This window comes from Eptesicus fuscus, chromosome 22, assembly GCF_027574615.1.
Source record: "Eptesicus fuscus isolate TK198812 chromosome 22, DD_ASM_mEF_20220401, whole genome shotgun sequence".
NCBI lineage: Eukaryota > Metazoa > Chordata > Mammalia > Chiroptera > Vespertilionidae > Eptesicus > Eptesicus fuscus.
Genome location: NC_072494.1, coordinates 29575230 through 29641068, shown reverse-complemented (window position 1 = coordinate 29641068; position 65839 = coordinate 29575230). Strand labels below are relative to the sequence as shown.

Sequence of the window (65839 nt, the reverse complement as noted above, 5' to 3'; positions counted from 1 at the left end):
TACAGTCACAGCTTTCAGATCAGTGGGACCTTACTGTGTACCCTGGCAGAGTTAGCTCCTTTGAAACCAGAACCTCTCACATAACAAAGTCCAACGTTTTAGGAACAAAAAGCACAAATTCCTCAGGGGGTGGGGGGTGTCACTGGATGTAATAGTGAAAGGTGCCACTTCTACGTCCCTTGGTTCCTGGATTCATTGTTTTTAGCTATTGGGGATTAGTACCACGTATTGCTTATTAATTCAAAGAACACTATAACCTAAAGGACTGTACCACAACTTTGCCAAGTGTTGTCCTCTAGTTTTGCATTAAATGAATTTCAAGAGGCTTTTCCTCTATATTATCAGGTCAGCTGCTTCTGGATGTGGGATACATGGTAAGACCAGTAGATCATGGTCATGAGCCCATTGTTGCCCTCTCCTTCACCATAAGATGGCTCTCTTGTTCTGAGACATGTCAATGCATAAGGTAATCTGCAGGCTCTCAGTTGGTGGTACTGCATGCAGCCCTGTGTGCAGGGAAGGCAAACCCATATATGGATTGAGGTCAAGTCCATCTTGCCGCCTCCAAGGTAGAAGATGTGATATAAACTTACCTGCCACTAGGTGGCTATCTGGCTTCTCTAAGGAATGCTGCTATATTGAGGGTTCAGCATCAATTTTGCAGTTGGCTAGTTGGGCTCACTCAGCAGTGGCAACAGCTTTGGGACAGATCTGACTTAGACTTGGAAATTAGGTGAAGATCTATGATTTTTCACCAAGGTGACCAGAGTCAGTCTTCTGCTCACCAGCTAGTCTTTCTGATTATATTGATCAAGCAATACCCTGAATGGCTGCTCATCTGTTTTAGCCTCGGTAGGGTAATACAGGTATCAGTTTGACTAGGATGGTCTTGGTGTATACCAATGGTGCCCATGTAATCATTGCTAGCACCCCTTCTTACTCTCAAAGTAGCTCAATTTGGACAATAAATTATATGAATACTCTTTCCATAGGAACTCTATGAGCTATTAGTCAGTACCATGAGTCCCGGTAGAGAAAGTCACCCTGATCACTCCTCCACCTTGCTGTTCATTGCGATATGTCCACCTGGTCTTTTATGAAGTAGTGCTCCCACCTGGCCTCTGCAATTCTGGGATTTTTGTCATTTTCACTAATAGTAAGGAGCTCAGTTACAGGGTGGTCTTCCCTCTACAATTAACCCTGGACCAAGGATAGCCACTACCGACTGCTCAAAAAAGCTTTCTTACTAGTGCATTCTTTATTGCCTTCATGAAGGGCGCGTCCTCTGGGCCAGCCCAGGGAATTAGCCAGGGGGCTAGTTAATTCTCATATAAATTCTAATATTCCCACCTTCCCGAGTCTTCTGACATCTCCCTCAACACCACACAAGGAAGTCCAGCTTCTCCACTTTGCTTACTATAGGCCATTATTGGAACCAGGCTTCAAAGAGCCATCCCGGCAAAATGTTAGGATAAGCATCAGGCTTTCTAGCTAAAACGTTAACTCCTGAATTCTGAGTATCCCCAAATTAGTGAATTCTCCCCATTGAGTTTTTTGCTCCACTCCTACCCCCAAATATGACATCTTCAAGACCCACTCCCACACACATTCCCATAGTTCCTGTCAGTGGCTAAGTCCTGTAAACCACCTTTGGCAGGTATGCTTTTTCTCCCTGGAGCAGGACTTTTTCCTCCCAGTGTGGGCTGTGCTACAACTTGACTCTGGATATTGGTGAAGGCAACTGGTGGTGGGGCCAGATCTTGAGGAGAGCAAAACTGTGGGGAAGAGGGTCTTCTTTCGGCAGGAGCATTCAGAGGATTGGAAGGGTCCAGAAGCTCATCCACTGAGACATCCCTATTCCAGGTCTCAGGCCCCACTCTGAATTTTCCATGGAAGCCTGGGAAGGCATGCATTGAGTATCCTTTGCAACTCCGCTACCCTGTGGTCCAGTCCTGGGCTTGATGTTGAGCCTTATTCCATGGCTGCAGGAAATAAGGCTCCCCCTTAAAGTTTCCATGGGGGCACTCTGACTTGCAAAGCATTCCATGAGTTGGTAATTAACTGCCCTGAACCTGTCACTGTCTGTTTCCAAGGTCTCTGGTACCTTATAATTAACATTATTTCCAGACAGATTGAGTTCCACAGCTACTTGATTTCCCAATGTCTTGCTCTCCACCCAATGCAGCCCAGTTGAAGGTTGTGGTGCTCCTGCCTATCAAAGTTATTACCATCTCTCCTATCACCAGGAAAAGGATCTCTATTGATTTCGGACACGTAAGCAATGCACTCCCCATATCCATCCTAGAACCACGGGTGGAACCAATGGCCTGAGCTCAGTTTCCCTAGGAAGTAAAACCTGAAGCAAACGTCAAGTCCGATTGAGAAGGCAGCAAGAGTGAAAGGGGAAACGAAGCAGGCTAGGATGAGAAGCAATGCAAGGTGGAATGTTATCATGCAGGTAACTCTTCAGGACCAGCTGCAAAAGAGCCGTGGCAGGTTACTCAGTAGATGCGTCTCAGTAGCTCTGCAGGACATATCCAGGGAGGTTGTCCATAGGAAAGAGGAACGAAAGAGAATGCATCTGCCTAGCTCCCTCCCATCTCTTGTTTCTCATTGGTCAAAATGCTCCCCACAGGGAATTTCCTAGGGTGCATCATCTAGTCTCTTTGATGGCTGCCTAGAAGCCACATCCTGCAGTATGGCATTTCCTCCGAGTCCAGAAGTAGTGGAGGAGTCAGAGACTCCAGACATGTGGCTGGCCAGCCTGGCTGTGCAGCAGCGGCCAAGAAGGATTTGGCTGGGCAAGTGTCTCGTCGGTTCCCAGCGGCTGAACTGCAGATTTAATTGGCTGTGGAGGCAGCTATGGAGCCAGCAGAAAGGCAAGGTCTAGCCGATGTGAGGAGGGACATAAGCTGTTTCTGATATACTCATTAATAGGCTATTAACATCAACAAGTGGTGGAGCTAGAAAAATGATCACCAGGTTAGGATCTTGTCTTATTTACCTTAGAGACCCCAGCACCAGGCACTTGAAAAATGAGATGCTGTTTAAACCGCTTTTCTTGTTCCAAACCTTCCCACTTCACACCTCTGACAGTCATTATGCGAACGAATGGAAGTGACTCTGCTCTTAGAGGTTGAGCATAGTCCCTGTTCAAGTCACAAGTTGGCTCTGTCCCACTACGTCACTCTTATTAATGACCCAAACTTTCAAAACCCATAATCTGTCAGGCCTGGGTTCATTTGAGACTTATGTAACACAAAATACACAGGGAAAGGAAGAACAGAGTTGGCTGGTCCATGCAACTAGCACAACTCTCAAATGCAAAAAGGATTCTGAACAAAAGGGCTCTTCTGCTGCCCAGTCCCTCACTGGGACAGCACAGTTCACTTCAGAAGCCTTCTTACCACCTTTTGGGAAAAGTAGCTAAGTCTCACACTTCTCTTCATATGTCATGTGGCCTCCCACTGCATCCCACCGCCCAGGGAAGAAGAGAATGGACAGCTGGAATATTGGACATGAAAACAAAAGCGTTTCACTGAACTGTCAGGGAGTCCTGATGTGCCTGGGGCAGGAAGATGAACGGATAACCCCTCTCTGGTCCCTAGGATTTTGATTCAGGCAGAGCAGGATCCAGGCCTTGGTTTAACAGGGTAATTGTAGTTGTTTGGACTTGGCCTGAGTGCCCACACTGGGAACCGATACCAGGCAAGGTGACACTTGCCAGACATTCTTCGATGTTCACCAACGGGTCGGATCACTTGAGCTTTGAGAGCTCAGTTTTCTCCTGAGGGAGTGTGAGGCCAAATCCTCATCCTCTGCACACACAGGTCTTCATCCTGAAATCCTAGTCTCCTGGCCTTGAAACTCCAGGGAAGTGGGGAGAAAGGGACAGATCTGAGAGATGGGTGAGAAAAAAGGGAGGAAGGATGCTTGAGATGAGAAAACAGATTGCTCGCTGAGGCAGGTTTTCTTTTAATCAGGAAATGAAAACGGAGCCAATTATATGGTGAGAGGGTAATTTTTCCTCCCATTTCCTGATATTTTTCAGGTGTGATTCTTCCACTTGAATTATTCAGATAATTTCCGGAATGAGCCGAACCGTTTCCTTTGTGTTATTGGGACCTAAGTTATTATCCTCATTATTGAATGCATAAAAGTCCTAGGCATGGGCTCTTGTCTGCAGCACTGCAGGGCTGGGCCAGAGTCCTGGGCTCCTCACCCATGTCCTGACTCTCAGCTATACCCAGTGACCTCTGCTGGCACCGGCCCCCTCACCACGCCTCCCACGAAAGAGAAGTCCCAGAAACTGATCTGTCATCAGTGGCTCTCTGACGACTGCCTTCTTAATTCTAGGTTAACTTAGCATCGCTATCACAACTGCTTTACCCTCTCAAAGCTGGCATGCTGGCGTGGAGTTGAAAGAGAAAGGAAACTAGAGACAGTGCCCACAAGAGAGAGTCCGAGAATCACAGAGCCTCGGAGCCAGAACAGGCCTGGGAGAGTGAGGGGCTTGGCTTGCTCTCCTCTTTTCAGAAAGAGGAGCTAAAACCCAGACCAGGCAAGTGGCTTGTCCTGGGTCACACGGCTCAGCCAAGGGATAAATGTGGACTTAGAGCCAGCCCTCAGGTCTGTAGTCTGGTGCTCCTCCCATCTCACCTTGCTCTTCTCTTTCTTTAAAGAAAAGAAGAAGAAGAAAAAAATATAGGCCTTTAAGGAAAAGTTGTTCTCGTGGGGAGTGTGGAGGAGTCTCCCACTTCACCCTGACCTTGAAGCATCTCTCCAGGCCCTCCTCTAACTCTGTAGTTCTGACAGAACGGTCAGGGCGCTGCTGACCACCTGGATTTTAGGGCTACATGTCAGCTTGGGTTGAACTTGATAAATCATGACTTAACGTCAGAGAGTACACGACTGTCTTCCCTTGTTAGTTTGGGGGTAATTTGCCCTGTGGGGTTAAAAAAGAGATTGCTTTGTACCTTCCTGTACAGCCCCTGCCTGAACCCCCCCCTGACCGAGGCAGGTGGCTGTGTCCAGCCTTCCTCAGGGAATGATGCTCTGAGAAGCCTGGGTCACTTCTCAGGTGACTTCTCCGCCGCTTCCCACAGCTGCAAACCCTCGCAGTGCCACGAGCCCCGGGGGAACTCGGTCTCCAGTCTCTTAGACAGACGCTCCAGCCCCAGGACACGACAGCGATCGCAATTTCGCGTGGCCGTGCAGCTCCCCCTCCTCCGTCCCCCCCTATCCCCACCCCCTACCCCCCAGGCCCGGGAACCTCGGAGCCAATGGGAGCGTCGCGAAACTCCGGGTTGTAGAGTTCCGAGCCCGGGACCCGCCCCTCTTTGTTGCGGTGGCCAATGGACGCATTCGGAACATCGGCGGCCGCCCGGGTGACTCGGTTATATGTCACAGAATAACATTCGAGAATGGGACTTGGAATGAGGGGCCGGCCGCCGCAGCCGCAGCAGCCCCAGCCCCAGCCCCAGCCCCAGGCCCAGGCCCAGGCCCAGCAGCAGCAGCAGCAGCAGCCGCAGCCTCCGCCTCCGCCGCCCCCGCCGCCTGGAGTTGCGCCGCAGCAATGAGGCCGAGCGTCCGGAGGTGAGGTCCCGCTGCTGCTGCGGCGGCGCCCTTCCCGCGTCCCGCTTGCAGCCGGTCCCCCGGGGAACCTGGGGGCTCCGGGAGGGCTTCCTGGAAGAAACGCGGCCGCCTTTGCAAGCCCGAGCGGCCGCTGCCGCCCTCGCGCCGGCCCCGGGCGCTCACGTGCGGGCGCGCTCCTGGTTTGCTCGGCGCTCGGCCACATCTGGCGGCCCAGCACTGTGTGCAGCCGTGCTGGGACCCCCTGTTCCTTGACGCTGCACGAGCTGCCTTTCTCCCCGCTACCCCGGTCCACTCCGCACCCCCCCCACCCCACGCCTCTTTCCTGCCCTCCCGGTGTTTAGGTGTGCGTGAAGCTTCGTGCCAAAATTCCAGTCGCCTTTTGAGGTAATGGCAGGGCTGGACGCTCGTTTTCAAATCTGTGGAGGGTCTGTCAGCGCGGGGGGTGGAGGGGCGGGAGTGACGCGGGGACAGTCCGAGGCCCCACCGCCGCTGGGCACGGTTTCTCGGGGTGTCCACTTACCGCGGCGCGTGCTGTGTCCCCGCTGACTGCAGGCTCGGCCCGTGAGCGGCGCGTCCAGAGGCAGCGCGAGGCATGGAGGAGGCGGCCCCCGCGGGGCACTGATCCCCGCGCGCGCCCGCGCGCACACGCCCCCCGCCGCCGCCGCCGCCGACGTCGCGCGACCCCCCGCCCCGCCCTCCCGGCCCCGGCCCCGGCCCCACCATGACCGGCTCCGCGGCTGACACTCGCCGCTGCCCCCACCCCAAAGGCGCCAAAGGCACCCGGTCCCGGAGCAGCCACGCGCGGCCCGTGAGCCTCGCCACCAGCGGGGGCTCCGAGGAGGAGGACAAAGACGGCGGGGTGCTCTTTCACGTTAACAAGAGCGGCTTCCCCATCGACAGCCACACCTGGGAGCGCATGTGGATGCACGTGGCCAAGGTGCACCCCAAAGGGGGAGAAATGGTGGGCGCCATCAGGAACGCCGCCTTCTTGGCAAAGGTCAGTGGCTTCCAAGGAGGGGGGTGGGGTGGGCGGTGAGGGGACCCTTTCAGCCTGCAGAGGGCAAATAAGAGGCACCATCCACGTTCCTGGTTCTGCTACGAGCACCCTAACCCTCTCCAGTCTTCCCCACAACCCCCTCTCCCCCCCTCCCCGCCCCTTTGCTTAATTGAGATGTTTGTCTTGGAAGCCTTAGAAATGGGGGAGGGGGAGGTGGTGGCTGGCCGTCCTGGGACTGTATGGTCTGTTGTGCCAAGGTTTCTTTGAATCTCTGTCCAAACTCTATTATTTATTTACTCACCCCAATGTCCATCCTCTTTCAGCAAGAGCTGTAGCCGCTGTGTAGCAGCAGCGATGCCAAGAATGCATAGGTCCCCTAGGGATCCCACCCCGCATTTCCCCTTTGGAGTCCCCCCCCCCCTTGCAAATGATTTATTAGGCTGTGAATGAATTTGACTCAACCAGTCAGACTTCTCAGCGTGAATCATTTCTAGACTTTTTGCCAAATTTTTTTTTTTTTTTTATGACAGTGACTTTCACCTCTGAAACTTGCAAAAACAGTGAACTATCTCTTTTCCCCAGCTTATCTGGGCTCCAAGAAAAAAAAAAAAAAGTTTTGGCCATGGCTTAAAGGGGACGTTCCAGTCAACATGATGGATTAGTCTCCCTGGATTGAGAAGGAGGCTCAGGAGTAGAACTCTTTTTACCTTGGAGAGAAGCCAGTGAGCCGATGGGGTTTGGTGGCCAAGGATCACTTAGCAAGAACGGAGGGGAGGGAGATGTGCAGTGGTCGCTGTATGAAACGTAAAATGCAAACCGGGGGAGACATGCTGCCAGAGCCTGGGGGGGGAGGATGTAGCATGGCAGATGGTTTCCCTGGCACCCTGGGGACACTGGCATGGCTGAGAAGATTCCTGGGCAAGTCTAGGAATGCCAGACCTGAGACCTGGAAGGCCATCTGGTGGCGTCTCCAGCCTGGAGCATCTGGTGACCTGAGCATCTGAGCCCTACAGGCCAGTAAGCTGTGTGTGCCCTTGGGAGAAGTGGCCCAGCCGGTAAGCTCCCTGTTGCAGTCGGTGACAGTGTTTCAGTACTCGGCCGGTCAAGGAGCGAGCTCTTCATTGTGCCCAAGGAGAGTCCTGTCAGCCGTGACTACCCTTGCTGAGTCCTCCTTGAGCATGAGAACAACGTTGATCCAGGCTTGTGGTTCCGGCTTCGTCCTTACTTAAGTGAGCCTTCTTTACTGAAGGGCGAGCTGGGAGCCCATAAACCTGGAGGAGAGGCGGCCACAGGCCATAGAGGCCTGCTCCTGCCGTCCCATGCTGCCTTTCTCATTCAGCACCCTCAGCAGCAACCCCGTTTCTAATTGGGGCTTCATCCTGCTCCCAATTTGGTGTGCGGTGACCCCCCTTTCTCGATGGGAATCAGGGGATGTTAGTATTGGTGGAGACCGGTCTCCCTGCCGCGTTCTGAAGACCTCCTGAGAACCGGGGGCTCATGGCCTCCCCAAGGCAGCTGATTCCAGGCCTGGCCAGGTTAGATTGGTGGGAAGATCTTTCCTGAGACTGAACAGAAGTCCTCCTCCTCCTCTCCCCTTCGTCACATGTTACCACTGATTCTTGTGTTGCCCTTTGAGCCGGAGTAGCACATGCCAACTTCCTTTGCTACTCGCAGATCCCTAGAGTGTCACTGGACGGGGCTCTTAGAGTAAGGAAGGGACTGAATTCCAGTCCTAGCTGTGCCACCTCTAGCTTACTTAAAATCTCTGATCTCAGTTTTTCTCATCTATCCAATGGGAGTAGGCCAGACTTCAAGTGAAGTTCTTTCCAACTCAAATCCCATAATGTTATGTATGACCCATGAGCCTCCAGGTTCTAATGCTGACCTGTGTGACATCAGAGGTGCACGGAATTACGAGTCCTCAGAACTGTGACATCCGTCAGTCTGCACCTTCCTTTAGTCTCCTTTGTCCACAGGTAGCTCCTTTCACCTTTTCTTTTTTTTAAAAAAATGTATATTTTTATTGATTTCAGAGAGGAAGGGAGAGGGAGAGAGAGATAGAAACATCAATGATGAGAGAGAATCATTGATTGGCTGCCTCCTGCATGCCGCCTACTGGGGATCGAGCCCGCAACCTGGGCATGTGCCCTTGACCCTTCAGTCCACAGGCTGACGCTCTATCCACTGAGCAAAACCGTCTAGGGCTCACCTTTTCTTATTTGTTAGAGTTCCCAGATCAATTCACTCTTCTCATCTTCTTTCTAGGACAATGGCTAGATTGAAATCAATAAATAAGCACATATGAAACACAATAATATTCTAAATGTTGTCTGAGCAGCTTAGAACATAGATCGCTACTTCCAGAGACCTCCAATACTATGGCTGAATGCTGTGTTCTTAAAAAGAGTGGTCCCTGCCCTGGCCGGGTTGTTCAGTGGTTAGAGCATCAGGCAGTGCACCGAAGGGTTGTGGGTTTGATCTACGTGTATGGGAAGCAACCAATGTTTTCCTCTCTATCTCCCCACCCCCCTCATCCTCTCCCTTCCACTCTCTAAAAATCAATGGAAAAAATATCCTCTGGTGAGGATTAACATCGGAGTGGTCTCTCTCTCTCTCTTTTTTTTAATAGAGTGGCCATATTGTACTTTTATTTTTATTTTTTTAAATATACTTTATTGATTTTTTACAGAGAGGAAGGGAGAGGGATAGAAAGTTAGAAACATCAATGAGGGAGAAACATCAATCAGCTGTCTCCTGCACACCCCCCACTGGGGTTGTGCCCACAACCAAGGTACATGCCTTTGACCAGAATCGAACCTGGAACCCTTGAGTCCTCAGGCTGACGCTCTAGCCACTGAGCCAAACTGGTTAGGGCTACTTTTATTTTTTTTAATCCTCACCAGAGGATATGTTTTTATGGATTTTAGAGAGAGAGGAAGGGACGGGGAGAGAGAGAAAGAGAGGAGACTCATGGGCCCTGACAGGGATTGAATCCTCAACCTAGGTATGTGCCCTGACCAGGAATTGAACCCACAACCTTTTTTGGTGTATGGGCGATGCTCCCACCAGGGGAGCCACCTGGCCAGGGCCACATTGTACTTTCGTAGCAACTCAAAGGTCACATGCGAACTCCTGCCAAGCCAGGACAACCCCAGCCCGAACGTGGGCATTGGCTTTTTGAACCTAAGTAAAGAACTTAACATTTCTCTCTCTTACATTGTGTCATAATCGTTGGTTCTCCACCCCCTACCCCATCATGGGATCCTCCCTCTCCCTGGTCCCGACATTCCCCAAACCTTGACTCCTCACAGGCTTTGAGATGGGGACCGTTTCAAAAGCTCCTGTTTCTAGGTGCCTCTCCTCTTGGCTTCAAGGGCTATTCCTGCACTCAGATTGGCGGACGTTTCCCTCTGGGGCCAAGTCCTTTGCTCCTTCAACCAAATCAAGGCTTTACTGAGGAATTTGTAGAGAAGAGGAGGAAGGGGTGGAAGGATCGGAGATTATGTTTTCTGGCAATTGAATGTGTGTGTTTTTTTTGGCAATTGAATTTGGCAAAGAAGTGGGCGGAGGGAAGGTGTGAGAGGCCTAAGAGGGGGACTGGATGTCACTTCCTTTGACTGCAGGGCATTCTGGTAGCAGCCATGGTAAGTTCTCCCCGAAGGTGCAGGTACCCCTTCCTGGGGTGTGGAGGAGCTCACCTGCTCTGAGATCTTCTAAATTTTCTACCGAAGACCCCTCCTCTGCTGGTTGCTAATCTGGAGTTAACAACTGTGTAGGTGAAGGCCCGGGTTTTTTAGGGATAGTGCAAGAAAGTAGCTCCAGCCAGGTGGAGGCTGATAGAGGACGGGAAGCCAGGGGCAGAGAGGGAGCTGGCCCAGAAAGAAAAAACAAAACAGCTGGGCTGTTTCTTGCAGAACCCACATTCTTGTGCCTCATTCTCACGTTGATCCCAAATTGGAAAGTTATTCACATTTAGAGGACTCAGCTTTGCCTGAGTGAAGAGGTGAATGCTGTGAGGTGAGACTTGGCTGCAATCATAGGGCTCCACTCCTGCCCCCTGCTGGTTCACTGGGGCAGCTCCCTCCCTCCCTTGTTCTGCATCCAGAACCATCCACTGGTCTTTCCTGCTCAGCCCAAGGTTGTGGCCCTTAGGCCTCCATGGCAGGCTACCACCAACAGATTCCTGGCCGCTGCTGATGCAGGGGTCTGGGGCCCATCTTGGGCTCATGAGCGATGTTCCTTGCTCTCCTCCAGGAGACTCTTCTGCCTGGTGCCTGCCAAGGGTACTTTTCAGAGCAGGGACAGCAAAAGGCTTCACTTTGTCCTTGTTCTCTCTTGTTAAAGATCCCTGGTGCCTGGAGGTCTAGCTGCCTCCCTGGCTCCTCTTCTAGCTCCCCCTTCTCTCCCACATGGTGATGATATGCACTTGTGTCCATCCACATCCCTTCTCCTTGCCTCCTCCTTCTTTTTTTAAAAGTATATTTTTATTGATTTCAGAGAGGAAGGGAGAGGGAAAGAGAGATAGAAACATCAATGATGAGAGAGAATCATTGATCGGTTGCCTCCTGTGCGCCCCCTGCCAGGGACTGAGCCCACAACATGGGCATGTGCCCTAAGAGGGAATCGAACCATGACCTCCTGGTTCACAGGTTGACGCTCAACCACTGACCCATACCGGCTGGGCTCCTTGCATTCTTCTGACAGGTCATTGAATTTGGCAAGAATGGAGTGAAATTGAGTCTGTCCATAAAAACCTTGCCTGTGGTTTGTTTCATCATTCTTCTTGAGCAACCATTTTCCTGTCCACCCCACTTCCTCCTCCCACTCCCCGACCCCTGACCACAGGCACAGTATGGAAAGTGTCATTTTGATTTGTGCCCTCTAGATTCTGCCTCCATCAGCAGGGATGTGGCTTGAGGGGGCTGGATGCAGGTGGCAGGAGGTGGGAACCTTGAGGGGAGGGGCCATGGGAAATCTAGGCTGGCATTTCAGGTGAAATAGGGCAGGAAAATGACAGGAGAAGAGACTCTCAGGTCCCCCGTCATGGAGAAAACAAAAGGAGTGTGCCCTGGGCTTTTTGTAAAAGGTTGTACCAATTTACACTCCCATCCGCTGTATGGGAGCATCCTCGTCAGCCTTGAGTGTCCACGTTTCAGGGCATCCCTGCTAAATGGAGAGGTGACAATGACATTCTGCACTGGCTTTAATGTGCATTTCTTACATTATTAGTGAGTTTGAACTTTTTTTTTTTCAAATATTTACCCACTATTTGCATTTCTTTTTTTGTGTGTGTGAATTGTTTTTTTCACGGCCATTTAAAAATTGTGGTAAAATATACATAACGTATAGTTTACCATTTAAGTGTTCGGTTCTGTGCATTGTTGTGCGTGTAACATCACCACCGTTCATCTCCAAAACCTTTTCTTCTTCCCCAGCTGCAACTCTGTACCCCTTAAACTCTGTACCCCTCTTCCTCCCTCCCACCCTAGCCCCTGGCAACCACCCTTCTTCTTTCTGTCTCTATGACCTTGGCAAGTCTAGGAACTCATATAAAGGAATTGTACCAATATTCGTGCCTGGCTTATTTCACTTAGCGTGAGGTCCTCAAGGTTTATCCCTGTTGTAGCATGTGCCAGAATGGCCTTTCTTTTTATTGCTGAATAATATCCCATTGTGTGTACATGCCCCATTTTGTTTATTCATTCACCTGGTTTGCTTCCACCTTTTGGGGTCATTAAAAAAAAAAAAAAGGACAGGTTTATTTATTTATTTATTATTTTTATTGATTTCAGAGAGGAAGGGAGAGGAGGAGGAAGAGAGAGAGATATATATTAATGATGAGTGAGAATCACTGATCTGCTGCCTCCTGTGCACCCAACACTGGGGATTGGGCCTGCAACCTGGGCCCTGACCAGGAATCGAACCGTGATCTCCTGGTTCTTGGTCGACATTCAACCACTGAGCCATGCCAGCTGGGCCAGTTTTTTTTTTTTTTTTTCTTGAGGCCCCAAAGTTTTCTTATCACTTTGCGTGAACACTTCATGAATTAAGGAGGTTAACTCATGGTCCCAGAGGGAAGTGGATAGTTTCATCCTCTTAGGGTGAGAAGGCATCTCAGTAACGCTCCTGAGTGTCCAGGGACTCAAGCGCTGCTGATTCTGTTTTCCTGAAAAGTGAAGACATTTCAGGCTTCCTCGTTGCCAACCCCTGAAGGCACACTTCAGACGATAATAACACAGCTAACACTTAGCACCAAGTGCCAAGCTCCGAGGTGCACATTTTATACGTAGGCTATAGAATCCTCATAACCAGCCCAGAAGGTTCGGAGTAGGTGATATTCTCCTATTTTATCAGGAAGGTGACAGAGGCTTAGAGAGGTCATGTAGCTTGACCAGGGTCCACAGCCAGCAGGTGACAGAGCAGGGACTCCAACCTTGTTGTGATGGACGCGTCATCACAACTGAAGGAGCCCACCTGGTTAATAGTGCATCGTCCTGTGGAGGCATTGGCAGCCTGAGGGGCTGGTTGGGAGCTGAGTCCCAGTCAGCTCTCCCAGATATCAGAGTTGTAGCCAGATGACATCATCCCCTCAGCAGGCTTAGCCCCTCTCCCTGCCACAGCTCTGCTCCTCTGGGGTTTGGGGAATGTGGCCACTCGCTCTCAGCAGGGGCTGAGGTAACCAGGCAGCTGTTCTTAAAAACCTTTGGGCGCCACTGAGCTGCTATTCTGAGGACCAGCTGCCGCCTGACTCCCACCCCATCATCCGGCTCTTGTGGGGTCTGTTGGCTTTGCTGGAGTTGAAATAATTTGGTGTTTGGCCCCCACGGCCGGCTGACTCAGAACCCAGTCACTCTGGCCACCTCAGGGCTGTGGTCAACGGATGCCCCTCTGGGGATCCCTTAGGTGGCCCGGGCTTCTATGGGGCATTTCCCTGTGCTTACCAGCTTTTCTATTAAATAGGTACTCTTCTGTGTGGAAGCGTGCTCATGACTTAATAAACTGTCATCCCGCCTCCCTTTCTCCCTGTGCCCCTCCCCCTTGGTACCTGCTCTAGAGCTGGGAACACAACAAGTACTAAAGAGATGTTTGTGCACATCTCCCATTCTCTCTCTGCTTCTCTGCGAAATTTCTGGCACGTTCTTACACTGATTTCCCAATTTGGGTAGATGAATGGATGTTACTGCACAAAAAAAATAAAGACAAGCCATATACTTCTTGGTGTTTGTTAAGGCAGAAAACACAAAGGTACACTTCATTTTTTTAAAAAAATATGTTTTTATTGATTTTAAAGAGAGAGAAAGGGTGAGGGGGAGAGAGAGAAACATCGATGAGAGAGAAACATTGATTGGTTGCCTTCTGCATGCCCTCTATTGGGGATTGAGCCCACAAAGCAGGCATGTGCCCTGATCGGGAATCAAACCAGCGATCTCTCAGTGCATGGGATGATGTTCAACCAACTGAGCGACACAGGCCACAGCTACACTTCATTTTTTGACTGTGTGTGTGTGTGTGTGTGTGTGTGTGTGTGTGAGGGAGGGGGGGGCATGTGAGCAAATGTTCCAATTTGCTCCCAAAAATGACTCTCCAAGACAAGAATGTGATTTGAGTTGATAAGTTGTAATCAAAATGTAGTTCACAGAACAGCTGTGTGTGCACACACTCTTACATTCACACACACACAGCACCTTGGCTGTGAAGTAGGAAGTGTGACTAGTTTCTTTTCTGTTGAAGGGGCAGTTGCTGTGAAGCAGGAAGTCTCAAAGCCAAGAGAGAATAGAGGCGCAGAGAGGAAAAGAATGTCAAGTAGCATTATAAGTAAATGCAGCCCAGGGTATAGAAGTATGAGCAACCCTCTCCATTCCCCCTCCTTCACCCACCCTCCTCAGGCCCAGGGCCAGCATGCCCTCCAGCTTCACTGTGGGGCCTGAACCCAGGGAGCTGGGAGAGCTCTGGTGCCCAGCACTGTCCCCAAGTCATTTGACCAGCAGCTTCACTGTCCATCAGCTAAGCCCTAAATCCCCAGGACCTCCCTTTCCCTGTTTTCTCCCAGGATGGAACTAATCTGTCCTGAGGCCCTTTCTGCTCCTTCCTAAGCACTTAGGCCTGCAGGAGCCTCATCTCCTTCCTGACAACGCACTGCAGGGGGCTCAGGCCCACGTGGGCCGATTGCCTCTGCCCCCAATGGCCTTACCCCACCAGCGAGGCCGAGGATGAGAGACTGAGAAACATATAGGGGGAGAGAAAGCAAAAATCGTCCCTCACTTCCCAGGAGTGACTGGATTGGAAGCCCCAGCTTGTTCTCACTCCCGGCCTCGTTGGCAGCCTGCTCAGCGCTGAGTGCTGTCTGAGCTCTAAATTCCAGACAAGAGGCGCCTACCTCCCCCTCTCCCATCCTTGCCTGCCATTGCTCCTTTCTCCTCCCTGCAGGGCTTAGCACTCTTCCCTGCAGGACTTGTAGACACTTGGTGAATGTTGACCAAAAGGTGGCTGGGCAGCCCCAAGGGGAAAGGGTGAGGTGGCTCATGAGTCAGAGGAGCTGCACTTACCTGGGAAGAGTGAAGGCAAGAGGGGACTCTTTCCTCATCCATCTGGGTCTAGACTCATGGTAGGGAGGAGGTGGGCATTGCAGGGGGTGGTGTTGAGGAGAAATGGCGGCCGAGGCACCATGTTGCATTTCTTCAGGGCACCATTCATCTTGCATTCAATGGTGCCCTGGAGTGGGGCACATAGAATGGGTCACACCAACCATGCAGCAAAAGGTTCAGTCACGCAGTAAAAAATGTGAGGGTTAATGGAGCGCCTCTGTGAACATCCTGGGCCAGGCTCTGTGGGGGGCACTATAGGACATGGTCCTTGGCCCCCGTGAGTGGCTGAGGCTCCTTGGGGAGGCTGACTGTGTTCACACTCACAATACACAGAGGGCCATAGAGAGTAGAGAGTCACTGTGACCCACAGTGGTGTGTGTGTAGAAGGAATGCAGAGAGGGAGGACTCCAGCAGGGGATCGGCTGGTGTGGTGAAACCTTGTCCAGGAGGTACCACTTGGAACAGGTGACCATGGCAGGGTGGCCATCTGCTCCCAGGAGCAGTTCTCCGGTGGTCTCAGTCCTGGGCCTGCCACCAAGCACTGGGCCCCAAAAAGATCTCTCTCTACTTCTCTGCAGCCTTCAATACCCCAGGTTCCAAACTACAGGCTGTCGATGACGATCCCAGACTGGCTCCAGGCAATTCAGAACTACATGAAGACACTACAGTATCCTTCCCACGAGGGTCTGAGCAGACACAGCCAGGGGATGGGCGTGGTGATTGCGAGCTTGGTGGCCTGTCTGTCCCCAGCTGGTCAGCAAATGCTCTCTAAGGTTGGTGAGGCCGGGCATGGAGGGAGGCCCCTATGTGAGAGTCTAGAAGGAGTGATAACAGAGGATGTCATTACCCTGATCAGACCCCCGCCCTTTTAAGCAGGATGTGGGCCAGGATGGCAAGAAGGCAGTGAGACAGTGGTGGGCCACCTCGAGCCCCCCTGCCTTCCATCTCCTCTTTCTCCACTTCCTCCTCCTCAGTCATCTTTCCCTCTTTCTTCCTTTACAGTCTTTCTCCCTCTTCCCTCGTAGTCTTCTGTTCCTTTTCTTTCCTCTCTCACTTTTTGCCTTCATCTTGACTGCTCATAATCTGCTGCTTTTGGATCCCCAGGTGGCCCCAACTGGTGGCCTTACTCCGTTCCTTGTGACTGAATGGGGCTCTGGGACAGGGGCTCTCTCCCCTCATTTGAGCTTGAAGAAGAGCTGGGGATCCCATGGGTCCAGGCTGGGTTCAGACCAGCCAGACTGGTTTTTTTTTTTTTCACCTCCAGGGTTCTCAGGTTGTTTGCAGTCAGGTTAGGTCAGTTCTGAGGGTCTGTAGCAGCAACATTGTCAGGACGAAGGGGCAGAGGTGGATGGTCCGCTGGCTGCTCTGGTGTTTTATCAGGGATAGGAGTTAGAGGGGAGCTGGGCTGGCAGAGGTATATATGAGAGGGACAGGTTATCTGTCCAAGCAAGTCTGTAGCATCTCAGAACTAAGCCAGCATCAGATGCCCTATAGGCCCCCAGCACATTGTCCAGGATGCCAAGCCTCTTCTGGCCTCTGTCCTTCTTCCCCAAAGACCTAGAATGTAGCAGAAAGGATTTCACGGGCACTGGCCTGTATCCCACATGCTTTCTGTGCTATAGGCAAGACCCTTTCCTGTGGATTTATTGTGACTTCCCTGAAGGGATGAATACTACCAGATGGGAACAACACCAATTCTGCTGTTTGGGTAGGCAGATTACTCGATTAGCCTCTCAGTTTCCACTTTACAGAATATGAACTCCCCCACATGGCATCTTCCCAGCAGAATCCTGAAGCGATGTTAGAGGAAAGGCTATCTGGTGGTGTGTTGATCCCCAAACTGGGACCCCACCTAGGGAGCTTTGTGTGGTCCAGAAGCATAAACTCCTACGAGGGTAGACTTGGACCCCAAGAGCTGAGCCTTCCTCACAGAACATTCCAGAAAGTGACAGAAATTGGAATGGCTCCTTCTTCTGTCTATGACATGGGCTTTACAAGGACCACTTGAGCAGGTTTTCATTGTTGTCCTGAAGGAGCTGCTTTTTCACTTTTCTCTGATGCATTATGATGGTCACTGACCCAGGTCACTGACTGAACGGAAGGCCCGGCAGGCTGCTGGACTGTGCTCCCGGTCACCTGACCATTGGAGCCACCACACAAAGAAAGCAGAGTGTGGTCTCTGATCTAGCTTCTGTCCAGACTTTCACTTAGTTCCTTGGGATTTCCTATTGCTTTGTCCTGAACAACATGACCAGTGCTAGGGTACAGGGACCTTTCGGGGCCAGTCCTGACTGTCGATGTGTGCAGTGGGCAGTAGCGATATGGAAAGACAAATCCTGCCTTCCCTTCTGACAGCCTCAGGGTCTTGGCCAGAGGGAGTGCTGATTTTGCACTGCGTTCTGGGAAGAGGTGTCACCTGACTTTGCTGAGGGCGGACTCTAGTCAGTGAGTCTCTCACCCTGAAGGCAATGTTTATAGGAATTTCCTCACTTGCAGGAGCTGAAAACTTAGGAATTGAGAAAAGATAGTCAGATAATTTTTCATTATTTTATTACAGGTTTGTATCACTTTATGTACAAGATGTACAAACTAGATATATATACAGGGAAAGTTGGACATATACATTGCATTTTTGCCATTTGAATTCTGTTTTAAATATACCAGAATCTCATCATTTGAATGGCATGTTTGGTAAAGTAAAAAAAAAAATCACCTAACAATGAGAATAGATTTTTTTCTTTTACATCTAGGGTTTTGTATATTATTTTTCTAAAAACGAGGCAAGCCTATCTTGTTATTGGTTATTCTTATGTCCGTACCAATAATTTCCAAACTGTGTGCTTATTAAAATCAGCCCCTGGCCCTCGCCCTGGAACTTCCAATTTAACTATCCAAGATGAGGTGACTCTGAATGGCATTTAGGGTTAAATCCATGGCCTGAAATCAGAACCTCCCGAGGCCGAGCCCAGAGTGTGCTTATAATGAGCTCCTCAGGTGGTGGTTCCGTGTGCTCGTGTCTGAGTGGCCAAGCACATCTGTGGCAGGAAGGACTCCCAGCCCTTCTCAGGAGGGTGTTCAGCACCACCCTCTGCAGCTGCCTCCACCACAGAACGGGCACACATCTAATCTCATACACTCTCCCTGCCTGGGCTATACAAGTTCACGCTTCGTTAGCAATTTCCCAACATGCCCTTTTTAAATAGAATTTTGTTTGAGGCAGTACAGGGAAATGCACAAAGCAATGTTTTTCAGGCTCAGAAAAATTAAGATCCAGTCTCAGAGAAGAGAGCATGTCATTAGGGCATCTTTGTCATTCAGAATGACCTGGTGCAGGCTCTCCAGTCCCTGAGACCTTCTGGGCGACTAGCTAAATCCAAGGCTGTGGATAATGTTGTCATCTCACATTTAGTAATCAATGTCAAGTGTCAGGTCAGGCATGAAATGAACGTAAGCTCTGCTGCAGTCTGAGAAACTCTACTGCCATCCATCTACTCTTCCATATATATTTATTCCATTCTTCCTTCCTTCAATCATCCATCTATCCAGCCAGCCAGCCATCCACCCATCCACCTACCCTTCTATCTATCCAACCATCCATCCACCCTTCCATTCATCAGTTTTATTCTTCCTTTCTTCCTTTCATCCATTCATCCATTCACCCATTCATTAATTCATCATCCATTCATCTACCTTTCCACCCACCTATCCATCTATCTATCCATCCATCTGTCTACCCATTCATTCACTTATTCCTCATTCACTGGATTTATGCCGGGCTTTATGGTTGATATAAAGATGATAAACAAATGGTCCCAACTTTCAAAGAGCTTTTAGTCTAGTAGATGAATTAAGACATGTATTCAACTAACCAGAATACAGAGCAGATTTAATATGGCTATCTTTGGGGCCTAAATTAGAAGTTAGATTTCTAGGCAGGACAGTGAGAGAATGTTGACTACCTTCTGGCTACTGGACACCTGGAAAGCCCTCACTTCCTCATCTCATTGAGAAACCAGTGCATAGCTTCCTCTGTTGGATTCCTGGGACTTTGGAGTTTTCTCTTACTTTCCCTTTACATACTTCACACAGATACAATCATACAGGGACCCAGTTCTTTGAAATTAGAAAAATGAGGCCACTGAGTGGGTAAGTGGTGCATGATCTGTGGGCCAGGTGACCTCTTTCCTACCTGAGAGCTGCTAACTCCCTCCATCCCTGTATCCCAGTACTCACTTTCCTAGTCTGTAAGGGGTGGAGATGGGGGTGGGGAGAGGGGTAACCCAGGGCAATGTTGGAGGTGGGGCTTGGGTCTGGACCACTCTGACAGCTAAGCTCAGTGGTGGAGACTAACTCGTTCAGGGGGTGGGGATGCCTGTGAAATGGGTTTCATGTAGCCTCCTTTACTTACTCCATGGGATGCCCCTAGTCCAGGGGCAATGGGAGGACACTATGGAATATGGTCACTAACACCCAGGAACTAGCTCTTGGAGAGAGGAGTGGAGAATTTAGGATTTTATTTCTGCCAAGTGCGCATGTGCTTTGGTGCCCTCCTGCAAAGTGAGTCCTCCCTTTTCCCTCTGTATCTCTACATGGTGCCTAGTGTGAGGACAGGCATGCTGACGGATTGACAGACAGACCAATTGCATTATTAAATAAGTCCTGAGACCCTTTGCTGTGCTCTATCCTACAGGTTAATGGAAACAGCGAAAGAAATGACTCGAGAGTCCTTGCCTATTAAATGCCTTGAAGCTGTCATCCTGGGCATGTATCCTTTAAGTTATGTTTGCTTAAGTTTAATCCACAGATGGATGGTGGCCTCCCTGTGGGGCTGGTGTGCCTTTAATGTCCTAGATCCACAGAGGTGATGACCATTGTCTCTTTGGAGGACTAAACTCCCCTGTTATTTCTCTTTAATGTCCATCATCTGGAGTTGAACCAAATCAGAGCTTGGCTCCTTGGACCATCATCACTGTAACCTGTTAGCTAAAGCCTGTATCGGGGCTAGCTCTTAGGCCAGCCTCGCTAGTCGCAAGGAGAATTCTAACTTAGAAGGGACTAGAGAGAGAGCGCATCATTGTTTTTTGCTTTCATCTGGTATCGAAACAGGAAAGGCACTCAAGGGGAAATGGGGTCCTCCAAACCCATCTCCAGGGAAATTTCTAAGAGTGGATTGTGGAAGAGACCGTGTCGTGGTGTAGTGTCCTGACCGCAGAACATAGAGCTGAAACAAAGGTCTGGTCTCTCTCACACCCTCTGTTCCATTTTCCACCAGACTTCTGGCTTCTTAGCAGAATATGGCCCAGAAAACTGTGATGGCACTGAAATACTAGTGGTGATGGCAGTAGAACATCATCTGTTAGAAGGGCAAAGAAACTCCCAGTCCTTTGGGGTGATGGCTAGAAGGGCCTGCAACAAAGACAACATGGCAAGACGTGGGCTTGAGAGGTGGTCCCAAGTCAGACCAGTTAGGTCCTTGGGTGCTGTGCCGAGAAGTGTGACCTTTTGCACAAAGGCAATGGGCAGCCCAGGTAAAAGCTCTGGAGCAGAGCTGTGACTTGATCAGGTGTGCGCTTCAGAGAGGTAATCCTTAGGGCAGGTTGAAGGGTGGACGAGAAGGCTGGGACTGGATCTGCAGAGCCAGGTAGGAGCTGTTACACGAGGGAAATGGTGGTGCTTGAACTGGTCCTGGCAACGGGAATGGATTGGAGAGACAGTTTCAAGAGATATGAAGGAGATAGAATTTGCAGGTCTTGGAGGCCAGCTGGGTGTAGAAGCTGACGAGGAAGGGATCAGCAACTAGAGGTTTCTGGATTAAGCGACAGTCTGTGCAGGAGGGGCTGAAGGGGTAAGAATGACAGACAGGTGAGATACGTCAGCACGGATGTGAACTAAGACAGCAGCAGTGAAGGCGAGGAAGGCGTTGGGGGTGTCATCAACTTGTGGACCGATCCGATGTGAGGAGTTAGAGGAGGAAGAGGCGGCAACTCCCCATTTCTGGCGTGAAAAACTGGGCGATGGGATAATCCTTCAACAGTCCAAGGGAAGGACTTGAAAAGGAGGATTAGATTTATGGGGAGATGAGTTCAGATTTGGACGTGTTGGGTTTGAGGTGCCTGTGGGATGCCGGGTGGGGTATTGGGAGTGTGGAGCTCAGGAGGGGCTCGGGGCGGGAAATACCACTTTGGGAGCCGTGTGTTTAAGGGGTGGCAGGTACTGTTCATGGAGTGAGAAGAGAAAAAGCTCAAGGATGAAATCTCATTATTATGAGAAGTCATTTTTGAGTCCATTGACACAAAAAGCCCATAAATGACACTGACAAGGACAACTCCAGAGGTAGAAGGTAAACCGGCAAGGAGATAAGAAATGAGCGGAAGGATGGGTGGCTGAGAATCAGACAGGGAACAGTGGGACATTTTTATGGAAAGGGGACTTTCCCCCCCCCCTCCCCCCCTGCAGCCTGCAGAGCACTGGTCTGAACAAGATTGTCCACAGGGGCTGACATTTCAAAAGTGGAAACTTGAGCCTTACAGAAGCCCCTCCCCAACCCCCTGTCAGACCTCCTCCCTGCTCCTCACAGAGATGAAAGGGGTGTCTGGGGAGCCCAGCAGGAGTGCAGGACCAGGGTGGGTGGGGGCAGCAGATGGCTCAGAACCCCCACTCCCCCGGTGGCAAGAGGCAGCACAGCTGTTGGGCAGAGCCTCCTGCAAGTTTAATGGGGATGAACAATTGTCGGGGATTTGCTGGGGGAGATCACAAACGCAGGCCTTTTGCTGGGTGGACTAGTTCCCTTCAGACCGCCTGCTGATGGATGTCTGCGTGCACCTGGGTCTTCTTGCTTTACAACAGTCATGCACACAGTCTTGACCCTGTGCAGATTTATAAATTCAAGCCTTTAAGTTACAGGAATTACCTAAAAACTTTTAGGCCTGGCCAGGGTGGCTCAGTGGTTGAGCATTGACCTCTGAACCAGGAAGTCACGATTCGATTCCCGGTCAGGGCACATGCTCAGGTTGCAGGCTCGATCCCCAGGGTGGGGCATGCAGGAGGCAGCTGATCAATGATTCTCTCTCACCACTGATGTGTCTCTCTCTCTCACCCTCTCCCTTCCTCTCTGAAACCAATAACAGTATATATATTAAAAAAAAACACACAGCCACTTAGACTTGTGGGGATAGACCTATGACGAGCCTCTGGGCCTGTCCAAATCCAAGGATCACATACATGCTCTTGGTTTTCCTTTGTTTTTCCTGGTGTCACATTTCAGAAAAGTGTGGGGAGGGTGGCATAATTCGGCTCACACTGCCGAACTCAGGGAAATTTGACCCTTGGACACAGACAAGAAACACAGCCCTGAATCCTAAAAGTTACAGCATCTTTGTCTTTGCTCTTTTGCTCTGTGTCAGCATCCCTGTGGCCTGCTTTGCTCACGGGCACAGTGAAGGACACGACGTGGGTCATCTGTCTGGGCCTCCACACCCTATCTTCCCCATCCCCGCCCCCCCCCCCCCCCGCCCCTCCGCCCCACCACCTTGGCTCATTGAAGCCTGTGTCCTTCCTGTTTTCTCTCATCTCGTTAGCCCAGAATTCAGGATTCATTCACAGAGAGCCACTGTTTTCGTCTTGCTCGAGCACGTGGGCACACTTTGACATGCGTGCTGGAGTGATAGACCTTCGGTTCCAAGTGGCTTTTTGAATAACGGCAGCGCTTTTGGGGCCCTAGCTGACCCTGGCGGGGCTTAATTATGGTAGTAAAGTGCTCTGGTTTATTTACGCGGTTCATTAGCAGAGGCACGTTAGGAACATCCCCAGCAGGCGGGATGGTGGGACCTTTTCCAGGGGCTCGGGGCCCTGCTGGTCCCTCTTCCCTAGCAAAGCTCAGGCTGTTTCCCTGCCCTCATCCACACCTCCTTGTCCCCTCCACTTCGGTTCCCCACTGTTCCAGGACCCACGGTTTTACGGATGGCTGTAATGATGGAACATGTCCTAGAGATTAGTGACTTGTGACAAGATGCACCATCCAGTGGCCTCTCCCGTCCCCTCCCCACTCCCACTCTCCCCGTGGCTGACTCTACTTGTCCCAGGAGACTCACGTTGGGGCCACTTCTCTTAGGTCCCCAGGCTTGTCTCTTACAGCACACATCATATCGTGAGGTGTTTTTTTTTTTAGTTTTATTGAGATGTAATCGACATACAGTACTGTGTACAGCATAATGAGTTACATATATTGTGACTGTGGGGTTTTAAAAATTGTGGTAAAATATTCATAATATAAGCTTACCACCTTATTTAAAAAATTTTTTTTAAATCCTTACTCGAAGATATATTTATTGATATGAGAGAGAGAGGAATGGAGAGAGGGAGTGAAAGAAACATTGATGTGCGAAACATTGCCTCCAGTATGTGCTCCAACTGGGGGTTGAACCTGCAACCTGGGTTATGTGCCTTGACTGGGAGTCGAACCCTCAACCTTTTGGTGTATGGGATGATGCTTCAACCATCTGAGTCACCCAGCCAGGCCTACCACCTTACTTTTAAGTGTGCAGTTCAGGGGCATTGCGAACATACACATTTTGGTGTAGCCATCACCACCAGCCATCTCCAGAACTTCCTCTCCCCAACTGAAATGGCACACCCATTAAACACTGACTTCCCATGCCCACCTCCCCAGCCCCTGGGAACCATCACTCTACTTTTTGTCTCTAAATTTGACTGCTGCAGATGCCTCATAAAATGGATTTATACAGTATTTATCCTTTTGTGACCGGCTCATTTCACTTAGCATAATGTCCTTAAGATTCATCTATGTCATAGATGTGTCAGAATTACCTTCTTTTAAAAAAATTTATTGCTGACACTATTACAGATGTTCCCCATTTCCCCTCCCCTTTACCCACCTACACTCAGCCCCGTCAGAATTATCTTCTTTTTTAAGGCTGAATAACATTCCATTGTATGGGTATACCCCACTTGTTTATCAGTTCATCTGTCCATGGCCACTTGGGTTGTTTCCACCTTTTGACAATTGTGAATGATGCTGCTGTGAACAGGGGTGTGCAAATATCTGTTCTAGTCCCTGCTGTTAATTCTTTTGGATCTAGATCCAGAAGTGGAATTGCTGGATCCTGGGGTAAGTCTACGTCTAGTAGTTTTTTGAGGAATCGCCATTCTGACCATATTGTGTCCCCTTTTGAGTCTCTCTCTTCATCAGACTTGCAGAGAAGGGCTGCGTTCTTCACCGTTGGCCCCACAGCCCCGCCCAGCAGGCGGTTTGGCCAGGAGGCGCTCACTCAGTAAGTGTTTGTTACACTGACTTAAACAACTGAGGAATGCCCTTAAGCCAGCCCCGGAGAACTCGCCCCAGAAAGCAAGAAAGAATTTATGTAAGAGGCCTCAGAAGGATGTGATCTCACTCCCTGACTGCCAGTTCATCTCACATGACGAAGTGGCGAGAAAGCAGGAGAAGTCATTTTTGAGAGAATAGCCTTCTGTGATCACATTGAGGTCAAGGCTAACCTCGGGGCTGTGGGCTGAGTTCTAGCAGCTTCTGTCTTTTAAGGGCGTCTAGATGAGCCCTCCCACCCTTTATGCAGTCCTTTTACGTGTAAGGAAACATATCCTCTTGATCTAAGGCTCCTTCTTTCAGCAAGTACTCTGCGTGCAAGTACTCTGTGTGCAAATACTCTGTGTGCAAGCACTCTGTGTGCAAATACTCTGTGTGCAAGCCCTTTGTGTGCCTGGAGTGCTATGCCAGGGAGAGGTTGCAGGATGCCCAACATAACTCCTGCCCTCACAATATACAAACAGCAAATAATCAGAATGCTGTATGAGTAAACAAGTGCTCTGGGAGTTACTGGGAGTGGGTGGGGAAATACCCGGACTGAGGAAGGTCAGGGAAACTATCACATCGGGAATGGGGAGGGGATAATAGTGAGGCTGTTGCAAGGGGTGCAAGCTGTGTGAGCCCACAGCATCCTTGTCATCAGGATTCTTAGGAGACCCCAGAGATCTCTACCAGGTTCGAATCCCTCATGCTGGAAGGCCGATGTGTGAGTGAAGGCATAAAACAAGTTAGACCACAATAGGGACATGATGTAGAGTGTGTTTAGTGGCATGTTTCAGAAGGTTTCATAGATCACTTTGGCCTTATAGCTTGGTAATGTAAAAGTCACTTAAAAGGCTTTACATTTTTTAGTTATATTTGACTTTGCATTCTGGCGGGGGTGGGGGGCAGGGATGGGGTGCAGGATATATGTGCTGAGGGCAGCGGGCACAGATCTGGGCATTCATTATGGTCTCAGGGTGCAGCCTTCAACTGTCACGGGTCTGCTGTAGGTCAGGGTGCTAGTCCAAGTTGATGGAAAAATTAGACTATGCAACGGAATGACGAGCAGGGACCAAATTGTGGCAGGACTTTGCGAAGAGCTCTGTCATAAGTCCCAGGGAGGATGGCAGACACTAAAAACGTAAGCAGGAGAGTGACATGTTCCAAATTTGGCTTAAATAGATCCTTCTGGCCACTGTGTGGAAAGTAAAGTGGAGTGAGGGCCAGAAATGGTGAAGTCCTAGAGGGTGGAGGACTGTCCCCACCTCCTGAGCCCTTACCGTGTACTGGCCGCACGTTAAGCACCTGGATTGTTATTTACCTGAGGAACACTCCGGAGTCACCAAAGATGTTCAGCCGAGGAGTGATTTTATGAGATTCCAGTAACCTTCTCCATAAAGGCTGGGTCTTCGGCTGCCCATGGCCCGGCCTGGGCTGTCGAACAGACTTCGAGATGGACTTGAGAATGCGGTGCCTCTTGTCCATCGTTCCACAACGTGGTGTCAGTGGGGCAGTTACTTGGAGCTGCACCTTATAAGGTTCCTGAGCCCAAACTTGAGGTAATAACAGTAAGAGGCTGGGTTACTCCATCCAAACGAGCCCATGTGTGGAGAGAGCTGAGCTGCGATGCCAGGTGGGTTGGGGACAGAGGGGGGCCTGAGGTTCAGGGGTTGCAGGCAGCTTTCTGTGTGGTCCCCAAGGCTGTGTCACTTCTGTGACAGGGCCATCGGGAGGAGAGACGGACTGCACATATGACCATTCTGACACCTTCTGTCTCTGCCGTCTAGTTAATCAGCCAGTCTGTCCCTTTCACCTGTCCATGGCCTTGCCTTGCTTCTGGTTGTCATTTCTCCCCCGAACATTGCAGAGACCTTCGGTTCTTGGAATGTCCCACATACTCCAGCCAGAATTAACATCTGGGGATGTCATTCCCAGTGCATATAAAACCCTTTAAAAAGCTTGTCACCCTCTGTAGAAAACTGAGAGAGGAGAAAGTACTTGTTATTGTTCTGTTTTGCATTTATTTAACTACTAAAGAAGATGGACGTTTTTCCTCTTTGTCCCACATTAATTTGGTTCTGGTGCACCATACAGTAGGTACTCGAAGGTATCTGTGAACCCTTTCAAAGAGGATTAGTCTGGAAAGGTTGGGTGTCGGCCTGCTCAGAGGCAGAGGGATGGACTGACCCATGGCCCCTTTCCCTTCCTGGGAATCCCAGCGCTGTGAATGTTCCAGGCCTCCTTTATCTTCCTTGATTCAGACTTATCTAAGATATTTAACCAATGGACAGCCTTCCATTGAGCGATTCCCCATCAGCTTTAAAACCTACTTCTCAGGAAACTACTTTCATCATGTCGTGCTGGGGATTTATTGCAATGGCCACTATGGCTCACTGGGCATGAGCCGGAGGGCTGAGCTGATGGACAAGCCGCTGACCTTTCGGACTCTGAGTGACCTTATCTTTGACTTTGAAGACTCCTACAAGAAATACCTGCACACGGTCAAGAAGGTCAAGATTGGGCTGTACGTCCCCCATGAGCCTCATAGCTTCCAGCCCATTGAGTGGAAGCAGCTGGTCCTCAATGTCTCAAAGATGTTGAGGGCTGACATAAGGAAGGAGCTGGAGAAATATGCCAGGGACATGAGAATGAAGGTAGGTGCTGGGAAGGCAAGCGAGGGATGCAAGATTCTCTCTCTCTCTCTCTCTCTCTCTCCCCCTCTCTTTTTGTCTCTGTCTCTGTCTCCCCAATTCCTCTTGCCTCATCCCCACATTTCTGAGATGGTGAAAACTTTTTTGAGGTTATCTTGCTTGGTAACCACCCTATTTAAAAAAAAGAAAAAAGATAAGCCATTTGCTTTTTGATATGGACAATTAAAGTCTCTCATTGCATATACTACTTCAAAAACGAGAGCTAAGGTCAACTAAGATGTTACAGTTACAGCAATGTGTTGGTCTGCAGTTCTTTCTATGAAATAAATCTAAAATTTTAGTCATTTTATACTAAGGCTCTAGTTTTGTTCTGTTTTGCCTGTGTAATAGAGTGGCTGATCATCCCAGTTTCCCTGAAACTGAAGATTTTCCCAGGATATGAGATTTTCAGTACTTAAAACCAGGAAAGTCATTCCCTGGCAGGATAGCCAGTTGTTTGGAGTGTCGTCCCTGAACACCAAGGTTGTGGGTTCAATCCTCGGTCAGGGCACATGCAACAATCAACCAATGAATGCATAAATAAGTGGAACAACAAGTTGTCTCTCTCTCTCTCTCATCAACTTAAACATTTTTTTCTTAAACCAGGAAATTCCTGGGCAAACCAGGATGAGTGAGTGGGTCCCCAGCTTTGGAAGAGTCACATTAGTTCTGTTCTGCTTAATAAACAGCAGAGCTCTTTGGCAAAAAATTCTGACCTGGTGTCACAGTGGCAAACAAGGGAGCACGCGCCCTGCTGGCTTTATATAAACTTTACTTGTAAGTCCTTCCTTCTACCTTGTCACTTTCAATGTGACGTGATGCCTACTTGTCCTTGTCCCTCCAGGGCCTGTGGAGTCACTGAGAGAGGCCTGTGCAGGCACTGAGGACCTCAGGGGGAAGGGGTTATCCACATTCAGGCTCGGTTATGTTCAGCACATGGGGACTTGTCATCGTCACTCTGTGGGACCTGGAATGGAGATTCCTGGCAAATTGAAACCACTCTGTGCGTGTGTGTGGGTGGAGAGTTAAAGGAACAAGCTGATTTCTGGGGCAATGTAGATGGGACTTTGCCTGCACGAGAGAGGAACTTGCTGAGCAACTAAACACAGCCCAGGAGGCTGAGGCACTGGGCTCTGCTCCTCTCTCTCTGCCTCGGTAAAGGGGGCATCATACCCCCTGGGAAGTGGCACCTTTGCTTCTTGCTTGTGCAGGATGAGAGAGGAACTCGGTGTCTCAGACTTCCTCCTGGAAGTCTCCCAGCTCAGGGCCTTCTAAACCATGTGATCATGAGTGGGCTAGAGGCTGGGGGCTGGAGGCTGGGCTGGGGGAAGACTCAAGAACGGGGGCCGTTAGAAACCAGTGTGCCAACTCCTCATATCTCCTTCAGATCCTGAAACCTGCAAGTGCCCACTCTCCAACCCAAGTGAGAAGCCGGGGGAAATCCTTGTCCCCCCGAAGGAGACAGGCAAGCCCCCCGAGACGGCTCGGCAGGCGAGACAAATCGTGAGTAGTAGTTCCTCAACATTTGTGGGTTTGTCCTGGCCCTGGGAACAAAGCTGTGTCCTGGGCTTGACACTTGAACCAAGCAGTGATATCCAAGCAGCTGGTCCTCATTCGGGAGACATCTCTTATGGAAAAGGACCCACCTTATGCACATCACCCCTATTACTCTTACTCGCTGACAGTCAGCTGTAGACACAGGTGGAGAGATCAGCCTAAGACTGTGTGAGATGAAGAATAGCCCCACATCCTGGCAGCATGGAAGGAACACTGGACTTAGAATTAGGATCCTGGGTCTGGACCCATCTCAGCTACTGGGGAGCTCCGTGACTGTAAGCATATCATGAAACCTTTCTGGGCTTACATTTTCTCACTCCCAATATGGGATTGTTGGAACTGATGAACTTCCTTCAAACCCTGTAGCCCTCTGTACCCAGCAGAAATTGTAATCACCCTCTGTAGGTGGTGGCATCAGAAATACCCACTGACTCACCCTCTTCCTTGGCTGACTCTACTCCCTCTTGTCTTAGTCCTGAGGCTAGTGACTCCACACCTACTTCTTAGGTCAAAACGACCCACTTACGAAATGACAGATTGGAGATGCTCAAAGTAACCAGTGATTAATCCACTGGCAGATAGTTGGGCCATGATTACACTGGGGGGAAAATAATGCTTTTATTAACAACAGTGGCATGCTGTGTCACATGAGGTTCTGACCCTAATCCTGCCCCTGATGCTGACCATCACCCTTGACCCTTGACCCTGACCCTAACTCTGTCTCCCCTTCCCGATCCAAACATCCATCATTGCTTTCACTAACAAAGTAGTAGTTGTCTCAGAGGACTATGAACGTGTAAACCCTCCCCAGAGGGTCATTTAGGTTAGAGCGAGTGACCCAGAAATAGGAATCTGATTGCTCCTGGAGCAGGGGAGGAAGCCTTCTCATCTGATTTATTATCCTTTCTGCTCAAAGGGGGCTGAGTCCTTCCCTTGGGAGCTCCTAATCTTCAGCAAACGGTGAGCAGTCCACAAAGCCTGCTCTTCCCTCTAGACTCGGGTCCAGAGCATGAGAAACCCTTTTGAGATAATTCCCGTTGGATCCATTTTACTTGGACCCACAAGAACTTTGCAGTCCATGGCATGTTAAGTTTTTAACCAGAAAACGTTACCGTGGTTGACCAGGAATGGTAAAACTCAATAAGATCGCAGAAGTTGGCTGTGCAGACAAAAGTCAGAATGATAAGCTAGGTGGTGGTGGTGGTGGTGGTGGTTCGAGAAAAGTTGAGGGAGAAGGTGTCTTTGAGTTTGGACTGTGCAATTTGAGGTGCTTCTTGGGCATCCAGGGCCAGTGTCCTAGAAGCTGCTGAAAATGCAGATCTGGAACTAGAGGAAGTTGGGGAATAAAGATAATGATATGAGAACTAGCTACTTAGAAGAGACCATTGAAATGATAGCTGGATGAGTTTGCAAGGGAAGAAAGAAGTGATGTCAAGGCTCTCAGTAGGCCAGAGGAAGAAGAATCTGAACAGAAGATTGCAAAGAGTCAGTCAGAGAGTGAGGTTGTAGCAAGAGTGTGAAGGGCATGCGTGTGCCACGGAGGACAGCTGTTAAGAGGGTAGCTGCAGAGGAAGCGGGGAAATGAAGGGGTGTTTGAAAACGGTAGATGAGGAGACGGAGGTGGATGGACTCTATATTAAATGCTATTATCCTGCCTGTGAAGGAGGCCGAATCATCTGGTGGGAGTGAGGACGAGGGTGGGTTGTCAGTACCAGATGAAGAAAGGGCTGCACGAGGGCCCACTGGAGGATAGAGAGAAGCGTCCTATAACCCTGTCCTCCAACTTGAGTAAGCGGAGAATCACCCACAAGGCTTATTAAAACAGATTGCCGGGCGCCTCCCCCAGCATTCCTGATGCAGCAGATCTGGGTGGGGCCTGAGAACATGGTGTCCTAACGACTTCCCAGGCAATGCTGATGGGTCAGGTCCAGGGACCACACGTGGAGATCCACTATTTTATCAGTCAGAATGGGAGAACTGACTGGGGGGTTGGCCTTAAAAAATAACAGGATGTCAGCCCAGCTGGTGTGGCTCAGTAGTTGAGTATCCACCTATGAACTAGGTGGTCTTGGTTCGATACCCGGTCAGGGCACATGCCCAGGTTGTGGGTTCGATCCCTAGGTGGGGGCGTGCAGAAGGCAGCCAGTCAACGATTCTCTTTCATCATTGATGTTTCTATCTCTCCCTCTTCCTTCCTTTCTGAAATCAATAAAAATAAAATTTTAAAAAATAACAGGATGTCAAGATGAAGGAGCAGATGAGGCCATCGAGTGTGGTTCAGGGACTTAGCCCTGCCCAGTCCTGCCTGGGCTTCTAGATAGTGAGGTTGCTTAGATAAAGTTAGAGGTCCCTGGCCTGGACCCAATGGTTGGGCCCCACTGAAGTCCCTCTGGAAGGAGTCCAGTGGCTCTTCTCCTGAGGGCCAGATAGAGAAACCCGGTTCTCAGTCCTCCTCCAGGCCAAGCCCATACCCTAATCTCTGGCTACTTTGTCATGCAGTCAAGGCAAGCGACCAGGCCTGTGCCTTCAGAGGACAGATGTTGTTAGACTGCCACAACTGTAAGTGCAAAGCCACCTGCCAGTGTCGGGCCCACTCACCCTCTCCCCTCCTGCCCACCTGAAGCCTGGGAGTGGGCCTGGGCATGGGGAGGAAGACCGAGGAGAGGACAGTAGTCACTGGAGGCGCTGGGAAGGAAGACCTGCAGGAAGATGGGGGCTCACTTCCATCACCCTCCATGCCCAGCGGGGAGGCCCCTGGAGCACAGAGGTGATGGCTCATGGTTCAGTGAAAATAAACTTTTGCAAAATGGTGAAGGGTGGCTGCTACCAGCCCCTGAATCCCCCACACCCATGCCCCTACCCCCCAGCCCTTTCTCCTGGGCAGAGCCCTCATTCCCTGGAGTCTCTCTTCATAGACTCCTCCCAATGGGTCAGAATTTGGGGACTTTTCCAGTTGGCATTGGAAGAATTTTACCATCAAGGGAGCCCAGGTGGTTTGTAGGTTCCTGTGGACAATTTTATAGGAGCAATCCAGTGAGCCCAGGGTTATTCTTGGTGTTGGAAGCCCCTGCCATTTCTTTCCTCTTTGCCCTAGAGGACAGGTATCTTGACTGAAGTTTCAAAATGGATTGATGTGATAACAGGAGAGAAGATTCTCTCCCCAATACCTCCTACACCTGAAGTCTGAACTGCAGGGCTGGGTCAGGGGTCCCAGGGCTGCCATGTAGGAAGAGAGGGAAGTGAGATGAAGAAATGAGAGTAGAATGAAGGGCTGCAAGAGGTGGGGATCACCGGAAGAGCGCAAGCCCCAAGCCCCTCCCTCCCTCTCTAGATCCCTGCTTCCGCCAGGGGACACACTAGCACCCCAACACCCTGGTTCCCAGAGGTGTGTCCAGAGAAAAGAAGCTTTTCACTCGCCCAGGGCCTTCATCACGTAGGCCTTTCTCCAGGTAACCTTGCTGTGGGTGAGGAGAAAGTGGTGAATTTTGTTATGACTCAATGACTCCGCCAACTCTGGGGACCCTACTGTAGTATGGTCAGGGCGCAGTAGGGTTTGGAGACTCCGTCACGGAGTTATTATTTCAGCAATGACTTAAGGCCATCGAGTCATTTCTAAATGGGTTGGGTGCCATGATGCGGCTTAGGAGTGGCCCAGAGGATGGAAAATGCCATAACAGGCAAGAGGCCCATCAGCTGTGGGGTCCCAGGCCATCTGTGTGTGGGTAATTTTAGTGGCTGTACATCGCCCCTCCTCCCTGCAGCTGGAGCCACTGCCAGCCCTGCATTCCTCTCTATTTTTGCACTTGTCGGAATAATCCCGGCAAGGAGGATCCGTGTCACTGGGTGACAGTCAGCTGAGTGGCACGTAGCAAAGGGTGCCCTAGCGCCAGCTGAGACAGAGTCTCTAGAGGGAAACGACTCCCCCACTCTCCACCCACCAGTCCTTTCTCATACTCTCTCCTTGAGGAGAGTTTAAAGCACCTTCCACACCCAACAGTCAAGTGGTTCCTGTGGTTTTTAGAGACAGGGAAATGGAGGTTGAGATCCCTGTTTAAAAGGTCTTCTGTGACCTCAATTAAACCTCTGTCTTCACAATTCAGTCCCCTCCTAGCTCTTTCTTCACCGAAGGGCGTCCACAGTGCTTCTCAACAGGGGCCAGGACGCCCTCTGGAGAAGGGTTAGAAATGCGGTGGGAGGGGAAGTGAGAGGGTGCTCCCCTCTAGGGCCCTGGGGTGCCAGAGACCGTAAATGCCCTATGGAACTCAGGACCATCCTCCCCAGTAAAGAACCAGTCCACCTAAAATGCAGCAGCGGCCCCACTGAGAACCCCGAGTGTCATTTGGGGTCCTTTCCAGTTCTGACAGTCCTCGCTCTATGCTTGCTGCCTGTGACCTGGACCTGGGAGGATAGAGGTGAGGGGACAGTGGCTTTCTGGCTGGGCTGCCTATGTTAGCATGAAAGCAACTCATACCCTTTGGAGTGACACATGGAACGTTCTTCCAAATTGGAGCAAGAGTCCCTGAGGACGCACCAGAACCTCTGTCTTCTCTCCCTCGTCTGGCTCCTTTGTCCTCTGTCCCTCCTTCACTCTTCATTGCTGTTCATGATTCTTTTCCTCTCTTTTTTCTTCCTCTTTGATTCGCCTTCTTCGTCATTCACTCTATATGGAACAATCGCAGTCTTTGTCCTTCTGTGAAGGGACCAACCCCACGGTTCTTTCCTGCTGTTTCTTTCCTGTGTGCCTCCTTCACTACTCACACAGACACGTCATCTCTGCTGGTTACCAGATGTGTGGTTTTCCCCACACCAAGCAATTCTCGGTGACACCAGCTGGGTGTCCTACCGTGTAACTCAATTATGACACTACTTACCAGGGCTCAGCCCCACAAGACTACCCTCCCTCACTCCCCATATACACTTCAGATGCCAGTCGAAAGCCCAGGTTATCACTGATGCTTCTGACCAACTGGCTGTAGATCGGAGGTTCCAAGTTCCCCCTCCTCAGGTTCAGTTAATTTGCCAGAGCGGCTCACTGAGCTCAGGGAAACACTTACCTACGTTTACCAGTTTATTAAGGGGTAGGATTAAGAACACAGATGATCAGCAAGATGAAGAGTTGCATAGGGTGAGATGTCGCCGTGGAGTTGGGCATGTCACCCTTCCTGTGTGGATGTTATTCGACAGCCTGGAAGCTCTCCGAACCCCATACTTTTGGGAAATTTTTGGAGGCATGATTGATCATTAGCTCCATTTTCAGCCCTTATCTCTTCTCAAGAGAACGGGGAAGGGTCAAAATTCCAAGCTTCTAATCATGGCTTGGCCTTTCTGATGACCACCTCCAGCCAAGAGCCTACTCACAGTCACCTCTTTACTACAAAAGATGTGCCTAGTGCTCTAATCACTTGGGAAATTCCAGTGGTTTTAGGAGCTCTGCGCTGAAAATGGGGTTGAAGACCAAACTGAATATTTCTCCTTATAAATCACAATGTCCCAATCTCTGTGGAGGGTCATGGCTTTAGTGGGCTTTGCTTACCCTCAGGGTTGTAGAGGTCAGTCAGCCCCACCTTAATACAAGATCTCCTTTCACTGCTGGGCTGCTCCCACTGCACCCTGTGGCGAATAATCAGGAAAATGTCTCCAGGCATCTGGTTGAGTGAGGGCCAAGTCTGGTGCTGTTTAATGAAGTCACGGATAATCCATTTGGTTCCATGGTCTAATCACGTTGACAATGTGTTGAATGGGGCCCAAGAAGTCATTCTGTTTAGATCCCAAATGAGAAAATATCCCCAAGGATGAGAAGGAGGAAATTTCTTTAGCGTGGAAAGCAGATGGGAAGAGAGAGGGGGGAGGTGTGTGTGTGTGTGTGTGTGTGTGTGTGTATGTGTATGAGAGAGAGAGAGAGAAGAAAAGCTATGGAGGGAAAAGTAAAACCTCCAAGATGGTGTGGGGTTTCTTTCCAGACTCCCAGAGAAGGTAGTTTCCAGCTCAGAGGGTTGCCCAGCTCAGCTCGCCATGGGATTTCACATGATCCAGGGTCTCTGGGGATGCTTGGAAAAACCAAGATGGAATGATGGGCCTTATCAGGGGAGACCGCCTTAGGCAGAGAGCCAGGTCTCCAGAGCTGACCACTGTAGACAGTCAGACAGGGTTGGGTCCTGGAGGGTTCTCCATCACAGAAAGGAGACGTGAGATCAGAGCCCCGAAGCTGTGCCCTGGAATCTCAAGAGCCAATGGCTCTTGGTCTCCGGCCAGAGCCTCCTGCCTGGGGAGGGCTTGGAGGAAAGGGCAAAGGACTGGAGAGTCTCTTCAGAGCCAAATCTGTCTTGGCCGAGTCCTATTTACATCACAGCCTCAGCTGTCTGCCCTGTCAGCTGCCAGCAGCGGTATCTGCCGTCCTGGGAAGTAAGAAATGCGAGTGAGGAGCAGGACTGGCCTTGAATGAGGGTGACAGGTGTGAAGGAACCAGTCCCCAACCCAGGGTTCCTGCAGAGGAGGCCTACCCAAATAGGCCACAGTCCTAAAACGGGGCCTGGCCTGAGCTGATTCCTTCGAGACTCGACAAGACGGGAGGGCCTGGGGTCTCCAGCTGAGCTTGTGAATGATGGGCCAAAACCACCCTGACCTCATCTGTTCCACGTCCTTAACAGACGAAGAGGTTGATGTTAGACCTGCACCTTTTCCGTGCATCCCTTCCAAGAATCCCGAGTCCACTAAGAATCAAGTGTCTGGTTGTGAGGGCGCGTGCAGGTGAGCACATGGGCATGTGCACCCCACCCTAAGGGGCTGTGACCTCGGGAGACAAGAGCGAGACGCATAGATGGACTGACTGGTGGCCTGTGGGTCCCCACCAGGCAGCCCTGAGTGGACCCAGATGTCCCATGTCCCTGCAGTGTCTCACACTTGAAGGGGGAGAAGCAAGAGGTAAAGTTGCCTGGGAAGAAAGGGAATGGATTTAGCTCCACGGAGAACAGGAAGTGCTGTTTATCTTGGTAACCCCAAGACCTAGGAGGTTCTTGGCACAAAGTGTTCTAAATCAATTCTTGTGAGTGAGTAAGTGGCGAGCGGGTCTCAGGAGCCCTGCTTTCCCGCTGCCACTCGGGTCCTCTGACGCATCCTGACAGCAGCCAAGCAGAGTGGAGGCAGAGGGGCCAGGAAGGGACTGCATGGTTTAGGGGGAACCCTGGAGGCTTTCCTTCCATTTACTGCTGCTGCTTTTATTTATTTGTTTGTTTGTTTACTTATTAAAAACATTTTTATTGATTTCAGAGAGGGAGGGAGAGAGAGAAACATCAATAATGAGAGCGAATCATTGATTGGCTGGCTCCTGCACGCCCCACCCTGGGGATGTAGCCTACAATATGGTATGTGCAGGGGCATATACTACTGGGAATCGAACCTCAACCTTCTGGTTCATAGGTCGATGCTCAACCACTGAGCCATGCTGGCTGGGCACTGCTGCTTTTCTTAAACCTTAAGTCTCAGAGACACCCACCAACTCCTAGGTTCAGCCCCAGGATGCGATGTCCTCCCCAGCTGGGTCCCCAACATGCTGCCCACTTTCTGGTTCTGAGTCTCCCCTGGCATCCACATCCCGGCCGAAGCGCTTCCGGGCACTGAGGCTGCCTCAGCGCGTGTGAAAGCCTCGATGAGCCACCCAGAGATGGTCCGCCCTCCCTGAAATGTCCAGGCTTAGGCAGCAGTGGCGAACGCTGGAAAATTTCCCACAGAATACCTTCTCTGGGGCCACTGCCTCTCCTCCCCAACCTGCCTCCTGACTAGCCCGTCTCAGCCGACCCTGGACTGCAGGCCCGAGGTTGGGGTTCAGCGTAGACGTGGGACCGGGCCGTCAAGCATCACCCTAGTTCTCCCTGGTTACATTGATGTGAGAACAGACGCAGCTGGGGTTACCCACTGGTGTGCCCCCGATTTCCTTCCACAGAGTGCGCAAAGAAAACGTAAAGACCCTGCCCCCTCTTCCCGTAAAACAGAAGGCGGCCTGAGAGCCTTTCAAAGGACAGTCTTTTGATTTTTTTTTCTTCCTTTTTAAAATATATTCCATTGATGCTTCTACAGAGAGGAAGGGAGAGGGATAGAGAGTTAGAAACATCGATCAGCTGCCTCCTGCACACCCCCCCACTGGAGATGTGCCCGCAACCAAGGTACATGTCCTTGACCGGAATCGAACCCGGGACCCTTCAAGTCCGCAGGCCGACGCTCTATCCACTGAGCCAAACCGGTTAGGACAAGTCTTTTTATTTCTTTTCCTTGTTGGGACTGGGGAGGAGTTTGGAGAAATATATTATTCCGTCGAAAAGAATAACTCTGGCTGTGATGAGAGGTTCTGGGCCAGTGCAGACGCGGCTGAGTCATCATCCTGGTGCTTGTGTTTCTTAAAAATAAATCCCCTGCAATGTTCTAATTATAGCCGGGGGAGCCCTTGGAAGAGCCTCTGCCCCCACAATAGTGCCAGCTCTGGCCCTGAGCGGAGCTGGCAGGGACTGCGCGGCGTTTCTGGCTGGGCCTGCAGGCAGGTGGCACTGTGATAACCCACTTCCGCCCTTCGCCAGGCCAGGAAATGGTGGCCAGTGTGGCTGTGAAAGAAAAGGGTTTCCTCTTCCAGGCGGTTCACCAGGATTCTCATTTCCTGCTAGTGTCAGTCTTCTTTCCCCCCCTAGTTTCTGGGTACCTGTGGGGACGCAGGAGGGGCCGGGATACAGCCTAGTCCCCTTCCTTCGGAAGCCCTCACACTCCCTGTCACTGCAGAACCACCCTGAGCTTCCCGAGCAGGCAGCTTCCCCAAGTGGCTTCCCAGGTGAGGTAAAGCCTCTCCTATGTGGAAAACAACAACACAAAACATGTTCTTCCTACTTACTGATGGTTAGAATGTTGTCATGGTGACTTGAAATTTCTGGTGAGGGCCCTGTCTCTGTGAAAATGAAAATAGCCCCCGGTAAAGGTAACAGAATGAAGCCCTGTCAGCCATTTGCATGTTCGTGAGAACTGGACTGGTCTATTGAGAGGTTCAGGATATTCAACCGTGGGGGTTCACTGATGAATTTACTCGGTCCTGCTCTCAAGGTGACCACAGCCTCCAGGGCAGGCACAAGGTTAGGAACCTGCAGGATTCTGGAACCGATGAACAAAAGGAAATGCCCTAGGAAGTCAGGAAATTCTTCACGGGAGAAGGGGCATCTGGGCTGGACCTCGAAGGGATGACAGGAGGGAAGACATGCGGGAGGGCATTCCGGAGCCACGGTGCGGAGGCAGGAGTGGCCGTGGTGCCGTCGTGCCGTTCGCCGGTGCTTGGGAGGATGCTTTGTGTGGGGCGCAGAGGATGGGGCGGTTGGCATCGGTTTAAGGACTTGGGCTCTAGATCCTGGGGACAGACTCTGGCTGTACCACTTGCTAGCCATGTGATGTTGCTTTGAGCAAGCTCCCTGACTCCCAGAGCCTCTGTTTTCTCCTCTGTGGAGTGGTTAGTAACTGTAACAACCCTGTAAGGTTATGGTGAGAATTAATCCGTATAACCCTCCTCACAACAATGCCTGGCACATAGTAAGGCCTAATAAACAAAAGCTATTTATAATGGACATTTCTCTGCACCTGGAAGGCCTGGGGGAGCTGGTGGAAGTGCTCAGGGAAGGGTCAGAAAACGGAGGCGCAAGACCCCAAATTAAAGTGCATTTATTTTCAAGGGTGCCCATAGAAGAACATGAGTAAAGGTAAATGGTGGAGTGTTAGGAAGACACAAACTATGAGAAGTGTGGTGAAAATTCTGTTCCACGAGGCTGAGGGGCTCCAGAGTGAGTCCCTGAGGAGGTGGCGTGCCTGTGATTGGTTGCTGCGGGGACCCTGGGGACGCCCACATCTCAGGGCTGAGTGGGGAGGCTTTGTTCTGTCCTTGACCTACCCTGTAGCCAATCCTGCCGCCGACTTACCAGCAGGCACTGCTGGTGACAGGACCGAGGGAGAGAAAATAGGTGAGTGCAGATTTATTTTTACTCCTGAAAAACACTGGTAAGCCGGTGTCTCACTAGCAGTATTGTTATATAGGAAGGGCAGCACATGGAGAGTTTCAAAAGAGACGTGACTTGGTGTGGAGGAGGGTCACATCCAACTGGCCCCCCTGCCGGCCTGCTAGCACCCAACTGGCACCCCACTGGCCTGCTCATCCCCAACTGCCACCACCCACCAGCCTGCTCGCCCCTAACTGCCCCTCCTGCCAGCCTGCTCACCCCCAACTTCCAGGCCAGGAAGAAAGGTTCAGAGCCCGGGGGAGCTCATTGGTGGATGCTGCAAGGGCCATGGGACAGGGATTGTCTTGTTAAACACGAGGAATTGCTTCATTTTTCAGAGACAACCGGAGAGCTAAAGAGCCACCAGGGCCTAGGTCCTGCACAGGGTTCCAGGGAAGAGACTGCCTCTTAGAAGTCAGTCTCTGGACTTCATTTAGGGTGTGGCAGCTTTCCTGAGTGGAATTGTAGAGAACTTGCTAGAGACATGTTCTCCTTACTCTAAATACTAACCTTCAGGCCCACTCAGCACTCACTGTTCCTCGCATGTGTCTGAATTAGCCTTGTATTCATGAGTTAACGGAGGGAAATGGGAACAAATAAGGATAACCTTCCCCTGGCCGTGGGGAAGGTTAGCTTGAAGCTGTGACTTAACCATGATTCACCATAAGTGAACGAAGCTCAACTGGGTCGGGGAGGGGGCGGGGGGCGGGCTCTTACTACTCTCTGCCTCTTCAGAGAGCCACCTGGAGGGCCCAGCCCCAGCTGTCACTTCCCCAAGAAAGACAGGAAAGGGGAAGAAGGTGAAGGGCACATGCCAGGTGTCCTTTGAACAGGTGTCCTGGTGACTGATGGCCACTCCACACGTCTACTTAGTCCAAGGCTATGCCAGTGTCAGGGAGGCTGGGAAAGATGGTGTGTGTTCTGGGCAGCTCTGTGCCCAGCTAGAAACAGGGGTGTCTTTATTGAGAAGAAGGAGAAGAGTGGATGTTGAGGGGTAACTGACAGGCTCTGCCATAAAACCATCCGCTAAAAACAAGTGTAATTTATATCGGGGTAAGAAATATATACTTACACAGTCACCATATTGGGAGAGGTAGTGTGGAAATCAGATTTTAATGGCTCTAAGCAAGCAAAAATTAGCTATGAGCACTTCAAGCGTAATCTTTGAGAAAGTGAAGACACATAAATGCTTCCGTGTAGCTGTCTGTGGGAAAGTACCTTAGAGAATGTATTTAGGGAAGAAAGATGTTTTGCCACTGAATGACTTCGCAGTGTGCCATGATTTTTCGGATGTATTCTCAGCGGTTCACCTGATTATTTACATTCAAGTCTGGAGGAGTAACCCTCTCTCACAGATAACAGCATCTCTCCTTGAGACCTAGTCACCCGAGACCTCTTGCAGCTGCTGGCTTCCCCCAGGGCACGGACACCAGGAAGCCAAGGTTTTGAGGAGACTCTGGCTCCCATTTTTAGTCCTTCTGTAGTAAATGCAATTCTTTAGACCCTTGTGAGGTTCACAAGTTAGAATGTGACCGAATTTTCAGGCTTAAAGTTGAACAAACTCATTCAGCAACGCGTACATCTTCTTGAACTCTAGATGGAAAGCCTGTTAAAATGTTCCTTAAAAAACCTATAAAAGGTGGACAAGAACAAGAGGTAGAGTAGGGAGCTGAGGCTGCTGGGGTGGGGTGGGGTGGGGACAAATATCGCAGGGTTAGGAAAACGGAGTAGAGGCGGCCCCTGAAAATACTAAACATGTTCTTTCTCCGTCCCATCCCTTTGCCCCACCACCTGATTTTTACCCTTAGGCCTGCCCTGCCTGAGAAGAAGGGGGCCGACCTCAGCACTCTGAACGAAGTGGGCTATCAGATTCGGATTTAGGCAAGCCATACCAGCCGGCCAGAGGCCTTCTGTGGTGCTTCTCTCTGCACTTTACCCAGCATCTTCAGGAGGAACTGCAACTATTTATTAAGAACCTGGGGATTTTATTTTTAAGGATTCACTTGGAAATAGAATCTGAGTGGGTGGTAACAACGTAAAAAAATTCACAAAGGGGCCAACCATGAAAAGGCCAAAGTCATAAACCCCACTGGGGTTGGACTGTCCCCCTCACTCCAGATGGAAATGACACTACTACCACTGTAGTTCTATATTTTTCCATTTACCCTCATTCTTTTACTTGCTTTCACCATTATCCCTCACCAAGTAAATGTTTCTAAAATCCTCCCTCCCACTTTTGATATAGTAAGGTAACTCAACCAGTATTAATGTTTTTTGCAGCAATAACAGAGGCAAAGATTGGTGGGTGTTTTTTTAAGCTGTCAATATTACCTCAGCATTTTGACATCAGATATGCAAGCTTAATGGTGTTTTGTTTTTTATATATTGTATTTGTATGGGTTCCCCAATATTTCCCATGGGAACCGCCACAAAGTTTGGAATTCTTTCCTGGTGCATACATGTGATGAGATTTAAGGTATAATATGCAGGTGTTTTGCTAAAAAGCACTGAAATTCTTCTGGCAATACGGGAAACCATTTTTAGGATCTTGGAGTCACTTCTTTCTCAAAGCATTCACTGACAGCAGCTTTTGTTCTTTTAAAACAAAACAAAAACAGCACAGTGAGAGCTAGTCTATGTCCTGTCACTAACATTTAAACTTTGCAGACTCTACAAAAGTAGAAGCGATCGCGCAGTACTGGGAAAATTTAGCAGTATGGCAATTACCTCTAATAACAAAACTCAGCAAGGTAAAGAAGCCAGGCATGAAGCAGCAGGTCTTCAGAAACAGATCATCTTTCTGCTCACATTTCATCTGATCCTTAAATTCTGAGCTGGGCCTTGATTCCGAAGGACTCACTGTTGTGAGAGACCTGTTCTGATGTCTTATATTAAGACCAAATGGGGTGTGATGGGATTATTTTCCAGTACCTCACTTTTCAGTACGACCTCAAGACATTTAGGAACTGGTTTCCATTTTTTAAAAAAATGGAAACGTCTTCAGGTCCCACATTACACCAGAAAGCGTGACTTGGTTCGTGAAGCACAGTATGACTATCTGGCCTGCACGTGGTAGTTACAGTGACTTACGGCTGCAGATCATACAGCATAACTCCAACAGCATCCCAAGTCTGTATGTTATCAGTATCAAGCGTACAGCTTCTATTTCATTTGTTTTATCTTCGTAACCACGCCAACTCATGAGACCAAAAGGCGGAGTTAAGTGAAGTCCGCTAGTCAGCAAAAGTGTTAGTTCAGTCTCAGGGCTCCCCTCTGGGTTTCTTTGATGAGGTGATTTTAGGAAGGGATTAAAAAAAAAAGGTAAGAATCTGCTCATTCAGATTCTTGACCTCTGAGGGTGACATGGAGAGCAAAAGGACTTCATTCTCTAGCCATCTGCACATGAACTCATTTTACCCTCAAAGTCAATGTTATTACTGGAAAGTATTGTTTTCTAGGAAAAGAAGGAAGTCTAATGTCTACATAAACAGGAGCAAGTAGGTATACATTTCAATTAAAATAAAGAATAGCATTAAGTTAACAATTCTGAACTTAATCGCTTCAAGAATAGTATTAGTGGTCAGCAGAGTTTAAAATGAGTTATCTTTGTATATCTTCCCAAGGCAAACCCATTTGCAACTCATGGCCATGTGCATTTAGAGTAATCAGTAAATCATTTCATTCTCATTCCGGAAATGATACTATCAATCTGAAACTTTATTGTATATTAAGACTACTTATAACATTGCAATCATTCTAAGAGCTTGGAATAGGATTTTCCAAGCATTACTAAAATACAAAAACTCCATAGCTACACAGCCTGTTTCCTACAAAAAAGAGGAAAGTAGGGATATAAACTGTTCCTAATATGCTGATGGATAAACCTTAAAACTGCCAATTGACTTGATGATTCAATTAAGTAACAATTTCTTCCATACTACTTGATTTTGATCATTTCCCCAAAGCAAGTTAGTCACAGAAATATGAAAATTCAAGGAAGATGTTTTAGTTGTCATTCTATTTTTAATGCCTATGGAATGTTAATTTCTAAAAGATGTGAGAAAGAAACCAAACTTATAAAGTCTAGTGCTGTAATTTAAGTCAAAACAAACAAATCATGATATGATTTTCCTCCCCCCCAAAAATGATTTTTAAATTGGCTACAATTCAAAAAGATCAAAAATGAAATGGAGATGATTTGAAATCTAGTTTTGAAAATGTTATTTATGTAAGAGAATTGTTATGTGTAAGCCACTGTGGCAATAAATGCAAAGTTTAAATGAATGACAGGAATCTTGATTTTAGACTACATGTTGTGCTGTTTTGAGTACACTTTACTTCAAAAAGTGTTATTTAGTATTTTCTATACACTCTGAAATCATGAGCATTTCACTTTTTCTAAGTCAATTATTTCATAAAGATTTTATTAATAGATATTGGTAAATAGAACTTTGGAAATCTTAATTCAGTATTCTTACTATACCCAAGGCTTTTGTAACCTAGTTTTATGTACAACCTTGTACAGTTTTTTTGACATACAATTCAGAATCTTGTTTATTCTCTTGGACTTTGTTCTGGCCAATACATTTTTTTTAAATCTTTAAGGAAAACTGTGATTGTTTTAGTGGGTATTTTTCTAAGTAAATGACAACTTGTATACTGTATTTTAGAGAATGCCAGATAGTGCATGTTTCAAGTTCATGTTTTTCTCATCACTTATGTTTATACAGCATGAGACTTTAATAAAACCATCCTGGAAACTTAAGGATTGTTTTTCTTCTAAAAATGTAACATGATGTAATTTTTTTTTTCTTGTCCACTTACTTGTCCTAATCAACTAGTTTCTCATTTTGACTTCTTCCACCATTTTCAAACTCTACATTAAACATCACTCTGTTTTGGCGCATCTTAATTCACTTATACTTTAGCATCAGCCTAAGTAATAAAAGCTGGAAAGGGTAATGGAATCGTTTAGAAGAGGCAACAAGACAGCTTACACAGCTTAGTATGCCTTACCAAGAAAACCTTAGACACAGCCCTAGCCAGTCTGACTCAGTGGTTACAGCACCGGCCCTCGGACTGAAGGGCTATGGGTTCGATTCTGGTCAAACACTCATACCTTGGTTGCAGGCTTGATCCCCAGCCCTAGTCAAGGAGCCTACAATCGGTGTGTTTCTCTCAATCTCTGTCTCCCCCTCCTTTCCACTCTCTCTCTAGTTTCAATGGAAAAAATATCCTTGGGTAAGGATTAACAAAACAAACAAAAGAAACTCTCAGGCACAGATGTGCTAGTGTAATACTTTATTAGGTAATTTACAGGTACAAAGTGCAAACGACTTGATGTCTGTTTCCCCAACCCCTTATACTCTCTGGATTCTTACATTTTACTAAAGCAAAGGGTTAAAAACAGACTGTGGCTAAATTCCAAAAGGAAAAAAAGATATAAAGGACAAGTTTTCAAATATGCCTATTATCTTGATATCAAATAATCAAACCAAAATTTCATGACTCAACAACATCCCTTTCCATGGAAAAGTTGGGTAGTATAGCACTTGAGGTTGTGGGAGACTTAGTTTCAGCAAAGAGCCAGATTTCATTGCTTTTGGCAGGTAAGCAGTATGCTCTGACAGGGTCACCAACTCTTCTGATGAAAACAAAGACAAGTGGATAATTAATTTTAGTGGAGCTTTAAAAACTTGTGAAAAAGTTACATTGACCTTTTTGGCCTCCAGTCCTACAAACTAATACTTCATTCTATAAGACAAAGTAGAAAGCAATTTTATGGATTAACTCTATAAAAGTGAAGCACATGAAAAGAGCCTAAAATCACAATATATTAATCAGGATATAAAAACCTGCATTTTCCACAGAGGTTTTCAGGGATGTTAGTCTGTCATTAATGACCTATAGATAAAGTTATTAGTTAATAAGTTCACACAACAGAAAGCAGTAATCAATGAATTTTCATTTTTCTTTCCCAAATACTAAAAGGGGATAATTATACTATCTGTTATTATTTGATGATGATAATATCTGCTAATTAGGACAGATCAGAATATTCTGAATACTGTGAATAGAAAATGTGCAAAATCCTAGAACTATAGTTAATACCATAAATAAAAAAACCCCAAAGTGAAAAATTAAACATTTAAAATATTTTCTTATTACAATTTTTACTAGCCAGATCCTTATAGCCCACATGCCTTTTGGGGGTATTCATCTATCTTTTTTTAATAATGGCAGTAAATAATACAAAAACTTTTAAAGTCCAAGACTATAAAGCAACTACTGCTTTCTAATTTAAAGTGAAGCATTATATTAAGAAAACTCACTGTAAAAACTTTTATAATTCAGTATAATTCAATATAAAATTATTCAGTAAAAATACACAATTCTTTGATTACCATGTCTAAAAAAAGAAAATTTTCTTTTTATGGTTTAAAATTTTTGATTCAAACACATAGAGCCAAATGCAGAATTAATGATTAACCACTTCATAAAAAAATGTCAGGACTATCTCACACTGCTACATCACATTAAAACACATTATAGAAGCAAAACACAAACAGTTAAAATTACTAAAGAATATTAGATCTCCAAGTCGGTATTTATACACTAGATTTTTGCTGGCTTCCTCAAATTTCTGAGGCAAAACAAAAATAATCTTATAGCTGCCACTTTGTTCCAAAGACAAGTTTCCTAATAAAATAAATGTCTACAGTATTAGTTCACTAAAATAAAATCTCTCCCTAACCCAGAGATCTTTTCTCGAAACTGAATAGAGAAAAGAAAAAAAATTGCCAGGGAAATGAAGACATAACCCCAATCTGCCTCCTATAATGGTCTATTATAGGATGGAAAAGTGGGCTTGTGTAGTCTTCATCCCTCTAGTTATGGGACCTTTTACCCCAACAAAATGTAGATATATGTCCCAGGATAGTAACAAGATGGATTAAACAATCTGTACAATTTTAAAAAGCATTATCAAGCCCCCTCAAAAACACACTGAAATGGTTGGATATTTGAAAATGACCCAATGATTTCTGAGATGAACTAATTGGGACTCAACAAACTGATGGTCCTCACAATGAAATAAAGCTTTCTGGAAGGGAAATGAGTTGTGGTTTGCAAGACACTTGGGATTCACCGTAAAAATTGCCAAAAACATGAAATGGAATTTTTTATTAAGAGGACTAAAGATGCACTGTTTTTAAAAGTCACTGTCTATTTTACTAGAATTCAGAATAAAAATATTTACAATTATTTTACAATAAAAAGCATTTAGATATCATTTGTCAGGAAAATATTCTTTCATTATGAAAAAAGAAAATTATTGTAAACTTGTGTCTTCGATATTAGTTCCAAGCATTTAACATAACCTCTTCAGAAACTCCACGGCGCAAAAATAAACAGCATGCAAACTCTTAAGAACAACTTTACAGTCTTTGAAAAATAATATAAATTGGAAAGAAAAGTATATATATAATCAAAGAAGAGTCAGAGTTCAAGTCTGAACTTGGCCAATAAAGGCAGATGATCTGAAGAGTTGTTTTCATTTGGAAGTCCATTAACAGTCCACAAGTCTTGTTCTGTAAGAAGTGACAGTCTAGCTAGAAGTTTCAAGCCTCCAACCAAAGCAACTTCAGTTCCTACGTTAAAGAAACACACATATTTAATGAAACTGTGTCAACAGATTGTAAATTAATCACGCAAAGTCTTTTCTTTCTAAGCAACAATATAGAACTTGAGACCCCTCTGGAAGTTTAAATATGAAACAGTTTTCAGAATATGATAAAAATTTTTACTAACGTAAGTTGTTAAAAGAAGTTTTTGGAATATAATTATTTGTTCAGTGTAACCTAATTATAGTTCTCAAATACACAGCAGTTTCATATGCTTGTTTTTTTTCTATTTAAGATATTTTTCTATTTCAAGTTCTGAAAATAATACAGAAGAAAACATCAATGTAATAAGAATGTTAAGACTGATTTGGTATTGACAACTACATAAGAAATTTATCCATCAACCATTCTAGTTGTATAAAATCAGACAGGCACAGTCAAAGCTAAGTAGAAAGTTTATTAGGTGACTGGAAAATAAATTTATAAGCATTGCCAATTGGGTCAACAGAAAGAAAAAAAGTGGACTTGTTCTTAAATGTTAAAATTTGAGGTGTTGGTCCATGACACACTTCTGCCACCTAGTGAACAGTTCTGGCATGACAACTACCAAAAGTAACGAGCATATTTTGTGGAGCTGATCTAGTGGGGAGCAGTAAGCCATCTCTTGAGTATTACTAATAACATCGTCAAGAAGAAGAAAAACAACAAACAAAAGGGGAAAAGAAAAGTAGCATAAAAAAATGGAAAATAGGGAAAATCAGAAAAGACAACATCTGTCAACATTATGGACTTCCAGTTTTCTAAATGGTGTTTTCTGACTTCCACTTATATGAAATTGCATTTTCTTCCTATGTTAAATCCTTAGTTAATAAAGTCTTGTTTTCATTGACTCATACCAGGAAATGTTTTATCACCTTTGCTTTTTGAAAACACAGTCACAGACCTCTTTCCAGAAAAAAAAAAAAATAGTCTAAGGTCAATATGACAAAACTGTCTATTGTTGGAAAGTTTAAGCAAGGTCCTCTCCAATGAAGGCAGGGTGCTGCCACACAATTTAAGTACAAACAATAAATGTTGCTGGCACAATAAAACAGTAAATAACAGCAAGTAAAACCAAAGGGCAATATGAAAGACCTAGAACTCAGAAGGTGACTAGGCTGGAGGGTAGAGCTGAGGATCTAATTCCTAGATAATTTGCTTTGAGGTGTTCCACTGCCTCCATCTTTTTCAGATGATTAAATGATTATTCAAATGCATTACCAATCTGTCCAATATATTACCAATTAAAAAATATTTTTAAGTTGTAAATCTAGAACTTCATCTAGATGTTTAGCTAATAACTTTGCCTACTTCAGCCCTGAGGTTTTAGTTACTGTGCTCTGGGCAGAACTTAAGATTCCATGCTTTCTTTACCTGGCTGCCCAGGAACATCTTTCTTTTCCCCAGAATAGAAAATATAATCCACGGTTATGGCACTTCGGGAATGACAGGTGGTCACTTCTGGAATTCCAGTGTCAGGAAAATAATGCGAATAAACAGATGACAAGCTGAAATGGTGCTGTAAATGTGAAGATAACCTAAATAAAAAGAAAAAGTGTTTAGCATCTATCAAGTTTTTCATGATTTATAATTCCTCCTATTAAAGCACTTTCTCATTTAATTTCCAGACAAAGCCAGACATTAGAACAGCTTTACTTAAACAGACAATATCACAATTTGGCATTCATGCAGTGATATCAAAACCCATTACCAAGGCTGTGAAGCATGGGGGGGGAGGAGGTCAATAGTTAACATATGCATGTGATTTATTAATTCTATTCAGAGCCTCCACTTACTAATAAACACACATTCTAAAACAATTTACAGGCATTCCTCATTTTACTGCACTTCACTATTGCACTTTGCAGATGTTGCACTTTTTACAAATTAAAAGATTTGTGGCAACCCTGCAAGTCTAATAGAGCCAACATTCTTCACCAGCACAGAATATCTTCATTTTTTATCACTTTTAAAAAAATCAGTTTTGAGAAACTATCTTTTAAACTAAAGTCAGCTAATGTCCACTATTGCTTCCCAGAACTCACTTTTCAGCTGTCGCTAGGACTTCTGTTTTATCCAGCTGTGTTTGTGTCGGATCACTGTCTGTAGAACAAAGAAAACTACATATTTTAATACTATCAATATTGTTTTATTCTAGTTTGCCTTGGTACAGTCCTTTTATTCTAGGAACAATATTTAAGACATATCTAGTTTAGATAGAATGCCTAGTTAAATGTTTCATCCTAAAAGGTATATGTTTTGATGATCTCCAAAATTAGCAAACATAAAATGCAAACATTTCCAAAGCAACGTGCAAGTAATTCATGCATATAATTTGGGAAGTTCAACTTAAAAAAAGGTAAGTTTAGAGCTCTCTGAATAATAAAGGAATAAGCAAACAACTACATGTTTTTATACTATATGAATATTTATTCCTGAAATATTATCCTTTTAAAATTTTACTTTTATGTTCAAAGGGAAAGTATTATGAAGAAGACTGCCAAAATATATTGCAAACACTTACCTGTCTTTTCTACTTTTGGTACCTGCTGTACCTCATATACACAGTTCTGTGAGATACCTAGGTTTGGGGGCCAAATTGGAATAGATAAAATTCTTTGTCCCCGTGAAGACTGTTCCTGGCCAGATACCTAAACAAAATTTCAACAGGTATCTTAAGTGAGTAGATTTTAAATAGTTTATGTATTGAAAAGTTTGTTAAATGAAAGGGAATCCAAGAATGATAAATATTACTTTTTATTCATTATATTAAGTGATTATTTGTGCTTATAGAATCTTGTTCAAATACAGTTCAGAAAGCACTTATTTACATGGAAATGGCAATCTTTTCTTATACGTATTTTTCTCTAATCTGGCCACCTAAATGATCTATCACTTTAGACTAATACTGCCCCTCCTTTTTGCTACCTGCAATATAGTTCCTATTATAGAAAATACTAAGAGAGATAAACTCTTATGAAGTTTTAAACTATCAAAAGTCAGTGGTGAAAAACTTATTTGGTTAAATATACTGGAGATCAAAGGATCAAAAGCAAGCAGAATAGAGCACAATGGAAATAATGGGATAAATTATACTAAGCTATGGAATTAAAATATTTATCATAATGCAAGGGAAATTATAAAGTACTGTTTTGCTAACTGTATTGCTCACATCCAGCATTCCATAGTCTATTCTGCCACCTTGTGAGTAGCTTCTTATTTATGAAGTATTCATGTTTGTCAATGTTTCTTTTTTTCTCTCTCCCATTTTGGATTTTTTTTAGATATATTTTATTGATTTTTTTACAGACAGGAAGGGAGAGGGAGAGAGAGTTAGAAACATCGATGAGAAACATTGATCAGCTGCCTCCTGCACACCCCCTACTGGGGATGTGCCTGCAACCAAGGTACACGCCCTTGACCGGAATCGAACCTGGGACCCTTCAGTCCGCAGGCCGCTCTATCCACTGAGCCAAACCAGTCAGGGCCCATTTTGGATTTTTTGCAGCCTGCTAATTCCTCAAAGCAGAATGTTGCCACAAATAGATGGAAAAGATGAAATTGAACCACGTGGATATAAGCACTTATTGGTAGTTGTGGAAAATGAACATGGGTTGGTAAAGTGAGGGAACTGCATCGTTAAAGGTCAAACAGGCCTGTGATGACTATCCTCACATTACAGGGAACAGAGAGCCAAGTCCACCTCCCAGTAATGATGAAGTGAGCACTTACCTTTCCTATGGCAAGTCCTTCATAATTCAGTTTTCCGTCCTTTATGAAACTATAGAGCGGAGAACCAGGAACAGAATTAAAGTCCCCACACATAACAATAGGGTAGAAGCTGCCATCTTTCTGATGGGCAACACTGGAAATCTCTGCCAGAAGCATTGCCAATTGGGTCAGCTTAATATCACCTCGCCTTGGGTTATACAACAGATGTGTGTTAGCTACACAGATTGCAGAAGAGGCACCACTTGGAATTTTGGGCTGCAAGAGTAACACTAATCCAACATTGTCTCTGTCCAACAGAGGAACATCAGGGCGGTAGAATTCCACTGGGTTCACTGATAAAAGTGAAAATTTGGAATGTTTGAAGCAAATGGCACAGCCATCTGGTTTCCTTCCTGTACGAATCTTGTACTCACAGTGATAACCTATTAAAAAAAAAAAGAAAATTTAAAACAAGGGACTTATATACTAGAGGCCCAGTGCATGAAATTCATGCACTTGAGGCGGGGGGGTGGGGGGGGGGTGTCCCACAGCCCAGCCTGTGCCCTCTTGCAGTCCGGGAGCTCTTGGGGAATGTCCAACTGCCAGGGAGCAGGCCTAAGCCATCAGTTGGACATCCTTAGCGCTGCCTCAGAGATGGGAGAGGCCACCGCCACTGTGCTCATCAGCCGTGAGCCTGGCTTCTGGCTGAGCGGTGCTCCCCCTGTGGGAGTGCCCTGACCACCAGGGGGCAGCTCCTCCGTTGAGCGTCTGCACCCTGATGGTCAGTGTGCATCATAGCTACTGGTCATTCTGCCGTTTGGTCGATTTGCATATTAGCCTTTTATTATATAGGAAGAATATATATACAAACACAGCTAGTATTTTTGAGCAATGTTTACCAAAGTGTATTTTGCAAAACAGTAATGTAGGAATAAGTGTTGGAGTCAAAAAAGTTTGGGACTAGGTCTAATAGGTCTCTTTATGGGCAGACTTCAATCTTAACTATGCTAATGTGTATCATCAGGCTCTCATTTACTTCCTAGTAAAAGTCAGACATGACAAAGACAGCAGGGACTTATAATAACCTACCCACCAAGTACCTCTGATCTTTTTGCTCTAACTCTTCCCTTCTTGCTCCACTCCACACACACTAGCCTGCTCGTCTGCCTTAAGGCACTACAACCTTAGAGCGTTTCCTTTGCTATTTCCTCAGTCTGGAATGGTTCAGGCATGGCTTGTTCATTCACCACCTTCAAGTCTTTACTCAAATGTCACTTTCGCTGATCATCTGTTTACAATTGAAATCTGATTCATTCCACTTTCCTGCTTTTCTCCAGAAAACTATATGAACTGTTTACACATTTATTTGATTTATTGTCAGCCTTTCTCCACTAGAATGTACACTGCACAAGAGCAGAGATTTGTTATCTGTTTTGCTCACTGCTGTATCCCCACTGCCTAGAACAAACATTGCATGATGTACAGCACGTATTCAAAAAATATTTCCTGAATGAATGAGTGCAAAGTAGGCAGCATTTGTCAAACAGATAATTTAAAAGTGTTCACTCATCAAAGAGGCTTTTAGTTTCTATCCTTTAGGCACTGGTAAACACGTGTGTTATAATAATGACCTAGACAGAATGGTCCCTCATCTCATGGAGCTCAGAATTCTGAGTCTAGTAGTGATGGGCAAAGCAACTCCTACAAAGGAAGCTATTAAGAGATTCTTACACATCTTTCCCTTTGAATTAAAGTTACATATCAGCACAAAATTTTTCACTTGAAATACATCAATCTTTTCCTGGCCTTTTGAAATAGGTATTACATTTTTCAAAATTAAGATTTTTGGCCCAAATACGCCATACTTCTTTGTTAGCAAGTTATGCTTTAACAACATACCAATCTTCCAAAGTAAATTTGGCTAAAATAAAAGTTACATTGTACCCAACGATTCCAAACTTGGCCTGATCTCTGTTCCATAATGATCTTCTTGAACTTCTTGCAAACAAAGTACCTTGGAAGAAAAAAGAGGCTTTGAATTAAAAAAAAAAAAAAAAAAAAAAAGAGAGAGAGATAAATGTTCTGGTGCTTCCATCTCTGAACACAGGCTTTAAAATTTTAAAAGCCGGATGAAAGTTGTAAAATCTTTATTTTCTTATAATTTACAGGTCAATCAAATTAATGTTATGTTTCCAAATTTGACCAGTGCCCCAAGCCCTGGCCTTTAATCACATGAAGCTTTCTTACTATACAAAACTTACTATATTCTTAATTTACACATCAGAACATTTTCCCTGAATTTGCTTATGTATTAGTACTAAATCCTTCTTGTCCTTTCATAAGAGATGATTTCTTTGAAAGTCATTTTTTAGATTAATTTTTGCATCAATTAAATTTAAAATAAAAGTAAATATTTACTGAATGCTTAATATGTTGCTAGACCCTATCTCAGAACTGACCAATACTTAAGATTTTTGGATCTTTTTGAAAAGTTAGATGATTATTTATACGAACAACCATTAGCAAATGACTCTTTGGAAGTCATGATATCTTGTTAAAAACTGTTCCATCACTATATTTAAATGTCTTCCCTTCTTACCAAACAAAAGGGAGAAAACCATTTAGTTTACAAATGAACCATTTAACCCAACTCTTTCTTGTGTGAAGAATTTAGATATTTTGTACTTACGTCTGCATCAAAGTTTTTAATTTCTTTCAGAATATTGGGAAACCTAAAACTCCAGTGTAATACTGGTCGCCGGCAGTGTCTATAGAGGTGTGAATTATCTTCCAATAAATTTTGTGAAAGTATATTATAGGACATCACTGAAAAGTCAAACTTGTTCTCACTGTCTTCACATATGGGGTCAATATTTTTGTCTCCTAGAATCTTCGTATTTTCTTTATTATGGTTACATATATATTCCCAATGCCGTTTTATGGTGCCTGTTAAAACATTGGAAAAAATATAAAGAATTAATTTAAAAAACAGGCCATATGTTTTCTTGTATATAAGTATTTTCTTGCCTTTTAAAATTTTCCATAGGCAATGAACACAGTGTTTTCCCATAGAAAATGGCAATATAGCACTGAATAACCAGAAGTTGTCACCAAATTGATTAAAAGGCTGTAAAATGAAATACTGACTGACCAAGAGGTACACAACAGGTTAAAAGGATCTAGCAAGGGATTCTGGAGATGAAGAGTGTGTGTTAATAAAACTAAGACTATAAAGGGATTTGGTTTCTCACTTCTTTATGGTTAAAAAGTGACTTAGCAACTTTGTAACCATAGTAATATATTTGTATGTCATAGCAGCTGGCTTTCCAATAAGATCATTTCACATATTTTATTCTCTATTAGTAAGATAAGATCATCCAGTGATTCCATAAAGAACACATCTCAGAATTCTGCTTTAGACACAAATGTAGGATGTATAATGACAATATATAGAAGCAGTATTTAGTGTCTAAAACTGAAGTGGAACGATGCAAACAAAATGAACAAAATAACTCTTTTTAATGCATACCAAAGCAAAAGTTACATGTAACATAGTTACAGAATGCTGGTAAATGATAATGGCTGGTTGACGAACCTAGCATGCAGCAACCAGGAATGTGTGATGATTTATATTCTGCAAAGACATCATGTACCCTGAAAAAGTGATGAAAAGAGAATCAAAAAGCATGAGATTTTGCAATTACAGGCAGTCCTCGATTTAGAAATGACCACCATATATATGTTTTCACCTTTGATCTTGTCTCCCTTATCCCACCACTAAAGGGCATACTTTAACTGCCTGGAAGCCATGAAGAAAAATGTGGAACTTTTAGAGAATATATGAACTCAAATGAAGGAGAAAACAAGAAATGGGAAGACCTTGGAGAAATAAACTAGGAGATGGACTTCCAAGCATGATTCAGTAATATAAGAAATCTCAGCCCTAGAATCGCTTTCTTTTCTTGCACGAAGGCGTTTATTTTACTGGATTACACAATACCTAACATTCCACCAATACAGTGGCTTTCAACCTCTAGAGCTTGTACAACCCTTCAGCATTACTTTTCATGTCATGAACATCAATCCCTGGTATGCTGGGACTGGGAGTGGAGTGATGGGGTAAATACATTTATCCTGACCACACTGCTTTGAATAAACATACAGAAATGTGTTTGAATGCTAGAGTTCCATGGAAGACAATTTGAAAACCACCGATGGAGTAAATAGTCTTTGGTCTTCATATACTTCACAACATAAATTCATACCACAAAAGCTTATATACCTTCCATGTCAGGAGGAACAAGGTGATCACAGCAGAGAAGACAGATGAATCAAAGAAAGTAAGCACTAGGCCTGATCAGGTTTTTAGGGTGCCTAATTAAAAAGTCTTAATTGTGTCACACAAATCCTTCAAATACCACTTTAAAGTGATAGGCAAGTTAGCAATGCTGTTCTCTTGATTGGAAAGTATTAGTGAAATATCGGAAGTCACAAATATGGCTTAACGAAGAGCATTTTCCTTATTCACAATACCTAGGAAGAATGGACATATAGAGAGTCAGGTTGCAATCCAAGTTTATCAGTGTGTAAATGTAATTCCCCATCCATTAAAGGGAAAACACCACCACCACAATTTTCTGAGTACCTACTATGAAGCCAACAGTATGCTGGGCACTTTGACATCTCATTTCATTGTCAACAGGCTTTGAAAGTAAGCATGACTTTACACAAGGAAGCCAAGGAGCAGAGAGTTTCAATAATTCATCCAAGTTCACACAATCGGTGGAGCGGAATGACAGCAGGGAGTGGTTCCTAAGCCCATGCTTACGTCACTATGGCACATGGCACAGCTACCGGATTTACAGGAGCAGTGTGCTGCCTCGATGGGCGATGAATACATCAATGAAAAGCAATCTCATAGCATACAGCCCTGGGTTTACAGATTATGCATTGTTCTTAGGAAACTAATTTTAATGCCTCTAAATCTTTCATTGATTCAAACTGTGGTTAATAGATTTTCACTTCTGAGTGAACACAGATTTTCACTTCTGAGTGCTTAGAATTTCTACTTAAATGTGTAGTAGAATTGCTTCTTAAAAGAACACTAATCTTCTAGCTCTGTCTTCCAGGTTAATGTCTTCCTTTGACAAAATTATGTCTGCTCTCTACACATTAACACCTACACAACCTACTTTCAATTATCTTCAGAGGCATCATCTTCACGGAAAACCATAGCTCAGTCAGGAAGACAATTCCAAGTTCTACTTCTGTATTTTGGGGGGCAGGGTTAGGACTGGCAGCACAGAGGGAGTCTTGTTAATTGTTTAGAGTAAAAAGAATATGAGAAAAACAGGAATAACCAACTGTTTCTTAAAGTTGAATAAGGTATTTTAAAAGATAAAACTTTCCACAGCCTCTCAAGATTAGATCAATAGACCTCAGGATGAGAAATACAGATAAGGTAAAATCCTATTCTGTGAGAAAATATCTTTCATTTGATTATTTCTATTTAAGAAAATCCTTTTGTCTTATTTTTAAAAGTTATCATTTTGAAAAGTTAGCTTAAAAATGAAATTTAGTTTTATAGATCTGTGGCCTTCCAATTATACATCCACCAATTTCTAAGAACCTTTGTTTCAAAAACACTGGATTTAAAAATTCTTCTTAAATTAAACTTAATGTTTTAATCTAGTCCTCCATTCTCTTCCACCTTATCCTATTTGTAGAGTCACTTCTGTTTTTACTGCCAGAAATACACAATTAATTGAAGATAAAAATGACAACTGCATTTAAAAAAATAATGTCCCTTTTCCTTACAGAAAACTACTGCCGAAAATAAATACCAAACACCTCTAAAACCTACAGGAGGTTTTTCTGAAGATGAGGCATGAAAGTTGCAATCGGTCTATGGCTTACGTCTATTCCTGCACCAAGATAAATGTCACCTTTACCTTGGTGTTTTCTTCGTTTTGATGAAGGCTCATCTCCCTCAGAGTTCATGATGGAACTAGAGAGATGAATCAAAGATGTCTGGCTCAGGTTGTCAGGTCTCCAATTCCAGTACTGAAACTGAGTTCTAGACTCAAACACACAAGGTGGTCTCCAATTTAACGAGAAATGCCTACTACTGAAGTAGGGGTAAGGAGCACGAGAATAATGTCCAGGCCACCTCATACAACTAGAAATATGTCTGTTCCAGCAACACCTTCGCAGATTCTCCCACGGTGTAGTCCAGTCTCTGCCCAGACTCCTCTGGTGATGGGGGAACATGGGGTATCTAAAAGAAACAAATACACTCCTTGAGGCACCACTTTAGGTTCTGCTACAGTCCACAAAATCCAAATCTGTTTCCTCACGGGAAGACAAGGTCTCATATTTAAAATCTGACTTGGAAATCTGTGAAGGAAGTGGGAAAAGCAGCAGTGATTTAACTATTAGAGCAGCATCTCGATACTCTCCTAAACAACTAGGGCTGGTATTCTAAACACTTAATGTAGAAGCCACCAGTTTCCAAAACAACACATACACTTCAAAAAGTCCACAGGCCAACTGAGAGCTAAATCAACCATCAAACTGGTATTCAGCTTAGCTTTCTAGCACCTAATAAAACTCAATGGACAAATAAAATCCACAGCAAGCATAATACTCAAATCAAATAAGTATTAAATAACACATAAGCTGGCTACAATTAAAGTGAACTTTTCTTCCAACTTGGTTTGGAGTAAAAACCAAACCTGTTTCTGAACAGTTTTTTTTTTTATATATACCAAAGTTATATCTTCCAAACATTTGTATAGCTAAACTTCACAAAAAGATCTCTCTGGCTAATCAGTAGGTGGATAATTTCTCTCTCTCTCTCTCTCTCTCTCTCTCTCTCTTCTCTCTCTCTCTCTCTCTCTCTCTCTCTCTCCCTCTCTCTCTCTTCTCTCTCTCTCTCTCTCTCTCAAGCATCAAGCATGCTTTTCCTTGAGGGAAATGAAAGAGTATAGAGCTTACTTACTAGAAATTCATCAATTTAACCCATCATCCAAAATATCTCCAAAGTAGCGTTACCATTATGTTGAGTAGATACGTTGCTCTCAGGCTTTATTGGGCACCATCTTCTTACTATACTATTCTGGCAAAATATTAGGATTGAGGACTTCTATCGTTCCCTCCAGAATTCATTAAAGGTACATTTCCAAGGTAGTGTCAATAATGTCCACTTCTATTACCAAAGGAATTTCGCTTAAAGTGTATCTTGTTACTTGACTTTTATAGGTTATGTTCTTTTCATTTTAACAACATTTAATTTTTTATTATACATTTATGGTGTTTATGCATTTTCAAACTGTTCTCTAAATTCAACTTAATTGTAAGTCTTTAAAGGCATGACATGGGCAGACTAACATGTTCTGTGACCACATTACTTGCTCAATACATTTTCCATCCTAATAAGCTACCACATTGAAGTATAATACTTGTAACTACAAAACATTCTCTATATTTGCAGCTACTTTCAGGGTAGGGCAAAAGGTAGGTTTACAGTTGTTCCTATGGAAAATAATACAACAATAAATAATACAAGAATAAATTGTGTTTCGGTACTCACAACGGTAAATCTACTTTTGCCCCACCCTGATATAGATGTCTTTTTCCTCTTTACACGGTGAGCTCCTTCAAAGCCAGAACTTTGTGAATCATTATCATTTCAATCCCAGGCTCTCCCCAAGTGCCTAGCACAGTGCCTGGCACACAGCTGGTACTCAAGAAAACACTGTTGAACTGAACTGTCATCCAGTCCCAGGACTACAGGAGTTAAAACCCAATCCCCATAACTGATGTAATCATTAATACAGTGCTGTGCTTCCCGCGTGTTGGGACACGAGCCAGTCCCATACGGCACACAATTAAACCTCTTGATTTTTAATATCGAATCATTTACTTTAAAGGTGCATGAAGAAACCCCCCCCCCCCCATCAGTACATCCAAGCCCAGATTTCGCAGATTAACTGCTCAGGGCTTCGCTCCTGTGGGCAGCACTTAATCGAAGTGCTTTTTTTTCCAAGTGAGTCCATGTCAAGAAAAAAAAAAAAAAAATCCAGTCAATAACACAGGTGTGCACGAGAATTCGGTAACCATCGTAAAGGTCGGCGTACAAGTGACTCAAGTTTGGGGGCCACACTAACACCCCAACAAAGCCACCGCGCGCGTGCGTGCGGCGCGCGCCTCCCTCGGGGGTCAGAGCGCGGGACCTATAGGGACAGGCGGCCTCCCGGGACCGTCTGCTTCCGGACGGTGCAGCGGGGCCTGCCGGGCGCCGAGAGGCTCAGGCTGCCCGGGAGGCTGGGCGGGGGGGAGTGGGCCGGGCTCCAAGCCGAGCCTGGCCGGGAGGGCACCAGCCCCGCCGGCGGCCGAGGCGCTCCGCGACTGGGCCCGCGTCCTCGGGTCCCCGTGGGCCAGCGCCCGCCGGCTGCGGGCGGGTTTACCTATCCCTGGGGATCCCTGGGGGGTCTCCGGAGGCTCCTCCCGGCAGCACCACCACCCGACCCTCTTCCTCCTCCTTCCTTCCCCTCCCACCCCGCCCGGCCCACCCCGGCCGCCCGCGCCCGCCCCCGCCCCCGCCCCCAGCCGCCCCTCCCTTCTCCCTCCGCCACCCGGACCTACTGACCGGCCTCTGCCCACCACACAGCGGCCGTAGCCCCTCCGCATACAGCGCCATGCTTCCATCTCGCCCCCGGATGGCCGTCAGGGCCTGAGGCTCCCGGCTCCACCGCAACCTCTACGAGAGGCTTGGCGGCCGAAAGCCCCAGGGGAGCCCCATCGCCAGACGCCGGCTCGCGGCCGGGCTGCAAAGCACGCTGGGAGGTTCAGTCTCGCAAGTCCCCATATTGCGCCGCGCAAAGTCCCGGAATTGTGTTCCGGAAGCTTCGCGGGGGCGAATGAAGCTCGGGCAGCCATTTCCGAAGAGGGCAAAAACACCCGCCCTCCGCCTTAAAGAAACAGAAAGAAAGAAACTGCCGACCAGCTTTAAGGCCTGTGGGAGAGGGGGTACAGGGTGGTTACTGGGTGAGAGTAAGAAGAAAAAAAAAAAATGTTCTTTTCTCGTATTTGTATAAGGTCCTTGGGAGATTCGGAAGGTAGGGAAGTACCCTTTTCTGGGTTCCCTTGGGACTCGGGCACCACGGATTTGGGCAATTAATTCTGCAGGAACACATCAGCAGAGTTCGCTTTCGAATGTACCTGTGGGTCGTGTCTGTCCGTCTTTATCAAGTTTGGCCTATGACTCGACATGATTCTTGGAAAACAATATTTAAGTGAAAGACAGAACTGCGCAAGAGCAGAGTGGAGAGAGAGCAGCCACAGTTTTTTTACATTTTCTTTGGAGAGCAGTAATGTCTCGGAAATACTTTCTTCCCCTCTTGGGTTAATAAGGAAATCAGATGCATTTGAAGAACACCCTTTTCCTTCAGTCTGACTATAGGTGATTCCCGTTATTGGTGCTGGTTATGTTCTACAAAGCTACTACCAACACTGAATTAGCGAATACTGAACCATTGCCCCTAGGGGAAAACAGGGCTATTCCCGGTGAGCCACTCACTGGTCACAACGTTTTAGTCACCTGATCAATACATAACCTTGTTTTCTGTGTTTCGGCTTAAAGACACTTTATCTGATAGATGTTTTCTACTCATTGACATCGAGTTCATGGCCAATAGCACTGTAACTCATGCCCGAGGGAAGCTCATCTACACGTGCATTTTCTCCAGAAGGCACCTCACAAGAGTTCTTGCGCTTAAGAGCATTGGCTAGTACTTCAGCACTACCCTTGGGGACCGTTTTAAACAGAAAAACCACCGACGAAAAGCACAAAACATGTGAAAAGCGTGGCACTAAATAGACTGTGAAGAGGATACTTGTTTATAGTGTGAGAGCTGACATGAGAAGGCAGAGCTTTGCTTCCTTTGACCTAAGTAAGGGAACGTGCACTTTGGGCAACTCAATTTTTCACCACTCTGCCCAGATCCATAAACGGAGATAATAATAATTATGAGAGTGAGGATTTAATAGAAGGTAGCTGTGAAGCCCTGGCTGGTTTGGCTCAGTGGATAGAGCGTCAGCCTGCGAACTGAAGGGTCCCAGGTTCGATTCCGGTCAAGGGGGCACATCCCCAGTTAGGAGGGGTGCAGGAGGCAGCTGATCGATGTTTCTCTCTCATTGATGTTTCTAACTCTCTATCTCTCTCCCTTCCTCTCTGTAAAAAAATCAATAAAATATATATTTTAAAAAAAGATAGCTGTGAAGATTCTGGTATAAGACACAGAGAGGCAGAAATGTTTTATTTTGCATCGACTTTGTATGCAAAACAAACGAATACATAAAGTTGGTTAAATAAGCCATCAGATACTGAATAGATAATACACATACTTTAACAGAATTTTATGCAGATCCTTTGGGAAACTGTCAGAGGAAATTGAAAACAAGATAAAAGTGTTATAAAATCAAAAGTAATATAGTGTAGATTCAATATATAAGGCATCTATTTAATACTTCAGGTATTTTAGCCAAGAATGGGTATAATAATCTATTTGGAATTATTGTTAAAATTTTCTTCTGTTCATCAAGAAACCTGTACCATTGCTAATGTAAACCTCCACGTTAATGAAGTTACATAATCATATATACATGTGCCTAACATTCATATATAAATATGGAGTAAAAAATTATTTTTGCCCTTTTGCTCTTAAAGAGTAGAATTTAGCAACATGTGGACTGCAAGGAAAAGCTAAAAAATAAAGATCAAAATTCAAGTTTGAAATGTCTCTCAACACCTACACATGTTCTTATGCTTCACACTCAAACTCCAAATTCTGGAAAATGTTTCTATATAACCTACTAGCTCAATAAAAATATCCCAGGTTGTCATGGTAACATTGTTCTTTCCCCTGCAGAACCTTGTAGTCTGGTGCAGTGGTTTCCTAATTCCTTATGGTTGTGAAGTCTTTCTTTCTCTGTGTTTCAACTTTCCAACCTAATACTACATCTGAGCCTGCTAGCGTGGTGGCAAATTAAAGATTTAATTTCAAATAAGGTAAATTTATTAATAGTAAATCAGTCTGGAAAGCTGATGAAATCCTTTGTAGGTACATGTCCCGCAATGGTCCTTGATGAAAACATTACAGCACTCAGTCCTTGCTGGAATTTCTCATTTATTTCTTAACCTGTATGGGCTGATTAAGTTTTTAAAATCTTGTCCAGGTTTTTAGAACAATGATAGGAAATTGGTAGTCAGGATATGAACTTCGGGTTAACCATTCTCTTCCCTTCACTACTAAACCTTTTTTTATTCCCATCTCTCAGGTTTGTGAGTTCCTATAGTGCAGAGACTTGTGGATGTCACGGATTTGAGCTCAATTCTGACAAATGATCCTGCTGCCTACCTTGGTCTGCTTTAGGGCTCCTAGAGTTATCTTTCTGGGAAGGTATTCAAGAGCAAGGGCAGATCTTGGCAAGGATTCCTTGGACACAGGGGAGAATGAAGAGGCTAAGAAATGGAACAGTAGAGGAAAACAAGAGAAAGCTGCATGGCAGCAACAGCAAAAACACTCTTTGTGGTTGTCTAATACCCATTTGAAGAGAGAAACCATATCTTTTGTGTGTCAACCTAATGAATAAATAAATGGCTATTTGGTGGTACCATTACCAAGTATTTTGACTTTGCCCATGCCAAAAGCATGTTCTTCATGAAGGCTAATATCAAAGTGTAAGATATGTATCACTTTATTCTCTTCCATGAATCTTTAGTTCATAAATAGTTATCTAAACCTGGAAAGTCTAGCATCCTAGAGGTAAAAAATATATATATTATATATATATATTTAAGGGAGTCTTTGAGCTATTACAATATTTTGAAAAACCTAATTGAAATTGAGGGAAAATCTGCAACAAGGAAGCAAAGGTTTCCCAAAACCTTGAGTTTCCTTGCTTTTGACTGATAATACATGAGTTTAATATGGGCAAATATGTTATTTCATTTTGGTCAGAAGCTCAAGTCAGTAGTTATATGTCAGTGACTTTGGTGACGAAGAAAAGACGAATAATTATAATTTAATATATTTAATTTTATTGGGAAGACAAAAACATCTTCAGAACCTTGGAGTTCAGGCATTCCACAAATACCTCTTATCTTTTATTCACTGCATCACATAGGGAGGGTAGGAATACAAAGGAAGACCAGCCCCTGCCTTTGAGGCACTCACAGTGTAAATGGGATAAAAACATGTCAGCCCTAAGTCAGCCAATATAAATATCACCACCCTGTAATAGGTGCTGTGGTTGAGAGGTGGAATAGAGATGTGGGGGCAGAGAGGAAGGAACATCTAATCCTCCTTGGGGGGAGGCGGGGGAGATGGGGGCTGTGAAAGAAGGCTTTGGAGAGAAATTAGTTTTTGAGAGAGCTGATTCCTGAACACTGGTGGGGTTTTCAAAAGAAAAAGATGGCTTGAAGATCTGAGGTGCAAATTACAAAATGGTTTAGCTGAAACCTGGAGAAATGAGACTGACAGTTGACAGGGACCAGACCTGATGAATCCTAAAAACCATGGCAGAGAAATCATGGCAAACAGGATCCACTGAAGACTTTTACAGAGGAGTAGCCTAATGACATATGCTTTAAAAATGGATATTTTAATGAGAATATGAAGGATGAATTGGATGGGGCTAGGAAGACTAGGCTCATTATTTTCTTAACTAAAAAACTTGTTAATTGGGTACAGCATACACACAGTAAAGTGCATAAATATTAAATGTTTAGCTTGATAAATGTTTTCATATGTATATATGCATATATATATATATATATATATATATATATATATCCACTAACCAAATTAGGATCTTTTTCAGCATCCTAGAAGAGTCTCTCCCCTGTGCTTCCCAGTCAATACCCATTGTACCTTCCACTCCTTCACCCCACATTCTATGGAGAGCCTCTATTCTGGCTTCTATCACCGTAGATTCATTTTTCTTCAACTTTATATAAATGGAATCATGGGCTATGTAATCTCATTCCTGACTTCTTATGCTCAACATTACGTGTGTAATTTGTCCTTGTTGATGAATGTAGCAGTTCATCCTTTTTAATTGCCATGTATATCCCATAGTATGATTTTATACCACATTTAACTTATCCATTTTACTGCTGATTGACACTTGGGTTGTGTCAAATTTTTTGACCTTATGAACAATAGTGCTTAGAACGTTTTAATATGTCTTTTGTTAATGGATATATCCACTCACTGTTCTTGGGTATATGTCCAGGAGTGAAATTGCTATTATAATCAGTATTTTTACCTTTAGTCATTCTGGTACCAGACTGTTAGGTGGACATCAGGCTATTATGAACAAAGTTGCTAAAAATATTCCCATATAGGTCTTTATATGGACATATATTTTCATTCCTCTTGAGTTCAAGTACCTAGGAATGAGATTGCTGTGACATCTGGTAAGCCTATGTTTATAAGAAACTGCTACACTGTTTCCCAATGTGGCTGTATCATTCTGAATTCCCACTGGCAACTTATGAGAGTTCCAGGTGCTCCTGTCCTTGTCAATATTGGGTAGTGTTAAGAAAAACTTTAGCCATTGTTATAGTTCTAAGGTGATATCTCATTGTTTTTAAAAAATTGAAATAAAATTTATATAACAAAATTCATAAGTTTAACCATTTTAAAGTGTACAATTCAGTGATTTTTAGTATATTCCCAAGAATGTGCAATCATTACCATTAATTACTGACTCAATAGTTTTAATTGTTATAGGCCTATTCAGATGTTCTCTTTTTTCTTGAGCCAGTTTTGTTTTGGTTTTGGCCAGTTTAGACATGCTTTCCTTTAGCTCTTTGAAAATATTTAAAATACCTTCTTTAAAATCTTTGTCTAGTAAAGTCCAACATTTGGGCTTCCTCGTGGACATGGTTTTTATTGATTGCTGTTTCTCTAATTATGAGCCATACTTTCTTGTTTTTAGGATTCTTCAAAACTTTTTGTTGAAAACTGAACATTCTGAATATAATAATGTGACAATTCTGGAAATAAAATTATTTTCCCTCCTCAGAGTTCACTGTTACTACTTGGCTATTCCCTATCTCTCTTTCAAGATTCAGCTATAGTTTCAGCTCTATCAGAAAACCTTAACTAATCTTTCATTCTGAATTAGATGTGCTCTATAGCGCGCTCTCTCTCTCATATATATCTGTCCTGATACTTAGCACGATATATTTTAATTATTCTGTTTTTTTTTTCCTACCGGATGCCATTAGATAGCAAGGACCATCTTATTTTTTAAAAATATATTTTTATTGATTTAAGAGAGGAAGGGAGAGGGAAAGAGAGATAGAAACATCAATGATGAGAGAGAATCATTGATCAGCTGCCTCCTGCATGCCCCCCACTGGGGATCCAGCCCTTGACTGGAATCAAACCCAGGACCCTTCAGTCTGCAGGCTGACGCTCTGTCCACTGAGCCAAACCAGCCAGGGCAGGGACCATCTTTTTTTTTTTTTTTTAAACTCCAATGCCTAATTAACATGTCTGGCATATAGAAAGTGGTGAATTCAGGTTTAATAAATGAATAATAGATTTATCTATATGTAGGCAGAGGAGCCAGTAATGAGGAAGAGATTAAAGGTACAGAAAGCAGAGTTGGGATGCCTTTGATGAAACAATGTCTGCCAAAGAGGATAGGTTTCAGTGTGCAGGAGGAGTGATTAGTTTCAACAATGAGAAAGAGATATGCCTACATCTCAGCTATGTCTACATCTCAGGTCAGAACAGAAATGTGAGAACATGCAAGGATTGTTACTAAGGGTTCATCCTTTTCTTGCTCTGTAAAGAAGTGGGGGTAGAGGGCAAAGGGCAGGGAGTCAAGACGAAGAGGAATAGAGGATTGAAGAAAATGACAAAGACTTGGAATGACTGTTATGGAATATGGCAATTTCCTGATCAAGGAAAGGTAAAGGAATTGCCAAGCAGTGGATAGAATCAATTGAAACCGGAAACTCTATCTTCCTAGTTTTGAGAGCTCCTCTGATTCCTCCCCTCAACCCCCCCAGCCAGACACAGACTCCCACTTTTAGAATCTGAGGGGATGAATTTCAAAATTGACATAGGGTTGGGGCTTGCTGTGCAGGCAGAAAGACAGGTGGACAGGATGCCTGTTAGAAAGAAGAAAGAGTCATGTCTGCGAAAGTTCAAATGCTATTGTAGGTATTTAAAATGATAGACGGAGCCCTAACGGGTTTGGATAGAGCGACGGCCTGCGGACTGAAGGGTCCCAGGTTCGATTCCGGTCAAGGGCATGTACCTTGGTTGCGGGCACATCCCCAGTCGGGGTGTGCAGGAGGCAGCTGATCGATGTTTCTGACTATCCCTCTCCCTTCCTCTCTGTAAAAAAATCAATACAATACAAATAAAAAAATAAATAAAATGATAGACCGTGAGTGGGTAAGGAAAGAAGGTGCTCGGCTAGGGCATCCCTCCGCCCCTTAATAACTGTGTACACAGCTGGGCAGGGGTGTGGAGGTCCCAGCTGTCCCCGGAGTGTCGAGGCTGTAACAGCTGTCACAAAGTCTAGAAGGTGGCGGAGCTAGCGCACAAGCAGACTTGGTAGAGGCGTCTCAGTTCTCCGCAGTGACGGTCCTCGCCTCCTTGCCAAACCCAGGCCCGG

The 65839-nt window shown here is 45.7% G+C and overlaps 2 protein-coding genes across 10 annotated transcripts; one reads left to right on the top strand and one right to left on the bottom strand.

The window, feature by feature from the left end:
• The first annotated feature begins 6316 nt into the window (after positions 1-6316).
• VASH2 (vasohibin 2) lies at positions 6317-41113 on the top strand. 4 transcript variants are annotated; one of them, XM_054712107.1, is made up of 8 exons: positions 6426-6592; positions 15756-15844; positions 19267-19323; positions 19868-19942; positions 26772-27153; positions 28577-28692; positions 31246-31305; positions 40571-41113. In XM_054712107.1, exons 1-8 carry the CDS (start codon positions 6512-6514, stop codon positions 40641-40643), a joined length of 933 nt encoding a protein of 310 aa, XP_054568082.1. In that variant the 5' UTR covers positions 6426-6511; the 3' UTR covers positions 40644-41113. The 4 variants fall into 4 exon arrangements, with proteins under 4 accessions (XP_008144198.1, XP_008144199.1, XP_054568082.1 ...); XM_008145976.3 differs by lacking the exon at positions 31246-31305 and having other exon boundaries at positions 6317-6592; XM_028152217.2 differs by lacking the exon at positions 40571-41113 and having other exon boundaries at positions 31246-31550.
• A 2933-nt stretch (positions 41114-44046) lies between these two features.
• ANGEL2 (angel homolog 2) lies at positions 44047-59004 on the bottom strand. Of its 6 annotated transcripts, XM_028152214.2 has the most exons (10): positions 56086-56133; positions 54417-54667; positions 53730-53788; positions 52824-53080; positions 52079-52148; positions 50156-50577; positions 48948-49074; positions 48469-48526; positions 47798-47961; positions 44047-46411 (listed from the first exon to the last, which is right to left on the bottom strand). In XM_028152214.2, the coding sequence occupies exons 3-10, from the start codon at positions 53734-53736 to the stop codon at positions 46260-46262; spliced, it is 1257 nt and encodes a 418-aa protein (XP_028008015.2). In that variant the 5' UTR covers positions 53737-53788; positions 54417-54667; positions 56086-56133; the 3' UTR covers positions 44047-46259. The 6 variants fall into 6 exon arrangements, with proteins under 6 accessions (XP_028008015.2, XP_008144197.2, XP_054567536.1 ...); XM_008145975.3 differs by lacking the exons at positions 53730-53788; positions 54417-54667 and adding an exon at positions 58785-59004 and having other exon boundaries at positions 56086-56411; XM_054711561.1 differs by lacking the exons at positions 53730-53788; positions 54417-54667 and adding an exon at positions 58603-58643 and having other exon boundaries at positions 56086-56411.
• Between the last annotated feature and the right edge of the window lie 6835 nt (positions 59005-65839).

Bases quoted from the DNA above. Each gene is read 5' to 3' on its own strand.
- VASH2 (XM_008145976.3), top strand. From the start codon at position 6,317: ATGACCGGCTCCGCGGCTGACACTCGCCGCTGCCCCCACCCCAAAGGC. The intron at 6,593-15,755 runs GTCAGTGGCTTC...ACTTCTCTGCAG, and splicing joins ACGCCGCCTTCTTGGCAAAG to CCTTCAATACCCCAGGTTCC. The intron at 15,845-19,266 runs GTATCCTTCCCA...TACTTCACACAG, and splicing joins AACTACATGAAGACACTACA to ATACAATCATACAGGGACCC.
- ANGEL2 (XM_008145975.3), bottom strand. From the start codon at position 58,843: ATGGAAGCATGGCGCTGTATGCGGAGGGGCTACGGCCGCTGTGTGGTG. The intron at 56,412-58,784 runs GTCAGTAGGTCC...TGTTTCTTTTAG, and splicing joins TGTGTGGTGGGCAGAGGCCG to ATACCCCATGTTCCCCCATC. The intron at 48,527-48,947 runs GTAAGTGTTTGC...TTTGTTCTACAG, and splicing joins ACCAAAAGTAGAAAAGACAG to ACAGTGATCCGACACAAACA.